The sequence below is a fragment of the Balaenoptera borealis genome, assembly GCF_965194805.1.
Source record: "Balaenoptera borealis genome assembly, chromosome: 5".
In the NCBI taxonomy this organism is placed as follows: Eukaryota; Metazoa; Chordata; class Mammalia; order Artiodactyla; family Balaenopteridae; genus Balaenoptera; species Balaenoptera borealis.
In genome coordinates, this window is record NC_138862.1 from 22,807,382 (window position 1) to 22,879,470 (window position 72,089).

Below are 72,089 nucleotides of genomic sequence, written 5' to 3' on the forward strand. Positions count from 1 at the left end.
CTAGAAGAACATGTTATTGGAAGCCTTAGGGCAACACAGTATCAAGCATATTATATATATTATAACAATTGGTAATACCAAAGCATTTATTTTCAATCTTTACAAATTGCCACATATCATTAGTATGTTCACATTTGTTACTTTGTAATAACTATAATAGAAAAATAGAAAGAAACAAATCTCTCTATAACTTAAATGAGAATATAAATATGCTAATTAGGTATCATCACTGCCACCCTTCTTTGCATTAAAGAAAGGGGGAAGAAATAGACAAATTTATACCCATGGTGCTTGATCTCTGAGGATCTGCCTGACATTTATAAGACTGTTGGGAATAGGGAGGTATCTAGTTCTCCTGGGTTCTTTGTAGCAATTCAAAAAAGGTACCCTTACCTGCAGAAGTCTTATAATAGTCTAATATTATGTTTTTTTTAACTTTTGTATGATTCTATTTTTTAAAATATTTTATTGAAGCATAGTTGATATACAATTGTGTTAATTTCTGCTGTACTGAAAATCGATTCAATTATATATACATATATATTTTTTCATATTCTTTTCCATTATGGTTTATCACAGGATATTGAATATAGTTCCCTGTGCTATAGAGTAGGACCTTGTTGTTTAATCCATCCTGTATACACTAGTTTGTACCTGCTAATCCCACACTCCCGATCCTTCCCTCCCCCACCCCCAATATCTGGTTCTAAATTATTATCTTAATTAGTGAATAAAGAAAATATGTTGAAAAGCCCTACTTATAGTTAGTTCCTTAGAGTTCTAAAACTTTATCACTAATTTATAAATTAATTTCTAATTAATTACAATTAAATTTATAATAAATATAATTTATAAATTAACTAATTTGTGATCTGGCAAGAGAAGGAAGTTTGATTTTTGGCCAAAAATTCTCAGGTAATAGGATAATTTAGAGAACTCTGGATTTTCTTCTCTGTTTATTTGGTTATTATTTTCTAATCCCTTCTAATGTCATGTTTTAGGAGGGGCACTTAATTGTGAATTATGTTGCTAAACAGTGAGGCTACTATTTGAGCAAAATCCAACATTCCTTCCTAATAATGTACGTAGAATTGCAGGATAGAGTCATTCCTTGTTATCTAAGGGATGGTTCCAAGACCTCCCTAGAATACTAAAATCTGCGGACGCTCATTTATATAAAATGGTGTAACATTTGCCCATCCTCCCTTATACTTTAAATCATCTCTAGATTACTTATAATGACTAATACAAGTGTCATGTAAACAGCTGTAAATATATGTAAATGCTATGTATACATAGTTGCTGGCATGTGGCAAATTCATGTTTTGTTTTTTGGAAATATCTTGAATTTTTCTTTGAATGTTTTTGAATATTTTTTATCTGTGGTTGAATCCAAGGATGCCAAACCTGCAAATATGGAGTGCCAACTGTACTTCATGACAATTTTTAAGTGCACTGGAGTTGCTTGCCATTAGTGGTAATATATTTCATTGGCTGCCTGTCTTTTACTTCCTTATTAATTGCTTGCAGTAATCGAACCTATCAAAAAACTTTGTGTGAAATCTGTGACTCTCCATTATATTGGTACATGATCAATACAGAGACAAACTTATTGTGTTTCATTGTCATAACAACTGAACTTAAGAGCCACTTTGACTGCATATTGTAAAATACATTATATTGTTTTACTTTGCAAATTTATGTATATATTAACTTAGCATGAGACCCTACGCAAGGAAAAAGGGGGAAAAAACCCTATATATTTATACAATCATACCTCATTTTATTGCATTTTGCTCTATTGCACTTCTCAGATATTGTGCTTTTTACAAATCGAAGGTTTGTGGCAATACTGAGTTGCCAGATAATAGTCTTTTTTAGCAGTTACACCTTTTCTAATTGAGGTATGTGCACTGTTCTTTAGATATAATGCTGTTGTACACTTAATACACTACAGTATAGTGTAAATGTAACTTTTATATTTAGCGGGAAATTAAAAAAATGTGTGACTTACTTTATTATAATAGTCACTTTATTGCAGTGGTCTGGAACTGAACCCACAACATCTCTGGGTTATGCCTGCATTGGGGGAGAGAGAGGTATAGACAGGAAGAGAAAGAGAGAGAGAGAGAGGGAGGGAGAGAGATCCTTCCTATAGGAGTGAGTCTTCAAAACTAAGAACAAAAATGATAAAAATTTATCCTCTAATGACTTCAAAAGCATGCTCTTTTAAAAAAACAAAGTTTTTACCTTTGTAAATCTCTAATTTTGAACATGGGCTCACTAGGGGTTAGGGCCAATTGTTTGGTAAGTGAAAACAAGTTAGAGGATGAGTTGATTCATGAATTATTCCACTGATTTGACATTATGACCCACTGTGATTGTTTGGACCTCTTGATAAATGCACTCTGAAATGCCTGCCACTAAACACTAATGCATGTTGTATTAGATTTAATCAGCTGGAGATCCAGAATCTTAGTTTTTAAATACCAAGGGGATAATTTTCAATATTGTTTTTAAGAACTATGTTTTGTTTTGTTATACTAAAGTATTCCTGTGTCAAAATCTCAAATATCCTGTGCTTAATTAGTAACCACTCAAAAACATATTAAATTGATCTAAAATTGTAGATTTAATGAAAGTTTCTAATTAAAAAAAATACTGTTGGTTACCTCCTCATGGTTAAAACCATATTTCTCCTTATTCCCTTGTCTAAACGTAAAATAAGTAATTTCTTTGAGTAGTCAATAAGAATTTGAGTTTCTAGAAACTGCAATTGTTTCTCTAAATTTTCAAATAAATTTAAGTAAATTGTACTTTTAGTATCAATGAAAATTAAGATTTATTAAGAATTTCAATGGTGGAATTTTTTCTTTATAATTTACAGAATTACAATTATTTAACTTATTATTGTATATTTGTAAAATTCAATTGTCATCTCATTACGTAGTAGTGTTTTTGTTTTCCTTTAAACATGTCTATTTTGATAATGATATAATAGGTTCACAGTGCTAAGGAGGATATTCTCACTTGAACAAGGTTAGTGTGCTGTTACATGCTACTATTAAAAATTATAAACAGGAATAGAAACATGGAACTTATGGAACAAATTAGGACAAAGAGGGCTAGTCCAGTCTGACAGTGTGGTTTGTGAATGATTTCCTCCTCTTCTTTCTGCTTGTTGTTGAAAAAAATACAAAGATGTCAAGTGTGCATCATTGACCTTTACCCAGCCTGGGGCACAGCTGCAGTGATCCTCTGATTAAGACCAAAATCAAAGGAGAATTGAAGGGTGAAGGAGGATGGAATCTTTTCCTCCTTATTTGTAGTAAACTGAATGGTGAAGATTATAGTTTATCAACCCAGTTTTGCATATGTTATCTTTAGTACTCACCACAAGCTTTCAAATTTGGTGATATCCACATTTAACAGGTCAAGAAAACAAAAGATGAAGGCAGTTAGATTATTTGTCTAATTATCCCTTGAATAATAATCTCCAAGGCTGGTTTTGCATGTTGGCCCACTCTGCTCCCTGCCATCCCACCACCGCATGTCCTATCAGTCCCCATCCAGGTCAAAGGCCCTCTTCCTAACATTAATGTACTTACCTGATACACTTATTTCCTTTTCAGTGATGATGGTTTTATTTAAAGATATATAGACAATAACTTTTACATATGTATACACACATACCTATATGTGTGTATAAAAAATTATATAATATGTATAATATATTTCCCAGGAGTTTAGAAACAGTTGAAACAGAAGGGAAAAATCATGATCAAAGATTCAAATTTTGATGACCGATGAAAATCATAAAAAAAAATAATGCAAGTTTTTCAAAAAGTAGCACACATCAGAGCAATCATATCTTGAATGTGTATTAGGGAGACTTGCTATGAAATATTATATTTTATATCATATGGAAACAAAATAACCAAGTTCCAGCAGTCTCTCTGTAAAATCTGACCCCATATAAATTAGAGAGAAGAAAAGAATACAGACATGTAAAATAAAATAGTAAATATTTTTAAATCCCTAAAAAAAAGAAATTTCATGAAAATGTTCCTACTTAAAAAGGATATATTTCATCTTTTTAAACTAGGAATTTAGAAGACAGTTGATAATTAAAATGAAAGTTTCAATGTAATTTGTTTAACCTGATGCCATGCAAAATTGATTCCAAAAAAACTAAAAATAATTATTTTTAGGTTTATATTCAGTATCTATTCTTGTCCTGCCAAATATAATTACAGTATTTAACTTTACACATTAAAAAATTAAAAATCTCAAACTCTAATAGTATCATATCCTAAACATTTACATCATTCTTATACCTAATATGATTGAGTTTTATCTTTTATTTATATTTTTAAATTTGTTAAATAATTTCAAATGTACAGAAAAATATAAAAATAGTACAAAAGACCTTTTTCTCCTGAACTATTTAAGTTAAATTGTTAACATATCTCAATTTTTTTTGTCTGACATTTATTCAGTTTTAGATTTAAGGTATATAATTGATTTTTTGCCCTAATTTTATAATGTGACTTTGAAGACGCTTTTAAAGGAACAAGAATATAATTTTCCTTACTCTTATAATAAGATCGTATGAGGCTCAGGAAAGACAAAAGAACTTAAAGTCACTGAGATACACAAAATTCCCTTTATAAAGGGTCTGATAACATGTTATTATTATTCTAAATCATTTCTGGATTTAGACAATAGAATAAATAACAGGTTAACTTAATCTGAGTGTTTATTCTTCACACATTGTTTTATTAAGTGAAATTTAATAAATTGTATCCATTTAAGGCATACACTTTGATTCGTTTTGATATACATATATACACAGAAAGGCACTGCCATAATTAAGATACAAAATATTGTCATGATTCCCAAAATATTTTTTTTTGTTTTTTTGTTTGTTTCCTTGGTAGCCGATTCCTACCCCTGACTTTGAACTTACGCAAACCTAGTGATTTGTTTGCATTTTCTTAAATATTATGGAATTTAAGTCCTACGCTATGTATTGTTTTGTGTCTATGTTCACTCATCAAAACAACTTTGAGATTCATCCATGATGTGTAGTTGCCAGTATTTTATTCCTTTGTATTGCTGAGTAGTATTACATTATATGAATATAGCACATGGATTTATTTACCAATGTGTTGATGGACATATGGGTGGGTTCCAATTTTGGGTTGATTATGAATGAAAGTCCCATGAAGATTGCATACACGTTTTTGCATGTAAATATGCTGTCATTTTTCTTGGTTAAATGTCTAGGAATAGAAAGACCACATTGTATAGGGTGTAACTTTAAGAAATAATTTTCAAAATAGTTTCCCAAAGTGAAATATTTTACATACTGGCCAGTAGTATTTTAGATTGCAAATTCTTACCATCACAGGATTAGTTTTATAAATTTTAGCCATTCTGATAGATGTACATTGACATCTTATTGTGATTTTCAATTTGAATTTCCATTATACCTAATGATTTTGATCCTCTTGATATTTTGAATAACTTGAATAGCTTTGGATTGCATTCTGAACATTGTGAATATTATTTTGTGGCAACTAGGTTCTTTTATATTCTCTGAAGAAAGTCGATATATTTGTTTTAGTAGGTAATTAATTCACTTAGATTAAAAGTACTCTGTCTTGTCTGTGGTGGGTGACATCTCAGGTCTCAGTCCAGACAGCTTTTAGCTTACCATGCATATATGTGTATATATGGTTCAGAGGTCACCCAGAGACTAAGGCATTTATTTCTAATGCACAGAATTTGAGATCTCCCTTATAAGACTATCTCCTTTCTAGGGTAACCCCCTCATATCCCAGCATCACTTGTTACTGCAAGTTCTTTCCTCCAGTTTCTCTGGCCAAAGGCAGTGGAGTTTCCATAGATGTTTTAGCTGAACTGCATCATACCAAGATGCTTCCGACATTAAGGCAAAGCCACAGAAATGTGAAATCTCCCTGCGCCAATCTTTTCTGAAGTTTTAAAAATCCTCCAAATTCTTCCTGCTGTTATTCTCTCTTCAGACCACTTGTTACCAAATTAGATGTGAGTTCACCTCTTGGGGCCCTAGCTAAACTGAAACACTCCCATCTCCCCTCCCCCCGTCCCAGAGTTCTTTCCTGCTCAAGTTTGTGCTGCCATTAAGGAAACTGAGTTTGGTGCAACAAGATAGGCTTTTATTCAATGGCCAGAGAATAAGGAAGGGAAGCTCTCTTAGGTACTCCCTAGGAGAATGTCCTGTTATCTTTTGTCAGCATTCTCCCTTTCACGACCTTTGAAAACATTTTGCTTTTCAGACATATCTTTCCTTCAACTGTTCTCTAGAAAATAAATTGAAAGTTCACCTGATGGTGATGATATAATAAGAAATAACTTTCAATGTTAAATTGAAATTGGAGGAGCACATTGAAGTGTGTTATGATTTTAGATATATATATTTTTTCCCAGAAGCTAAAACACTTTTCTCAAAGATTCTGCCTTTTCTTTTTAAATTAAAAACCTTTTCTCTCACAGGGTTTTTGAGTGGATTAAATAAGGTACTGTATACATCCTACCTAATACGGACCCTGATTTATGGTTTTAGAAATAAATAAATAAGATTGTTTTTCCTTCTTTCCCTTACACTAAAGTTATTTATGTGCATGCTTTGTCTTCCCTATAAACATGTAATCATGAGGTTAGATATCATGTATGTTTTATTTGCACAATTTCTCAAAGCTAATGAAATGGTGCATTTCATATCTAAAATACTCAATAAATATTTATTGGTGAATGTTGCATGTGCCATCAGTTATAAGCTTTGTTGGTAACCAGATGCTCATAAATTTAATATTTATGTTGATTATGTGATGAAACCTTTGAGGCAGGCATCTATATTCCCATTTCATTGATGAATAACAAATGCTCTCAAAGGTTCAGTCATATGCTAATAAATAAGGTCATATGGTTTGTATGTAAGTAGTGTTTTGAAGTTTAGAAAACATTTTCACATCCTATTATTATATATTACATGATTTACAAGAAATTAGTATAGACACAAGTGTGTCACATACTATTGTGAAATTATATCCCATGAATAGAATATGTGTTTTTATTCATAATTAATACCTGCAGTCTGTACATTATTTTACAGTGAATCACAGGGAAGGGAAAGCCAATGGTCAGCTTATCTTGTGACATCAGAATGTGATCAGCTTGATAGATTTTTACTTATACTACATTATCTGAAGTGTCAATAAAGGGGCGGGTATAGAGTTGATGCTCAATAAATCATTGTAGAATTAATGAATAAAATTAAAATCTCTGCAAATTTCATATTCTGATGAAAAATCTCTAATATCTGCATTATTTTGGTAGTCAGTTTCTCAAAGACCTACTGCACCACTCTGCCCATAGAAATACTTTCTTCCTTCTTTGAACCCAAGAAATTACTTGTATTCACTCCTGACTTGCCCTTTATTTCATACTGCTGAGATGGTATTACTTTGCTTCAGGTGATGTCTATGAAATAATCTAAAATTCAAGAATTTTAGAAGATAGAGAAAATACACATTGAATAGAAAACAATCAGCATTATATTGCCATCAAACATATTACATTATAATAACAAAATAATGCTGTTATTTGGAAATATACAAATAAGTGTCAGAGTATACATTCCCACACACATACAGAAAAATCTGGGCAAGTTTACTTTACAAGAATAATTGAGTTAGACATATTTCAAATATATGCTAATTCACTATATTGACTGACAACAGAATAGAATGTTTTTGCTTGTTTAGATTTTGCTGTTCTTTGTAGGTGTTTTAAAACTGGATAGCAAGTGAAAATGTCTGTAGCATACTTCACCCTTGCATACCTGAAGATCAGGAATTCTTTTCTATTCTGTTCACTCTCTGTGCTCACTAGCTAAGATTTCTGGTTCCAACTACAATATGTAAAGACCTTGGAAGTCATTACTCACCTCCTTACAATAATAAAAATCTTATTTACCTCACTTCCTATTATCTGATACAACATGCCCAACTTTCAACAAAAACTTACAAGGCATGCTAAAAGGCAAGAAAAATACTGTTTAAAGAGATAGTGCAAGCATCAGGACCAGAGCCAAATATGACACTATGTTGGAATATCAGACAGGAAATATTAAATAATTGTGTATGTATTTCTCTAAAGGAAAAAGCAGACAAAATGAAAGAATGAAATGGAAACTCTAGTAGAGAATAAAAAATAAATGTTGGAAATCAAAAACACTCTGATAGAAATAAGGAATGACTTTGGAATTTCCAAAGAAAGAATCAGTAACTCTAAAGATACATTAACAGAAACTTCCCAAATTTAAAATCAGACAGAAAAATAATAAAAAGAAAAACAGAACACAGCATCCAAGAACAGTGGGATAATTCCAAAAGGTGTAATATACGAATAATTAGAATGCCAGAAGAAGAAGAAAGAGGGAACGGAGAAGAAAAATATATTTGAAGTACTAATGATTCAGAACTTTCCAAAATTAATCACACCAAACAGAGAACACCAAACAGGGTACACACCAAAACCAAAACAAACCAACAAATCAACCAACCAACCAAACAAACAAACTAGACCTAGAAACATCATATTCAAACTGAAGTAAACCAATGGCAAAGAGGAAATCTTGAAAGAAGCCACAGGAAAAAAAATACCTTGCATAGGAGGAATAAAGATAAAAATAACTGAAGATTTTTCACCTGAAATCACGCAAGCAAAATGAGAGTTAAGTGAAATAGTTTAGTGTTGCTAAAAAAGCACCAATCTAGTGTTCTATAACCAGTAAAATATACTTCAGAAGTGAGGAGAAAAACAAGACTTTCTCAAACAAATAATGTTAGGAATTAATTTTCAGCAACCCTGCCCTGAAAGAAATGCTACAAGAATTTCTTCATGGGGAAGAAAAATAATATAGTTTATTAACTCAGATCTATGTAATGGAAGAAGAAATATCTAAGAAAGGATAAATGAGGGCAAGAAAAAATAGTTTATTTTTATTATTCTTAATTATCTAAGAGACAACCCTTTAAAAAATAACAATAAAATGTATTGGGTGATTATAGCATATAGATAAGTGAAATGAATAGTAACAGCAATGTCATGAGGGACAAGATGAAGGATTTTAGTAATTGGTAGATATTGATTCTACTGTATTATTAATTTCTTTAAACATGAATAGTTTAAGATGTGACCTTATTTGGAAATGGGGTCTTTGCTGATGTAATTAAGTTAAGATGAAGTCATTAGGGTGGGTCCTAATTCAATATGATCAATATCCTTATAAGAGAAGAACACCCTGAGATAAAGGGGCAGGTATTGGACTGATGCAAGTGCAAGCCAAAGAACACCAAAGATTGAGGGCCACCATCAGAAGCTAGGATGAGACAAGGAAGTATTCCTCCCAGAGTTTCAGAAGGAGCAGGGACCCGTTGAAAGCATGATTTCAAACTTCTAGGCTCCAGAACTAAGACAGAATACATTTCTGTTGTTTTCAGCATAAATAAATAAATAAATAAATAGAGGTTCAAAATGGCAAATTTAAACACAGCATTTGTCAGAGAGGATAAAAATGATCAGACCAATCTACCTATGTGTTGTCTATAGCAAGCACACACTTAATAAAAAGATTCAGATAGGTTTAAAGTTATAAAGCTGAGAAAGATATACCATGCTAACACTAGTCAAAAGAAAGCTGACTAGTTGTATTGATTATGGATAAATTACACTTCAGAAAGTAGGTAATTATAAAGGTGTCAGTTCTCAAAGAAAACATAAAACTTTTAAATGTGTATGTACCTAACAACTGAGTGCCAAAGTATATGAAGCACAGAGTGATAGAACTGAAGGACTAATTGTAAAATCCACTGTTATAGTTGAAGATTTCAATACCTTTCTTTCATTGATAGACCAATAAAGCAGGAAATCAGTAAAGATAAAGTTGATCTGGACAGTACTATCAATCAATTTGATCTAATTGATATTTGTAAAATATTTCATCCAATAACCACAGATACACATTCTTCTCAAGCTCTGATGGAGCATTCATCATGATAGACAAAATTCAGCATCATAAAACACATCTTCACAAATTTAAATGAAGAGAAATCATACAAAGTATTTCTTAGTTCACAGTGGAAGTAAGCTAGAATTCAATAATAGAAAAATAGCTGGAATTCCCCCAAATGTTTGGAGAGTAAATATCTGAGAAAGGATATTTAATAAATAACAAATTGGTCAACAAAGAAGTCTCAAGAGAAATTGAACTAAATTAAATTAAGTTAAAGAATTAAATTTAAATGAAAATAAAACAAATCAAAATTTATTGAATACAGCAAAGACAGTGTTTAGAGGAAACTTTAGAACATTAAATGCATATATTAGAAAAAAGTTTCAAAATCAATAAATTAATAAATTAATCTTCCATATTAGGAAACTAGGAAAAGAGGAGCAATTTAAACTCAAAGCAAGAAGAAGAAATTAAATAGTAAAAATTAGAGCAGAACTTAATTAAATTTAAAGAGGAAATCAATTGAGAAAATAAATGAAATCTAAAGGTAGTTCTATGAAAAGATCACTAAAATGGATAAACTTCTGGACAGGCTAACCAAAAAAAAAAAAAAAAAAAAAGAAGGAGAGTGATGATAAAGAGAGAGAAGGGGAGGAAGAGAGGAAGGGGAAGGAGAGAGAGAGAGGGGGAAAGAGGAAACTAATTTATAAACTACCAATATCAGAAATAAAATACAGTCATTAGTGTTGATCCTATGGACAATAAAAAGATAAACATGTACTATAAACAACTCTATTCCTACAAATTTGATAATTTTGATGAAAGAGACCAATTACATGAAAGACACAAAATACCAAAACTCACACAGGAGAAATATATAATCTAAGTAGGGCTCCCCCAAACTTCATACGTTAAAGTCCTAACTCCCAGTACCTCAGAATGTGACTGTATTTGGCAATAGAGTCTTTAAAAAGATAATTACATTAAAGTAAGGTCCTTTTGGTGAGCTCTAATCCAATATGGCTGGTGTCCTTATAAGAAAAGGAAATTTAGAAACAGACACACAGAGGGAAGACCATGTGAAGACACAGGGAGAACATGGCCATCTACAAGCCAAGGAGAGAGGCCTCAGGATGAAAGTAACCCTGCTAAAACCTTGATATTAGATGTCTAGTCTCCAGAACGGTGAGGAAATAAATATCTGTTGTTTAAGCCACTCAGTCTCTGGTACATTGTTATGGTAGCCCTAGCAAACTAATACACAATCCAAATAAAATATGGGCACAACTCTGAATATTTACCTCATCATTGAAGATATACAGAAGGCAAATATGCACATGAGAAAATGATCAACATCATTTATTAAAATGACAATAAGATATGACTGCATCCTATTAGGATGAACAAAATCCAAAAACCTGACAACACTAATTTCTGTCAAGAATGCAAATTCACAGGAACTCTCATTTTTTGTTGGTGGGAATGCAAAATGGCAGTCCACTTTGGAAGATCTTTGACATTTTCTTGAAAATAGTCTTACCTTACAATGCAGTAATTGTGCTTCCAAGTACTTATTTAACTGATTTAAAAGCTTATCCCCACATAAAAACTTGCATGTGAATATTTGGAGCAGTTTTATTCATAATAGCCTAAAACCAGAAGCAACCAAAATGTCCTTCAATAAGTGAATAAATAAAGAAATTGTGGTATATCTACACAATGGATATTGTTCAGCAGTTAAAAGAAATGAACCAGCATGCCACGGAAAGACATGATTGAATTGTTAATGCATGTTGCAGAGTGAAAGAAACCAGTCTGAAAAGGCTACATAGTGCATAATTCCAATTCCTGACACTCTGGAAAAGACAAAGTTATAGAGATGGTATAAAGATCAGTAGTTGTCAGAGTTTCAGGTAAGAGGGAGGGTTAATAGGTGAAGAACTGAGGTGGTGAAACTATTCTGTATGATACTCTAATGGTGGATACATGACATTATTCCTTTGTCAACTCTCATAGGATTTGATTGCACAAAAAATTAACTTAATGTATTCAAATTGAAAAAATAATAATAATTTAGGATAACAGGGGGTCTTGGGGTGGAATGATGAAGTCATAAAACTGTATTACAAGTGTATAAAACAGTCTTACTGAAAGTGAGAAGGAAGTGCTAAGTAACTCTAGAAATGAGTAGAGTCGGCTAGACTAAAAGTAAAAAGAACTGTAAATAAACACTACATTCTATTTGATAAAGCTCTGTCCATGAGGATATGAGTTAACAATTCTGACTGCTCTACATGCATAGTGGAATTGAACAATTAAGTAAATGGGTGGCAGATGGTGCTAAGTTTCTCACAGTTGGAGAGGAAGTTTACACATAAGTTAGGGGAGGAGGAATGATTCATTTGGTTATGAATTATTGTTAGACTATCAGCATTAATTCATGTATATATTATATATTTATAGGTAGTTGTGTGTACATGGTTTAGTATTCCTACATATATTTTCTTGTTCTCTCAGCTAATAGGGCATAGAATCAATAATAATCCAATAGTAATGAGCACACAGAAATAAAATCTTAATTTCTAATACCATTCTCTAATAAAAGGAACTAAGCTCTTTGGAGAAATGCCTTATTCTTGGACTGGGGCAGGAAATATACAAAATAAGTCTGGAGTGTCTTGTAGTGCCAGAAAGCAATACTGTGCTTAAAACTCACACACACACATACACACACACACACACACAATGATAAAGGTATGTCAAAGGGACACAGGAGCCAACAGAAAGACCCCTCTGGCCAAATCTGTAACAATTTGAGCAGAAATAAATAAAGTAATATTGGATTACCGTCCAAGGTAAAAAAGAAATACGGATGACTCCATGCAGATATTAAAAAATGATTGAATAAGTAATAAAAAAATAATTGGGAGAGAATAGACAAATGTTTGGTGAGGAAGAACTCCTAATAATTAGATACTCTGAGCTTATTCAATAGGGGGAGCAAAACTCCCACCCCTTATGTGTGGGTTACACACGGACTTCTTTCCAGAGAATACACTACTGAAAGGGGTATGGGGAAGAGGAGCTTTCCACTGGAGAAACCTGACACACAGTACCTCAGTCAGGTGGTCAAGGTTAATATCACCAGTGATATATCATATTGGTAAAATGTACCCTTGATATGATACCATGAAAATGGGACTTTGCCTCTGTCATCTTCCTCCTGAAAACACATAACCCCTGGCTAATCATGAGAAAAACATCAGAAAACTCCCAGTTGAGGGACATTCTACAAAATAACTGTCCAATATTATTCAAAACTTTCATGGTCATCAAAAACAAGATGAGAAACTGTCACAGAAAAGTATAAGTTACATGACAATTCAATATAATGTGGCAATTCAATATAATCCCATTCTGAATGGGATCTAGAACAGAAAAAAAATGGCATTAGACAATAACTAAATAAATCTGAATAAACTAGGGATGTCAGTTGATAATAATGCATCAATATTTGTTTATTAATCTAACAATGCATCATGCTAATATAAGATATCCTGAAAGTTTGAGGAAAAGTCCTTCTTCACTGACAAGTTTTGTGATAAAACTGAAACTTTTCTTACATCTAGTTTACTAAAAATCTGAAAGTAGGATTGACACATTTGAAGCAGGCAAAGCAGATACTTCCTCTTCCTTACATTTTTATTTGTCTCTATCACAAAGCTTTAAATTATTCAACTGACTCACAGGTTTGCTGACAGTGACTTTTTTTTTTTTTAACATCTTTATTGGAGTATAATTGCTTTACAATGCTGTGTGAGTTTCTGCTGTATAACAGAGTGAATCAGCTATATGTATACATATATCCCCATATCCCCTCCCTCTTGCGTCTCCCTCCCACCCTCCCTATCCCACCCTTCTTGGTGGTCACAAAGCACCGAGCTGAAATCCCATGCGATGCAGCTGCTTCCACCTAGCTATCTATTTTACATTTGGTAGGGTTTATGTGTCAATGCTACTCTCTCACTTCGTCCCAGGTTACCCTTCTGCCTCCCCATGTCCTCAAGTCCATTCTCTACATCTGCATCTTTATCCCTGTCCTGCCCCTAGGTTCGTCAGAACCTTTTTTTTTTTCTAGATTCCATATATATGTGGTAGCATACAGTATTTGTTTTTTGCTTTCGGACTTACTATACTCTGTAAGACAGATTCTAGGTCCATCCACCTCACTACAAATAACTCAATTTCGTTTCTTTACATGGCTAAGTAATATTCCATTGTATATATGTGTCACATCTTCTTTATCCATTCATCTGTCGATAGACACTTAGGTTGCTTCCATGTCCTGGCTATTGTAAATAGAGCTGCAATGAACACTGTGGTACATGACTCTTTTTGAATTATGGTTTTCTCAGGGTATATGCCCAGTAGTGGGATTGCTGGGTCATATGCTAGTTTATTTTTATTTTTTTAAGGAACCTCCATACTGTTCTCCATAGTGGCTGTATCAATTTACATTCCCACCAACAGTGCAAGAGGGTTCCCTTTTCTCCACACCCTGTCTAGCACTTATTGTTTGTAGATTTTTTGATGATGGCCATTCTGGCCAGTGTGAGGTAATACCTCATTGTAGTTTTGATTTGTATTTCTCTAATGATTAGTGATGTTGAGCATCCTTTCATGTGTTTTTTGGCAATCTGTATATCTTCTTTGGGGAAATGTCCATTTAGGTCTTCCTCCGATTTTTGGATTGGGTTGTTTGTTCTTTTGATATTGAGCTGCATGAGCTGCTTATATATTTTGGAGGTTAATCCTTTGTCAGTTGCTTTGCTTGCAAATATTTTCTCCCATTCTGAGGGTTGTCTTTTTGTCTTGTTTATTGTTTCCTTTGCTGTGCAAAAGCTTTTAAGTTTAATTAGGTCCCATTGGTTTATTATTGTTTTCATTTCCATTTCTCTAGGAGGTGGGTCAAAAAGGATCTTACTGTGATTTATGTCATAGGGTGTTCTGTCTATGTTTTCCTCTAAGAGTTTTAAAGTGTCTGGCCTTACATTTAGGTCTTTAATCCATTTTGAGTTTATTTTTGTGTATGGTGTTAGGGAGTGTTCTAACTTCATTTTTTTACATGTAGCTGTCCAGTTTTCCCAGCACCACGTATTGAAGGGGCTGTCTTTTCTCCATTGTATATTCTTGCCTCCTTTATCAAAATAAGGTGACGATATGTGCGTGGGTTTATCTCTCAGCTTTCTAACCTGTTCCATTGAACTATATTTGTGTTCTTGTGCCAGTACCATAGTGTCTTGATTACTGTAGCTTTGTAGTATAGTATGAAGTCAGGGAGCCTGATTCATCCAGCTCCGTTTTTCTTTCTCAAGATTGCTTTGGCTATCCGGGGTCTTTTGTGTTTCCATACCAATTGTGAAATTTTTTGTTCTAGTTCTGTGAAAAATGCCATTGGTAGTTTGATAGGGATTGCATTGAATCTGTAGGTTGCTTTCAGTAATATAGTCATTTTCACAATGTTGATTCTTCCAATCCAAGAACATGGTATATCTCTCCATCTGTTTGTATCGTCTTTGATTTCTTTCATCAGTGTCTTATAGTTTTCTGCACACAGGTCTTTTGTCTTCTTAGGTAGGTTTATTCCTAGGTATTTTATTCTTTTTGTTGCAGTGGTAAATGGGAGTGTTTCCTTAATTTCTCTTTCAGATTTTTCATCATTAGTTTATAGGAATGCAAGAGATTTCTGTGCATTAATTTTGCATCCTGCTACTTTTCTAAATTCATTGATTAGCTCTAGTAGTTTTCTGGTAGCATCCTTAGGCTTTTCTATGTATAGTATCGTGTCAGCTGCAAACAGTGACAGTGTTACTTCTTTTCCAATTTGATTTCCTTTTATTTCTTTTTCTTCTCTGATTGCTGTGCCTAAAACTTCCAAAACTATGTTAAACAATAGTGGTGAAAGTGGGCAACCTTGTCTTGTTCCTGATCTTAGTGGAAATGTTTTCAGTTTTTCAGCATTGAGAATGATGTTGGCTGTGGGTTTGTCATATACAGCCTTTATTATGTTGAAGTAAGTTCCCTCTATGCCTACTTTCTGGAGGTTTTTTATCATAAATGGGTGTTGAATTTTGTCAAAAGCTTTTTCTGCATCTATTGAGATGATCATGTGGTTTTTCTCCTTCAATTTGTTAATATGGCTTATCACATTGATTGATTTTTGTATATTGAAGAATCCTTGCATTCTGGGATAAAGCCCACTTGATCATGGTGTATGATCCTTTCAATGTGCTGTTGGATTCTGTTTGCTAGTATTTGGTTGAGGATTTTTGCCTGTATGTTCGTCAGTGATATTGGCCTTTAATTTTTTTTCTTTGTGGCATCTTTGTCTGGTTTTGGTATCAGGGTGATGGTGGCTTCATAGAATGAGTTTGGGAGTGTTCCTCCCTCTGCTATATTTTGGAAGAGTTTGACAAGGTTAGGTGTTAGCTCTTCTCTAAATGTTTGATAGAATTCACCTGTGAAACCATGTGGTCCTGGGCTTCTGTTTGTTGGAAGATTTTTAATCTCAGTCTCAATTTCATTGCTTGTGATTGGTCTGTTTATATTTTCTATTTTTTGCTGGTTCCGTCTCTGAAGGTTATGCTTTTCTAAGAATTTGTCCATTTCTTCCAGGTTGTCCATTTTACTGTCATATATTTGCTTGTAGTAATCTCTCATGATCCTTTGTATTTCTGCAGTGTCAGTTGTTACTTCTCCTTTTTCATTTCTAATTCTGTTGATTTGAGTCTTCTCCCTTTTTTTCTTGATGAGTCTGGCTATTGGTTTATCAATTTTGTTTATCCTCTCAACGAACCAGCTTTTTAGTTTTATTGATCTTTGCTGTCGTTTGCTTCATTTCTTTTTCATTTATTTGTGATCTGATCTTTATGATTTCTTTCCTTCTGCTAACTTTAGGGGTTTTTTGTTCTTCTTTTGTTCTTCTTTTGTTCTTCTTTCTCTAATTGCTTTAGTTGCAAGGTTAGGTTGTTTGAGATGATTCCTGTTTCTTGAGGTAGGAATGTATTGCTATAAAGTTCCCTCTTAGAACTGCTTTTGCTGCATCCCATAGATTTTTGGGCCACTGTGTTTTCATTGTCATTTGTTTCTAGGTATTTTTTGAATTCCCCTTTGATTTCTTCAGTGATGTCTTGGTTATTTAGAATGTATTGTTTAGCCTCCATGTATTTGTATTTTTTACAGTTTTTTCCCTGTAATTGATATCTAGTCTTACACTGTTGTGGTCGGAACAGATACTTGATATAATTTCAATTTTCTTAAATTTACCAAGGCTTTATTTGTGAGCTAAGATGTGATCTGTCCTGGAGAATGTTCCATGAGCACTTGAGAAGAAGGTGTATTCTGTTGTTTTTGGATGGAATGTCCTATAAATATTAATTAAGTCCATCTTGTTTAATATATCATTTAAAGCTTGTGTTTCCTTATTTGTTTTCATTTTGGATGATCTGTCCATTGGTGAAAGTGGGGTGTTAAATACCCTACTATTATTGTGTTACTGTCAATTTCCCCTTTTACGGCTGTTAGCATTTGCCTTATGTATTGAGGTGCTCCTATGTTGGGTGCATAAATATTTACAATGGTTATATCTTCTTCTTTTGTTGATCCCTTGATCATTATGTAGTGTCCTTCTTTGTCTCTTGTAATAATCTTTATTTTAAAGTCTATTTTGTCTGATATGAGAATTGCTACTCCAGCTTTCTTGTGATTTCCATTTGCATGGAATATCTTTTTTCCATCCCGTCACTTTCAGTCTGTATGTGTCCCTAGGTCTGAAGTGGGTCTCTTGTAGACAGCGTATATACGGGTCTTGTTTTTCTGTCCATTCAGCCAGTCTATGTCTTTTGGTTGGAGCATTTAACCATTTACATGTAAGGTAATTATCAATACATATGTTCCTGTTACCATTTTTTGAATTGTTTTGGGTTTGTTATTGTAAGTCTTTTTCTTCTCTTGTGTTTCCTGCCCAGAGGAGTTCCTTTAGCATTTGTTGTAAAGCTGGTGCTGAATTTTCTTAGCTTTTGCTTGTCTGTAAAGGTTTAAATTTCTCCGTCGAATCTGAATGAGATCCTTGCTGCGTAGAGTAATCTTGGATGTAGGTTTTTCCCTTTCATCCCTTTAAATATGTCCTGCCACTCCGTTCTGGCTTGCAGAGTTTCTGCTGAAAGATCAGTTGTTAATCTTATGGGTATTCCCTTGTATGTTATTTTTTTTTTTTCCCTTGCTGCTTTTAATATTTTTTCTTTGTATTTAATTTTTGATAGTTTGATTAATATGTGTCTTGACATGTTTCTCCTTGGATTTATCCTGTATGGGACTCTCTGTGCTTACTGGACTTGATAGAATATTTCCTTTCCCATGTTAGGGAAGTTTTCAACTATAATCTCTTCAAATATTTTCTCAGTCCTTTTCTTTTTCTCTTCGTCTTCTGGGACCCCTATAATTCGAATGTTGGTGCATTCAATCTTGTCCCAGAGGTCTCTGAGACTATCCTCAAATCTTTTCATTCTTTTTTCTTTATTCTGCTCTGCAGTAGTTATTTCCACTATTTTTCTGCCAGGTCACTTATCCGTCCTTCTGCTTTAGTTATTCTGCTATTGATTCTTTCTAAAGAATTTTTACTTTCATTTATTGTGTTGTTCATCATTGTTTGTTTGCTCTTTAGTTCTTCTAGATCCTTGTTAAACGTTTCAGGTATTTTCTCCTTTCTATTTCCAAGATTTTGGATCATCTTTACTATCATTACTCTGAATTCTCTCTCAGGTAGACTGCCTATTTCCTCTTCATTTGTTTGGTCTGGTGGGTTTTTACCTTGCTCCTTCCTCTGCTGCATATTTCTGTGTCTTCTCATTTTGTTTAACTTACTGTGTCTGGGGTCTCCTTTTCACAGGCTGCATGTTCGTAGTTCCCATTGTTTTTGGTGTCTGCCCCCAGTGGGTCAGGTTGGTTCAGTGGCTTGTGTAGGCTTTCTGGTGGAGGGGACTGGTGCCTGTGTTCTGGTGGGTGGGGCTGGATCTTGTCTTTCTGGTGGGCAGGGCCACGTGTGGTGCTGTATTTTGGGGTGACTGTGAACTTAGTATGATTTTAGGCAGCCTCTCTGCTAATGGGTGAGGTTGTTGTCCTGTCTTGGTAGTTGTTTTGCATGGGGTGTCCAGCACTGGAGCTTGCTGGCCATTGGGTGGAGCTGGGTCTTAGCACTGAGACAGAGATGTCTGGGAGAGCTCTCGCTGATTGATATTATGTGTGACTGGGGGGTCTCTGGTGGTACAATGTCCTGAACTCAGCTCTCCCACCTCAGAGACTCAGGCCTGACACCAGGCCAGAGCACCAAGACCCTGTCAGCCACATGGCTCAGAAGAAAAGAAAGAAAAAGAAATAGAAAAATAAAAAAATATTAAGAAAATATTAATAACAATGAAAAAATAGAAGAGCACAATGACACCATTAAACAAATCCACCAATGATAACAAGCACTAAAAACTATACTAAGATAAACATAAACATCAGAAACAAATCAGTCGCAGGCAGAAACCCCAAGTCTACATTTGCTCCCAAGGTCCACCACCTCAATTTTGGGATGATTCATTGTCTATTCAAGTATTCCAGAGATTCAGGGTACATCAAGTTGATTGTGGTGATTTAATGTGCTTCTAGGTGCAGGTCCTGTCCCTATTCTTTTGTCTCTGTTTTTTCTTTTTTTCTTTTGCCCTACCCAGGTACATGGGTATTTTCTTGCCTTTTGGGAAGTCTGACGTCTTCTGCCAGCATTCAGTAGGTGTTCTGTAAGAGTGGTTCCACATGTAGATGTATTTTTGATGTATTTGTGGGGAGGATGGTGATCTTACTTCTCCACCATCTTGAAGGTCCCCCTCCACCCCATCTACAAGTCTTGATCAAAAATTTCATGTCGTCATTTCAAATATCAGATCTGCTGCTCGGCTTCAACTTGTTTTTCTGGGTGAGACCCGGAGCGGAGAGGGCCAGGCAGGGGAGGGAGCTGGGCAGGGGTGTAGAGCCGGGGTCCCCGGGGAGCTGACCACTGTGGCATCCGAGCTGGGTTCCTGAAGGCAAGGTGTTCCCAGTGACTTTTTTCAATAGTGCATCAGTTAAACAAAGATCGATACTGCCCTGAAGGTTTTATGTTAATAATAATGTCACTTTTATTGGTGTGTTGCCCATGATATCCAAAGTGCTTTTCCATTCATTCATTCATTTAATTACAAAAAGAATATTTCAAAAAGTCAGCATTCTCACAACTATTCCTATTTACCTAGTATCTATTACATTATCCCTATTTACAGAAATGCTCTTTCATGCTGATGCTGTGCTATGCATCTCATACCCTCCTCCAGTATAGAGATACTCCATTCCCAGGCAATGAGAGTATTTGATGCTGACAGCTCACAGGGAAATGCAGTCTGGGACACACACTGTACACCCTCATGGGGGCAGTTTGCATCCATATCGAGATCCATTTAGGATTAAGAATTCCAGTCCCATTTACTCAATGAGAAAAATTCTTAAGTCACTTTCCCAATTCCAACAATTTCTGTAGGATTTTGAATCTTCTTTGTAACTGCACCTCAGTTCAATATTTCTGTTCTTCTAATTCTTCCCTTTACACCCTGAGAGTTGTAACAAAAAGAACTCTCCAATAAATCTCCTGCACCCTTGTTTCATAGTGTGATATCTGGGAAAATTCTCCCCCAAAGGAGAGATTCAGGCAGCTCACCTGATCATCCAATTTGTGCAGAAACCCAAGTGGCCCAAGGTAATAAATAAAACAATGCTGGGTAAAAAACTTAGGTGGTTGGTCAAGAACCAGAAAGGAAATGTTTGGTTGTCAGGTGTCTAGATCTATGAAGGAACATGTTGGATGGATATATGTGAATCAGAACATGTAAAGATCTTTGTATAACATTTTAATTCTAGCAGTAAATATCCACCATAGAAAAGTCAATCACTAAACTACCACATAGAAACAATGACTTTGCAAATTAGCTACCACATAGTAGGCACAAGGGGCATATGTGGAATAGATAGGTATCTGCGATAAGGACTATCCATGATTCAAAAGTATAGCCTCCCCACTAGTTATCTATTTTACATTTGGTAGTGTATATATGTCAATGCCGGAGGGGTGGGATAGGGAGAGTGGGAGGGAGACACAAGAGAGAGTGGATATGGGGATATCTGTATACGTATAGCTGATTCACTTTGTTATACAGCAGAAACTAACACAACAATGTAAAGCAATTATACTCCAATAAAGATGTTAAAAAAAATAAATTAAATAAATAAAAAAGCATAGCCTCCAACTCACTCAGGCTAATCTAGTTAATGCTGCTACTGAATACCAAATCTTCAAGGAACAAAGGCTAGTAATGCCTTTGGTATGACACCGGTTTTCAAGGAGATTTTCCAGCTACTTAATGAAAATTTGCTAACATTGGATACTCTAAGTCTAGAAGGGAAGCTGATTTGTCATTACTAAGACATGGGTTTGCATTTCCTCTGTGCAAGACCTTGGGCCCTTACTACTCTCCAGGGATTTACTGAACATTTGAACCACTGATCTAGTGATCCTGCAAAACCATTCTTTATACCAAAAGATCCACTTTACAGTAAAGGAAATGTGACAGTCGGGATTTGACCTTGGATCCATAAATCTCTTATACACTGCACTGCCAGAGATCAGCAGGCAAGGAAAGGAGCCAACATATTGTCAAGAGTAATTGACATTGATCATCAAGAGGGGAGGTTCTTGTTATCTTATTGACCCAAGACTCTTCATTTTAAAAACTGTCCTGTACCTATAATTTTGCTTTACCATAAATTAGTGCCATTTATATCTATGTCTATTTCTAGAGATTGTTTTCTGTTTTATTGTTTTATTTGTCTACCTTTGTGCTAATACCACATTTCTTTATTTATCATAGTTTATAATAAACCTTGCTGTCTAGTAGAATGTATCCTCCGCATTGTTCTTCTTAAAATGTGTGCTGGCTTTTCTTGACCGTTTTTAACTTCTTATAAATTTTAGACTTTATTTGTCAATGTTCATGATAAATTCTGCTAGAATGTTGGTGTGATTGCTCTGAATCTGATTCTGGTCAAACTAATTGAAGCCTTTAAAATTTCTTCAACCCTCTATTAATATTATACTGTTTAATTGATTAATTTATTGCATTTATCTCATTTACATTTTTCTCTGTAGATATCTTACCCATCTTTTGTTAGATTCAATTCTAACCCTTTGATATATATATATAAATGGTATCTTTATTCTAAAATGTTATTTTCCAAATATTATTTCAGGTATAAAGAAATAAACTTAAATTTTATTTTACTTCATTTTCTTTTTTTTTTCTTTCAGTTTTATTGAGCTATAACTGAAATACAACACTACATATGTTTAAGGTATGCAGCATAATGACTTACGTACATCATGAAGCATTAAGCATTTGACTTACGTACATCATGAAATTACCACAATAAGTTTAGTGAACAGTCATCATCTCATATAGATACAAAATAAAGGAAAAAGAAAAAAAATTTTTTCCTTGTTATAAGAACTCTTAGGATTTACTCTCTTAACAGGTTTTTATATGCCATACATTATTGTTAATTATATTTATCATGTTGTACACTACATCACTAGTACTTATTTACCGTATAACTGGAAGTTTCACCTTTTGCCTACCTTCATCCAATTCCCCCTCTCTCCAGCCCCTGCCTCTGGTAACTACAAATCTGATCTCTTTTCCTATGAGTTTTCTTGCTTGTTTGTTTGTTTTTGAAGTGTAATTGGCCTGCAACACTATGTTAGTTGCTGTTTCAGAACATAGTGATTTGGTATTTTTATATGTTTCAGAATGATCACCACAGTAAGTCTAGTTAGGATATGTCACCATACAAAGATAATACATAGTTATTGACTATATTCCCCACGCTATACATTTCATACCTGTGACTCATTTATTTTGTAACTGGAAGTCTGTCCCTCTTAATCTCCCTCACCTATTTCTGTCATCCCCCCGCTCCATTTTCCTCTGGCAACCACCTCTTTGTTCTCTGTATCTATGACTCTGTTTCTGTTTTATTATGCTTGTTCATTGGTTTTGTTTTCTTAGAATCCACATATAAGTGGATTTCATAACTTGAATTTTATATCGTTAAACTTTAGCTTGTATCCAATACTGTAAATTCACCTTCTAATTCTAAAAAATCCATTAAAAAAGTCTTTGGATATTCTATACACAGAATCAGTTCCTCTGTGAAAAATGACAGATAATATTTTTATTCCAATTCTAACAACATTTATTTCTTATTTTTGTTTCCTTTGTCTACTTAAAACCACTAGATTTTTGAAATAACATGAAAATAGTGGGCACGAGTCTACCATAGGAAAGTATTGGAGCTTAGTTCTACTCTTAAGTAATCAAAGCATGCCTAGGTGATAATATCCATTGGTACATGGATGCAAGCCATAAATGGTTGGCAGCTGATTACAGGTCCACTCAGTGTTGTCTTGAAAACAATGGTGATGGAAAATCCTCCTGATGAGTAGAGCTTTAGGTGATATACCCGCTCTTATATTTTATGGAATTATATACAGACATTTGTCAGTGGAGATTGGTCTGCCCCACTGGTTAAGAGTGCCTGGAATAAAAATATTAGAATATTATAAACAAGGAGTTCTGGGATAGAGACTTGTAGAAGATATTTATCACATTTTAACACTCAACCAAGAGCATTTTAGCACAGGCACTAAACAACCAAAAGAAAATATAGCCAGGCAGGTTTACATCAGCCATCCTTAGTCATTGGTGACACCAATATTGGCATTATAAGCACATGAACAAAGTGATTTTAGGGTTTGAGATAGAGGCTAAGTATGAGGACATCTGCACAATTATTCTGGCTATTGGTCCCCACATATCTATCCTGGCAACAACAAAGACCAAGGCTAAGCCTTCAATAGGGCTTCAATTCTCAAGAAGATGAGATGGTCTCTTAGTGACAAGTTGCTTACAATGGTCCTTTATACTCTGGACTGGTGAGTATTTTATTCTCAGAGGAATGGGTTTATCCAAACATAAATTTTGGATATGGGTTTCCCTTTCCTACATGCAGAGTCTCAGCCAGTGCAAATATCTGAGTGCTACTAGTATAGAATCCTATATAATAGTATTTAAAACCAGGACACATGCCCTATAGCAAAGAATGAGGGAGGGGGCTCATGGCCATGGTACCCACTGATCATATCATACCATCCACAACCTTCTACTCGGATAAGCTTTGTAATGACCTTTGAAAGCATAGATGAAGTACTAATTTGGAGGTCACAGTAGGCACGATGGCATGCCAACCATCTGGATGCAGGATACACATTGAATCAAAGACACTGTGTTCCCATTAGAAAATACCCATGATCTGGGGTTAAACATGAATGTTCCCACTTATCATCACTCCCAATGACCCATTGGGTTTGTGCTTTTTATTCCTATATTTTGGGGTTCTACAGGATTAGAAATCTTGGTCTCTAAAAGGAGCACATTTTTTTCTCCAGGATAAACAGCGAAATTCCCATTTAATTATAAAATATGACTGGTGCCCATGAAATTAGGATTCCTTGGGTACAGGAAGCAGTGGGCAAAAAAGGAATCACTGACGTGGCAGGGATAACTGACCGATCATCAAGAGTGGGTAGGTTTGCTCTTGCTCAGAAGGAGTAGGAAGGAATATGTGTGGAAACCAGGTGATTCACGTGGTGCCTTCCCTTGACCAAATATGAATGTAAATGGAAAGGAAAACAACCACTAGGGACATGGTGACCTGAGTACAGGCTCCTCATGAATCAAAGTCTAGATCACTACAGTACGTGAGCAATTCAGGTCAAAAAAAGAGAGTTGCCTAAAGGAAAGGAAATCTAGAATGGATGGTCAAAGAAGTAGATAAATAGAATCACTTGTGGTTCTGAAACCAGTGCGTGTCAGAGGCCGAAGTCACTCTTTCAAACTTCCTTCTTATAAACTTCCCTTAGGAAGAGACATATTCATGGTTTACTTGCCCCTTGAATGTTTATGCAGAATTGGACATGTCCAAGGGTTAGACTGAATAACACTGAAAAGGGAAGCAAAATATTTATTTTAAAGAAAGCTCATTTTAATCGGAGAAAGAGTCATGTAACAAGTTAATAAAATTACACTACTGTGATGACTGTGCTGGATGCTAAGTGGTGTAAGACAGGCAGGTGGAACAGTGAATATGGGGAAGTCATTTCAGGTATGGTAGCAAAGGCAGTCTCTCTTACCAGAGATCTTAAGAATTCCAGTGAGCTAGCCCTGTGAAAAGATGGTAAAATTTCCAGGCAAATAGAATATGTGAAGTAATCTCCTTATCTTTTAGCGTGGAGTATCAATAGATAATTTGAAAAGTTGATAAATCACCGAATACCAGTGTAGCATATTAAAAATTATGTTCTTACCTGACCGGAAAAATGAATGATGAAAAGGAATTTTAGGGAATGAGACTAGAGATCTGGGCATAGGAATCTGGTGGAGGCGGTGATGATGGACTTTTATTTATTTGAAATATCTATAAATGGTTAGATTTTTATTTTGTTTTACTATTTGTCATAAAAAAAGCAATAAATAAAAACATGAAAAATATTCCACGGTATTTAGATGAAAGTGCAGTATTCTAATTAACATTCTTCAAATGTTATATTTTGAACATTTGAATTGCTTGACAATAGTAGACATTCAAAAAGTTCAGACAATTAAAATGGAGAAATACTGTTGCCTAAAGCGTGTTTAGTTCTCTAGACTGGTTTCAGCTGGGATTTGTCAAGCTTTTTCACTAATGTCTCTGATGACTCCAATATCTCTGATGTTCATTATGACTAATGTTTTGATGTTCCCTTAATGTCTGAAAACTATAAATCACAATTAAACAAATAAATTAAGTAGACTTGAATTAGGCCTTAATTTTGAAAGAATATATTCATTAAAATATCTAAAAATAGAATAACAGGTTGCCCATCCAGTATAATGCATGGTTAGCCAGGTAATTGTTTTAAAGGTCTGAGAAAGATATTTAGAGTAACACAAATGGATTTTAAATTTCACAAATGGATTTGAAATTTAAAATGTTACAATTAATGTAACATGTTACATTTATAAATTATGTAACATGTAATGTAACTTGAGAAATTATGTAACACGTTACATAATGTAAGGTGTTAGTTTCTCTATCAAGTTTAAGACATAAGCAACTAGCTTTTAATTTTTCTCTGTAACTTGAGATTTGATACTCAAAGCCTGAGGCTAAAAGGCACATGTTTCTTTCTTTGTGTGCCTTACAAAAAGTTAGATTAGTACTTTAGGCTCTTGACAAGTTTAGAGGCTATTTTAAGTAACACTCCTTCGGCTGTTAGTTCTGTAGTTGAAGGGATCTTAGTACTTGAGTATATCATCAGACATACAATATGTAGACATAACTGTCAAAAAAAAAAAAAAACCTTAAAAAGCTTATTTCCACTATTAAAAGTGTCAATTCAACGAGCTATTTAGAAACAGTACGCTCGAATACTTCAAGTTGAGAAGCTATGAGCCGATGTTTTTATTGCAATGATTGCAAACATATTCAAATAATACTAAAGCTTTGCATTGTCTCAGCAGCAAATTACTAGAAGTATATGAAAAGGTTTTTTTCTTTCTTCTCCCCTCCTTCTCTTCTATCATTCACCTCTTCATCTCCTCTTCCTCCCCCATCTTCTGTTTCCACCACTCTGCCCCCCTCAATTTGGCAGTAGGGGAACATCCCACTTATGAATGCCAAGACAATAATATTAAGGAAGTTTCCTTTTAAAATGTGAGTTACTTTGAAATATGCAGTGTGAAACATATGTGTTCATCTTCTGAGAAAACTGCATTTGGATATCAAAAATCCAATCCAATGTGTACATCAGGTTTATTCTCTTCAATGTAAAAATGTCAGATTTTAAAAAAAATTCTAGAATTTATGTTGTGGATCTTTTGTAGGAAATCTGATATCTTGGTGAGCCATATGTTATTAAACTTTTTGAAAAAAACATGAAGAATAAAACACACAGCCTTTAAAAAACAAAAATTAGAAAAATACAGTCTTTCAGTATAACACAGGACTAAAGAGAATATTCAAATCTCTTAATAGTTGCCCGTTCCCCCAGCCATGCCTTCAGAGATTACTATTCTTCCCTCTCCTGAGGTTTGTGAAGAAACATCTGAGCCAAAAAAGTTCATCATATTAATTTGGCAACTAGCATAGAGTATTACTTCTTTGAATCAAAGTATAAATTGTTCCTGCTTTCCAATTTCTTGGAACCCCAAGTGTGACTTTTAGTCTAAGTTATAGGGATAATTATCTCAATTCCTCATTTCCCCTGGTTATGAAAATTCAACCTGGGTGTTTTATATGAATAAGAATATGCAATTGAGCTGTTAAATGAATATAAGCTCAGGCAGGCCATTTAAAAAATTTAATAGAATTATTTGGTGTGTGCACTTAATACCACCAGCCCCTTCTATCCATTTATATAAATGCAACTACTAATCACTTATATTAGAATGAACTGATATGTCAATAGCAACATCTTTAAACTCTTGGGGCTTCATCTTCTATATGAGGTACTTAATTTCATGCTCTAATAAAATTGCTGATTTATACTCTCTACTAACTAATCCTTCTAACTTTGTCCAATAATAATTAAATTGCCAGTATAGTCCAAAAAGACAATTTTAAGCTCTTATTGGAAAGAGAAAAGAATTGCTTGCCTAAATGTAAATTGGCTTTGTTGTTTATTAATATAGCTAACGTTCCTCACTGAATTGCAATGTATAAATGTATAAGGTAAGGATATAGGAGCTTAGAAACTTTTCAGCGTTAGTTTATGTTCTATACTTTCATAATGATTTGAGTGTAGAATTTAAATTAACCAACTTAGAGCTTCTATTATTTTCTTTGGCAAAACAAATCACACTATTTGCAACCTATAATGCATTTACATAATTTTGCATAGCTCCAGCCAAACTAAACTACTTAAATGTCTAATAAATACCCTCAGTTTTATCTTTTGTTATTTGTTAAATCCAATAGTAATATTGTGATTGTTATTTAGTTCTTTGATGCTTTTCATTTTTGAGTTTATAGACCTCTAGCTCCATTATAAGCTTTTAACAAGGCCAAAATGTATGGTTTTAAGAACTTAATTTCAAATATGTACTGGGTGATATAATAAAGAATAGTGAGATAATTACTTTTCTAGAATGCAATTTGTTAAAAAGTTTTAGCCATATTGTGTACCTCAGTTCTGCTTATAACTTTAATAAACTGGGTTGAGTTATGGAGGGAACCAGTAATGTTTGTGTTTGGGGAAAAATACCACTTCAAAAACCTGCTTTTGAAATAATTCAAACATAATTTTAACCTAAACCAACTATGTGTATGTTTTCCCTATGGCATACTTTCTAGATGCATGGGTGTTTCATCTTTTTATATCTTTATGAAGGTATTGACTTTTTGCTATATTTCCTGTTTTTCGTTTGGACTATCTGTTGCAATTCATTTGTGATTTAGCTTAATTTTATTTTCTTTTGTAGTGTATTTTTTTTTTCTAATTTCTTGTGATCTTAGCTGCCAGTTCAATGAGTAAGACACTAAATGAGACTACAGTACACTTTTACTTGCACACTGAGGCTTATTACAGAGGTCATTAGTCTAAGGGTGGTATTACTGGGTTTTCCCTTGGAGAACAATGAAACATCATTACTCAGATGTTTTTCATTGGTTTTATTAGTTTCCTTATTAGAGAAATCTACTATTATTCTTAATAAAGGATGAAAGCTTGAGTGTCAGAATGCGAGGTGAATGGCAGGAGAACAGAGCTGGGAGAATGACCACACCACTCAATTAATATATTTTCTTTTAGTCCTTTTATTTTCCATTTGGTACTCCCACCTCAGCTGTGTCTGATTTTCTTAAGGTTGTATTTCCTCTGGTGTGGAATTCGCTAGAAGCCTAACTGCATCTTTCAAAACTTCCTGCTCTTTTAGATCCTGCAGCAAGTATGAGGAGTAACTGGTGTCTTAAGAACCTGAACCTGTCTTTAGTTCTACAGGGCACTCAGGGGACATCTGAGCTTCCTACTGATTTTTCTCTTCGCATCCTCAGTTTGTCAGTTATCACTCATCTATTTGCTTGTCAACTTTAATGAAAAATGTCGTTCTTTCTTCTTTGTGAGATTTATGCTTCCCCCTTTTTTCAGATCTTTCTATTGTCTTTTTAGTTGGGAATTGAGAAGGTATTAGGAAAATACACACATTAAAGCCACCACCTTTAATTAAATTCTTTATTTTAAATTACTTAAGAAAAAAACAGGAAAATTATTTCACAAAACATTTTTAGAAGATAAAATATAGTAAATATAGTTCCTCAATTAGAAGGCTTTAATGAATCCTTTCTGGAAAAGAACAACACAAAAGAGTTGTATATCCTAATTTCATCAAAGTATGTCTTTTTGAAAAGAGGTTAACTTCTTGCCTGTCCTTTTCAAGAACCTTTGATTGCTAGTACTAATATGACCCTCAAACTTCTCGGTTCTTAGAACATAAAGTTATGACATGATTCTTCCCCTTAAGAGATATATAAGAAGAAGTACAACTGTCTCTAGAAGCTTCTTTTGATCTTAATTTTTGGAAATGCTTAAAAATCATTTGGAATTTCCTCTAAATCTTCTGTTTAGTGCTGATATTTGATTGGAAATTCAGTTACTTTTCAAAGTTCTAAGTAAAATTTCCACAGTATTTTCTTGTGAAATATATATATATATATATATATATATATATATGTATGTATGTATGTATATGTATATACATTTATATATAATTTGATGGATAGTTTTCCAGGCCCTAGAAATTTTTTAAGCTCTTTGGGGAGGGAAGGGGGATTGTACGTACTCTGATGTCTACTAGATAAAATGGCACTGAACAAAGTGTTAGATATTGCAGATACTGGTCCTTTCAGGGTTCACATCCAGGTGTCCATTATCTTAGCATCCTCAAGAATACCTTTTGGAATTGTGTGTGTGACTGAATATTAAATAGATCTCCTAACTCTAAGGAAAATACTATTTGATGTTATTAGGTCATTTTAAAAATTTCAATGAGATCTTAGCTTTCTTGTTGCTGTAATAAATTAAAATGTCCTTGTTTGTTTGTTTTGCTTTGTTTTATAAATAATGTTTTCTAAGATTTGCTGTATATCACATGATATCTTAAAAATTATATTCAGTTGAAGTTTGTTTTAAGTTTTTAATAAGAAATTTACATTTTGTAGGATTATTTTCAGACTCCCCAATCTTGAGAAACTTTTAGATGCTTCAGAAATAATCCACACAAAACAAATGTCATAGCATGGAAAAAATATATTGAAGAAAATATGTAATAAATTAGATCTGCAAATGAAATGTTAATTTCCCCAGAGGGAAAAAAAAAGGTAACTGTTTATGTAGCTACTCTCTTTTTATAGTGATTTCATGGCTAAATCACTTTTGTAAAATTATCCTGTTCTTTGTTCTTCCTTTGCTTATATTTTCCTTTTAAAAGTTATCAAAGTAAGCTATTGCCTGTAGCCATAACATGCTCAGGTGACTTTAATGTAGGATATTGCCACCTTGTCTCCTGTGGTCAAATGTGACTTTCTTTCTTTTTTTTAAAGTTGTTTGTGTTCTTATTTTTAGTGGAAATCAGGGAAATAGTGTCAGTTAAATTTCTGAATTCAGATGACCCAGAAGGACAATGCCTGGGCCAGAGTGGTACAATAAGGTGCATGACTATTAAGAAGTCTGCAAAGTAAAACAGTGAGGTCCAAAGTGAACATGGAAGCATAAACTTCATGATATTCACAGAAATACTGAGCGGGCTGTGGAATTTTCTTGCAAGCAGAGGAGAGTCTAAATCTACTAATGTACTAGATATTAAGGGGGAAATTCATATACCTAACATCTATGTTTCACTCTTTTAGCACAAATAGTGAGACAATATGTGAAGATGTGTTATTTAATAATAAATGTGCTTTCAATTCACAGCAGAGATTTAAAGCAGGCCATAATTTTTTTTAACCTATGGTTTCTAACATTGATTTTCATATTTTCTGGGACTTTGACTTTAATCTACCTCAAGTTGCTTTCAACCAGGAAATCAGTTAACACTGAAGATTTTGCCTGCTTCATTTTTAATAATTTTTCTCCCCAAAATTGTATCTCTAATTTATGAATTGACCTGGATTAGAGGACAGAGAATGAATTGCCCTTTCCTTTGTAACAACTCTTAAGAGAAGCAACAACATTAAGTTAAATCAGATAAAATACTCTCTAGGGCCATTTCTGGCCTTCTGGATCATTCCAGTCTACCAGGAATCATTGTCAGAAACTTTTATGCAAGCAATTAGATGAATAATTATCAAAATACATGTTACAGAACTGTTCAAATTCATTGACTCACTTCCTATAAGATTTTACTGGACTTGAAACATTAAAACAATACAAACATACAAAAGAATTATAATAACCTATATGAAGTCAGATCAAATGGGAATAGTAACTGAAAACTTTTAAAAATAACTGAGAAAAAGTGATCTTACAATTTTACAATGGTATTTTTCCCTTCCCTTTTTGTCATTAATGTCTTTTGGGATCCCTTCAGTACAATATTATTTGTTTAAACTATTCAATGTAACTTGAAATAATATTCATTAGAACAAATTTTGATGCATTTTTAAATTGTTTTCCATTAAAATTACAGAAGTTTGTACCTAGAGTAGACCCAAGAGAAGTTCTTGTCCAAATTTCTTATTGTACAGATAATAAGATAAAGGAAATGAAAGATGAAGAAATGTTCCCTATTCTCTTTCTCTACTACCAAGAATACTGGAAGTTGTCATTAGTATTCAGTCCATTGTTCTTTCTACCATGTCATCCTACATTGAAGATACCACCTTGTTGTGAATTCAGGAAAACTATTCCTGAATTATTGCTTACTCTCAGGAATTTTCATTTATGGTTCCTTATAATTTTTCTCTGATATTTACAGTTAAGCCAGAAACATACTATAAAAATATGCACTAAAATTTCCAAGATTATATTCACTATGTTAAGAATTATGATAAGTACTTATTTAGCAGTTAATTTATGCCATGATGTGACAGAGTTGCAAAATTACACACACACACACACACACACACACACACAGAGGAAGGCTAGATCACGAAACCATTAAATAGATTATAAATATTTATTAGAATAAGTGAAGTCTCAGGGTTATTACTAGGAAGAAAAAAATATCTTCACAGAGTAGACATAGATTTAAAGACTCAAATTAAATGAGAAAATAGCCTGGCACATAATTAGCTCTTAATATAGTTTTTAAGTATTGCTGTAATTGTTCTTTTGTTATTTGGAGAAAAATAGAAATTTAAATAAAAGGAATTCTTAGCTTTGGAAATTATTAGCATCTAAAATACATGCAAAAAGATAACTATTTTATTGAAATGAATTCTTATAAATCATGTGCTATATCTATATAGCAAAAGTTGAATCCTGGTGAGTTTTTTATTTTAAAAAATGCATAATAAAAGTCTGTTCAGAATGAGATGTTTTATCATCTGTAAAATCTAGAAAAATAGAGCTTGAGGTGAAGTTTAAATGCTAATATTTAATTGTGAGCTGCAATCTCGTGGCACTCACTTTTGAAATCCAGGTCTTGACTGATGAAAAGATGCCCTACTGTCCACTGCAAGCAGAAGAACTGCATGGACTTCCTCTGAAGACAATAACAAGGACTGCGATGTTTGAACATCAGGCAGTGGTGGAGGCAGTTAGAGCTCCAGTGAGCAAGATGCCAAAGCCCAGGGGTCAAATGAGACCAAGACAATTTGGACCAAATGAAAAGGAGCTACGGAGGCATCAAAATTGGATCCAACATAAAGTTCTTAATTTGATATTTGTTTCGTTTTATTTTTACATTCATCCCAATAGTGTTTATGTATCCCCCCAGTTTACTGGATAATTTCCAACCAAATGTTTTACATTGCTTCTTAAGTACAGAGTACACTTTTGATCAATACACTTTTGCAAAGTAATTTTATATGTCTAGATAGTATATGTCTACCTCTGTCATTCAAGGTTAGTCCTTTTCTAAGCTACCTCTTTTGTACATCAGGATCCAGGGTAAACTCTGCATCACTTAGTATAGAATATGGATGAGTAGGAATTACCCCATCTTCTCATCACACCATGGAGAGCCATGCTGGGGTCTGGGTGATCTATGGGACATACAGGTAGTTTTTTTTCCAGTGATGTGACTCCTCAATCCTGTTGCTCTTTCAATAAAGTTAAAGCTGATGATACTTTGCACCATTTTTAATGTAAACTGGAGACTAAAAATAGGTAAATAAAAAGTAAATACCTTTGAACTAATTATGTGAAAAAAGGTACTTTATATTTAAATCTCAAATATATAAAATTATATTATTCTGTATTATTATGAAAATATATAAAAAGAAAACACATTTTCTTACAAAAAGCATATATCTATCAATGTCTTGCCACATGTAGGCCATAACAATAAAATACGATGGAGAAATTATTTTCAGAATGAAGTAAATGTGGCTTCAATTTGAATAGTTTGTAAAACCAAAACTTGTGAATTTTAATCTAAATTAATCTATTTAGATTATGTATGTCAAAAATAAAATGTTTTGTATTTTGACCTACATAATCTAAATAAATTAATGTTTCATTCCATATTGCCAAAGTAAGCTTGGCATTGATCTGGTTTATAAGAAAGAGTTCTAACTTTGTTAATTAATATTATAATCAAGTACACAATAGATTTTTTATGAAGAGAATTTTTATTTACTATTAGATAATTGTGTTAGAAGACCCCTATAGACACAATTCTAAAATGTCGTGAATATATTGCAAGAATATATACCTGCAAGCTCAATGTATTTATGTAATATTATGCAGGCCACAAAACCTCAATTTTTAAAATAAATGAATGACAGAGGATTTTTCTTATTACAGGATAGAAATTACTAAAGTTTAATATTGAAATAAATATAAATGTATATATACATACACACATATTCCCTTATTGAAGCCAAAATTTTCAAAGTAAGACTATTTTAGAATATATTAGTGATTGATATTATATGACATAGAAATATGTAGGACATAATGTACCTGAAAAAGATGTAATTACATCTTTTACATTATTCATTAATCAATAGTTTACAAAATTAATTATATGTGTTTTGTACCTATGTATATTTCAAGTCATATCTAACTGTTGTGTTACAAAAAGGAAAATACATTTTCCCTGATAATATATTAGCTGTAATCTTGAGAAAACTTGTATGACCTAGAAAGATCTTAAATTTCTTTGTTTCAATGAGAAACCGAGGGGCCAGACATGCAATAGCTAATTTTTGTATTCAATAATTTCAGTAATAATTATTTTATTATTATAAAAATATTCCAGGTTACAAAGGTCAAAACTGAAAAAAATAAAAACTGGTAACTTCCTATTTTTCCCTTCAAAAAGTAAACACATCTCTATCACCTTTGGACCTGACCTTCCTCTATTTTTGTTGCAGCCTGCTTTACGATTTCCAAAAAATCTGTAAGTGTGACAGGGTCAGTGATGGAGCTGTGAAGTCCTCTGACTTTTCTGATTGTAAGGTGTAGTTTCCTTTTGTTAGGTGTTAAAACCAATAGCAGTTGAAACATATAATTTGTGATTTCTAATTAATCATTCATATTCAATTATAAAAAACTCATGCTGAAGAATAAAGGTCTGTATCATATATAAAAGTGGAATGTAATAAATTTCTTTCAATACCACCCCAACTGGTAGGCCAGGAAATCATGACTTCTTTGAAGAGTCCAAATTAACTTGGAGCAAAGATAAAAACCTTTTGAGGAGGCCAGACAATGGGAAACAACAAGCAGTTTCTTCTACACTTGGACTTTAACTACAGCAAGTGGCCCTGGGGCTTGGCTTTATAAACCAGAAGCAACTGGCAATTTCTCACCTCTCTGTTCTTAAGACTTCTCATCCTCCTGTACTACAATACCGTACAGGTATTACTGCATTTCTCATGATGTAGTAGAATTTATTTACTTACTTGTTTATCTTCTCAACGAGGTCATAAATCATTTAAGGTAAGGGAATTAGTCCTATACTGGTTTATTCACAGTATTTTACATCTGGGCCGTCCCTGAAGAATAAGTTGCCCTGGGGAGATTCAACCCATTTGAACTGGTGCGAGAAAATTGTATTTGAAAGAAACAGCACTGGTGGCAATTTCAATGGACTTCTTGGATGTCATTAGAGAAAGAAATTTTGGAACGACAAGCAAAGACTGTAGCCCACCCTCCCAAGCTCTGGGCCCAGAACAGTCATTACAATCGAAGTAGCCAAAGATAAAACTGTCTAGTAGAGTTTTTAACACATCTCCAGATACAAAATTTTTGGAAAGTTGTAATGTAAAAGTTGGAAATTCTGTTATTCAAATAATTCCCCCTTCTCTTTTCTGTAAAAATGAGTATCAATATTGATTTTGATTTTTGTGTACTATATATGTCTCCTCCACTGAACTCAAAGCAAATAATTGATACATTGAAATGGTGATACTAAAATTACTTTCTTCCTGTAAGGGAGATATAAAAAGCTCACACTAAAGAGTAAAGTGGAAAATTGTCAACTAAATGTCAGTGCAAGTTTAATGTGGCTGTATTAATTTACTAGGGCTGCTGTAACAAAGCACTACACTCTGGGTGGCTTAAACAACCGAAATTTGTTTTTTCATAGTTCTGGAGGAAGGCAGAAGTTCAAGATCAAGGCGTCTGCAGGATTTGTTCCTTCTGAGGGTCTTCAGGGAAGGACCTCTTCCCAGGCCTCTCTCCTTAGTTTGTAGACAATCATCTTCTCTTTGTGTCTTCACAGCATCTTCCCTCTGTATATCTGTCCAAATTTACTCTTTTATAAGGGCACCAGTCTTATGAGATTAAGACCCACCCTACAGACTTAATTTTATCTTAATTATCTCTGTAAAGACCATATCTCCAGAAACAGCCACATCTGTTTACCTATAACAAACTTATTGCCAGTTACTTCTGCAGTAAAATGGGTTTATTCAGGATCAACTGAGAACTGTAATTTGCAGTCTGCAATTATGGTGAGCCATTGTCAAATCCCCCCACAGCAAGGAGAAGAGAACTCTTTTAAAGTTGGAAAAGGGAAGTTGGGAAGGCTATAGTAAACAAAAAGTCTATTATAGGAGTTGAGAGTTTGAAGTACAGTGGCTTTTCATTGGCTGAGCTGTGACAGTCTCTCTTTTCACTGGCTGAGCTCTTGCCAGGTAAGAAGAGGAGGTCTTTTTCCTTCCTTTTGGGTTCTGCTAAACCTCCTAGGGCATGAGAACTCCTTTGTTTGTTCTCCTGACTCTATTTTAATTGAGGTTTCTGTTTACAAATTTTTAAACATTTGAGTTACTGGAGGTTAGGATTTCAACATATGAGTTTTTGGAGGAACTCACTTCAGCCCATTAATAATGGCTAAATCAGTTCTCCAGATGTTTTAAATGGTGGATAGGTTTTACTAAAATTTTCCAGAAATTGCAGATTTTCTCTTCTCTGACAACAGAGCTTCCATTTTACTAGTTGAATGCTAAAGAAAATTATGTGGTTCCTTTCCCCGAAGATCTCACACCTATACAGATATAGTTTAAAATGCTTATTTTGGATGGTTGTACTACGAATGCAAAGCTACTCTCACCTTATAACATCACATTTTCATTTGCTCCTGTGGAATGGCATATGCAACATTTTAGAAATACACTCACTTTGGGTAGTAAAAATTCACGGTAAGGGGCCAGTTCTGTTGCCTGAAGAGAAAGCCTAAGCAGCTTATCTTCATTCTTCTGGATACTTTATTTTGCACATTAATAACCGATAATTTGACAAGTACTGACAACTGCAATTTGCAGGATCACTATGCTAGGTAATATAAATGCTACTAAAATCTCACATCAACATCTGGCTAGAAGAAAGTGACATAAATGTCTAGACACATCATTTTGTGATTTTACTTGTGTTTTACCTTTATTTGCTAGCAGCATTAAAATGAAATGATTATATATTTATTTTTCCACCTGAATAAAAGTTACTTAAATGCCTTAGAATATTAGTTATCTATGTCTAAACAAATGCAATTATTTGACTAATAAAACAAATAAGCTTCTAAATAAACCAGGCAATCATATAAACTATAAACCTGTTTAAAGCTTTCAACCTTTACAATGAGGAATCTTGGCCTTAGGAAATGATAGTGAATGCTTACTCTGTGCCAGGCACAGTTTGAAACCGTTGAAGTATATATTGTCTATTAACATATGCCATTTTTATTCCTATCTTATCAAGCAGGCCCTATTACTATCACTATCTCCATTTTACATATGAGAAAACTAAGGCACAGGGGAAGTAAGTAATCTGTCCAGCATCACACTAGTGATTATAAAATAGTGCAGGCAAAATTCAAGCAAGGCAGCGTGACTCCAGAATTAAGACTCTTAATCACTGCACACACTGCCGTCTATCAGAACCAATGAAAATGTACTGAGATTTAAGCACATTGACCTTTGAGCATGAAACTTGAATTCTCACACTAGCACTATCATTCATTATGTATATAACTTGTCAGAGTTTCAAGATATTCTTACCCACAGTCTTAACCACACTCTCCATATCTCCCCAATACAGATTCTCTTCTTTGGTGTTGCCACTGTCGTTAGTGCTCATTCTAGATGTATCCTTTCAAATATATCATAGCTCCCCATAAATGATAACATGTCTCACACTTTGTGATTGGATTAAAAGTGATGATAAATTTAAAAAGCTTACTGAGGTTCCAATCGCAGGGTAACCATCCTATAACCCTTAGCTATTATTATTACTGATGTTTTATCAATAGTGCTACCATCCTACTATGACTATTCTACTACCAGTACTGATGATTATTACTAACAAAATTAAACTCTGAGCTTTAAGGTGAATAAATATTTTCTAATGTAAATTTACTGTGGTATAAAGTTAGATAGAAAACATACATTTTATACATATGACCATAATACTTGGAAGATAGAATAACTTGTAAGTCAAAACTCCAAAATAAATACTGTCATAGTTTAGAGACAAAAGAAAGGATTTCTTTGCACTGCTTCTCACCTCCACCAAAGGTTCCTACATTGCTTTCCTGGGGTGAGAGTTTCTTTCTAGACTAAGAAAAATTAAGAATGCTATTTTGACTGGATCCACAGTGTATTACATATAAATACATTTATCATACTGATAAATACAGATACATATGTTTTCTTTACTGATTCATTACCAAAATTCATTCACTACCAATACTGTAGTATTCAAAATTTTGTCAATTTTAGGAAATCCTCAGATACTATTATTTTTGTACTTTTTAACAATTGTATTATGTCATTTTTTCACAGCTAGCATATAACTCAGTTCATGATGACAGTGAGGAAGTCTAGGGATTTAGATGATTCTTCATTTTGAATTTTAAAAACACTCAAAATTATCTACAGCTGATGATACAAAAACGTTAATTAAAAATAACTGACTATTAAGAATATTCATAGAAAAAATATGACATAGAATAATTAAGAATCAAATATGTTGTCCCATGTCAGGGATAGAATCTGCAATTTAAAAAATGTAAACAAAATAAACAAATTATTAATGTTGTCATAGGTACTAATGATAAAATCTATTTTATAGTACGATCACTTGGAAATTTTCACTCTGTGTTCTAAAGAATTATGATTATAATCATTAATAAAATTGATGATAAAATAGTCTATTATCTTACCATATGAATATATTGTTGCTTCTGAAAAAGAACTATATAGTAATTTGTATATCTTTATTTAGATTACTATCTTGTTACATTACTGAGAAAAATCAAATATAAGATGAATGTAAATTTCTCTTTAGAATTGTTTCATTAGCGCATGTGGTTCTAAATATTTACTTGCATAATATCCTTAAATTTCAAAACTGTATTTGACAAATATTTGATGCTTAATAGATATTTTTAATAAATAGATGTCTAGTATTATGAATATATATATATTGTTTTATTGACTACATCAGTGGTTAGTGATGAATCCCAAATTAAACAAGATAACAAAATAATTTTTATGTGGTTCAATATTACAGAGTAATACAGAACTTAAATATTAAGGATTCTTTTATTTCCTACAATTTCTTAAAAATAATTACTATCTGAGTTACCAGTTGACAAAAGAGACCCCAGCAATGACATATTTGGGGACTATTCTCAATGCCTTGATAGGTACTAAGTAAAATATGCTTCCTTTGCTCTGATTGTATGTCTGTGAACAAACCAACTGCACAATAAATGTGGAATTAAGAATGGGATCCATATCATTAGTGTTAGTTCTGCAACATTAAAATGTATAGTCCACATAATTTCACTTGTGGATCAAATATCCTCATGAAATAGGTAGAGGACCAAGAAAGAGAAATATTACAAATTTTATAATATGTAATTATAAAATTCATTTATAAATTATATCCTAATATAGGCCTATATAATAAATAGTGAGAGGTTCTCTTTAAGCTTGCAGTAAACATGAACTCCGCAGTGAAGAAAGGAAGCTAAAGAATGATTAAACTAGCACTCCTGACTTTTCGGTAACTGTTCCCTTTCCTTGATACACCTCTTATCTGCTGACAGGTTGATGTCTTGACAAATTTGGGGTCTGACCAAGTGTGTCAGTTAACACAGTTTATCAATACAATGGCCTAGCCAAGTGCTATCTGTGATGAGGACCACATATCCTTAATTTCCAATTCCACATGGCCTGTTTCTTGTGTAAAATATACTAATTATTAACTAGGAAAAATTAAATAAAGAGTCATAAATACATAATTTGGACCCATTAAATTTATTGGATTCTGTAGCCATAAAATTACTCCGTCATATTGCTAAAAATATTGTAAATGTTTATCTTAGTATTCGTACTTTCTGTACTTATATTGTCATAGATTGATAACAGATTGAGAATTGACTCAGATGACCCAACCACACTATGAGTAACATAGGTCTAGACCAGGCAGCAGGAATTGCATGTGAACAACAGAGAATCTAATTAACAGAACATTATCTTCACAGAACAGGCATTTTCACTGTTGATCATAGCGGTTTGTTTGCTTTGATGGTTGTTTAGTTTTGTTTTGAGGTTTCTAAAACCTAATCATCTAGGGAAAGACATTTATTAACTAATCAAACCTTTATCCTGCTCCCTCCCCAACTCCCCTTCTTATTGTCAACGTAGTAACCAAAGACGTGCATGTGTGAGACAGTTGATAAGATACATGATATATGGCATGTAGGCAGTGTTTTCCCCTGTTGTGATGAAGCCACAGTCTTGCATGGGAGTGGAGGCAAACCTTGACCTCATTAACTCTAGTGTTTATCCAGTCAAGTTGAAAATGCATTAGTCAAAGTTGCACAGATTATTTTCTTTCTCTTTAATTAATGCAATACATTCATAGAAAAGCAAGAGCAGCACTATAGAACAAGCAATTCATGCTTGGCAATTTATGTTTTCTAGAAAAATGGGAACTTCATCTCATTCTCTTAGTTGTAAGCAGTATCTGCATTTTAACTGTAGTCAAGTACAAACTGATATCCTTAAGTTTTCTTCCTAAATTGTTGCCAAAATTGCAGCTTTGTAAATGCTTTAGAAAATTCATGGTAGTAGCCTGATGAAAAATAATTTTAGTTTTGGGGTACTTGCTTTTTTATGAAGCCCCTTCTTACTTCCGTCTTATGCCTAAGCAATGTCTACATGAGGACGTAACACAGAACAAAAGAGATGAAGTACAGCCCCCATAGGACCTACATTCTAATGGAGTTAACACCTATTAATTTTTGGTACAATAATTTGAGTTGGATGGTATGTAGATGGGGACAGATTTGGGAAAGGTCAAACATTTCATGACACCAAGTGAAATATCCACTATGAGAGGTTTTACTAACAAGTTGTGTTTACTGCTTTGATTTAAGCACTTGTTATTTCAATGACATTGTTTTCCCTAATTAACGGAATGAGCAACAAATTATGAAATTAGACAGATCACTGTATTCCTCTGTATTACTGATGACACTACTTTTAAATCATTTAAAATGTTTTCTGTTCTGGAAGTTGTACTTGGAAAAATGTGAAGAGATGTAAGTATACATAAATTCATATAGTTTACATATATCATTGGGCATTAAGCACATGAGTAGTTTATTTTTACCCATGCAGTGGTGTCAGAAAGGATCTTAAACAAAACATTAACGATAGTTAACTGCTTCTCTTTGGTGTATGGATATTCATTTATTTTTACTTTCTCTTCATATTTTGTATGGCTTTATTTTTTCCATTGAACAGCTATAAAATTTTTAAATCAGAAAAGATAATGATATTTTAATTTTGAAAAACACAAATATGTTCCCAACATGTTGGGTAATTATGACAGATTAATATCAATAGTGATTTCGCTGAGATAAGGTGGTGAAGAGAATACTGTCAATCATGCTCCATTATGTCTCTAAGCAATTATTGATGACCTCTACTGGTAAATAGTTGTGCTGTCCAATATTGTGGACATTAGCCACAAGTAGCTAATGAACAACTGAAATGTTGCCAGTAAGAACTAAAATATACTTTAAATATAAAACACACACTTGATTTTGAATACATAACATGAAGTAAAGACTATAAAATATCTCAATAATTTTATATTGATTTCATCTTGCTATATAATATTTTGGATATATTGACTAAAATATATTATAAAAATAAATTTCACTTGCTTCTTTTTAATTTTTTAATGGAGCTCCTAGAACATTTAAAATTGAACATGGGGTTTACATTATATTTCTGTTGGACATCACTGTTTAATGTGTACAGTGCTCCCATTCTCAGTGTTCTACATCTATCAGTGCTGTGCTGCTGAAACTTGACATTGGTTTAGGGTTGCTCACAGTTCATTCTCCCTTCCTTTCAGGAAAGGATATGGTTCAGAAGTGTCCTATATGTTAAGCCTAGACTAACTCGGCACAACTGTACTGTGCTCCATGTCATTACATATCTGCATATTGAGAGGAAGGAGGTTGGAGGAAAGACTCTACTAGGAATCTATTCATTGGATCCACAGGCTAATGGTTTTATCAGTACTCCTTGGCTCTTTAAGGTTACAGTCCGGCTTTATCACATGAAAATATATTTAAAAGACATTTTCTTAGACTTCATGATATGCTGAATAATTGGACAATGTTGTTCTCTATCATGTTATAATCATTTTGATGCAACTGCTTGCTCATATAGCACAATATCAAAACAGTGCAGAACAGTTTCTGTACATCTATTATATAGGTTGAAAAATGAAAAAAATGAAAAAATGAAAAAATGAATTATTGACTTCCTAAGTTTTGGTTGATCTTTGGACAATGAGGAGCATTGTATCAGTGCTATGAACATCTTCCTTTTCCTTTCATGGTATAATAGAAAATTCACTGTATTTTAATTCTCAAAATTTCCATGATAAATCTGTTCCAATCTGTGTATTTCAGAACCTCTGGTCCTGTCTTAAGTTCCTTGAAACTAATTATTACATAAATAGTGATATACTAGTTTGCTCTATTTTCAATGGTAAGCACATTTCTTAAAGCAGGATTTTCATCCAAATCTCGGAGTTACAACATTACTGAGTGGCTTGAATTTAGAAGTTAAAATTGGGCAACTTTGAGAAGTTTCTTATCAGCACTTGTTTATAATTGGTTTGACTAATTTATATAGAACAAGTGAAGGTATAAATTAATTTGAATCGTCTTGTCATACAAAATTTTTCTATTCATTTTAAGGTTAATGTCATGGATTATATTCCATAATATCAAGTCATGGGTGAATATTGCTAATAAACAGTTTAACCTAAAAGATGAAATAGAAAAGCTGAGAATAACATGTCCATTAAATTATAGCATCTTCTGCTTGCTTTATTTGTTTGTACTTATGTATAGAAAGGTTTATGAATAAAAAAATAGATGGAATGCGTAAACGTTTTCTCATTGTTAATTCTAAATATTAATATATTCTAAACACTTATGTATGTACATACCTAAATAATAAAACTTCAAACAATTTTAAGACATTAATATAAGTTGTCTTATAGTTAAATGAAAATAATCTCTTAACACTAAAACTGTGCTGTGGACATATCCAGGAGCTGCTAAATCTCTCCTCCATTCTGGTGAAATAATTTGTTTTATAGCATGAAGCTTCTGTCTTGTTCACTATCTTATACCAGAGATATATGTTCTGTCTTTAATTGTTCAAAGTCCAGCTTCAAAATGAAAAAAACAAAAAAAATCTGGCTTTCAGAGAGAGGTGAAATCTAAAGTATTTGTACTACTTTTGCAACTTGAGATTTAATTAGCTATTTTAAAACTTTATGAAACCCATAAAGTGTATATTTGTCCAATGAAAACATACTTGGCAAACACCATTACCTAAACATCTGTCTTTGCAGTAAGACCAGTTTTAGATGACAACAAACAGGGAAGATATTGCTTTGGGGCTAAGCATTACCTTTTAGCCTATTCAGGCTTCATAAAATATATTTCCTATTATTACTATCTTTCACTTTCAAATATATTCCATGCTTTTATTACTAAGGTTTAAAAAATCATGTATTGTGTCTCAATGTTTCTCCATTTTATGTCTATATAAACAACACAAGAATACAGCTTACTCTTAACATGAGCAGCATTAGGTATTTGTTTATTCAGATGACCAAAATAATCTGCTAGAAATTACACACTGAATAGTCAAATGGATACATTTTGAAAAAATTCATTGAGGTTATGATTTGTTGATATGCTCTTATTGATGTGCTATATATCAGTAAAAGTTTAAAAAATCTATTGTATATCTACGTACTGGCAACATAATCTAAAACAAAAAGATATCACTTAAAAGCAGCAAATAAACATCTAATACTTAAAAATATATCTAACAAAATATGTACAGAACATGTACACTGAAAAATACAAACATTATTGTGAGAAGTTATGTAAGACCTAAATAAATGGTAGTATTCATGGATTGAAATGCTGTATTTTAAAGATGCCAAAGATTCTCTCTAAACTGATCTCAAAATTCAATGCAATTCTAGCCAAAATCTCAGCAAGCAATAATTCAAACTACTATATGGGCTCATTAATTAATTATTTGAAAATATGTAGAAAATAATACATATATTTTAACTAAAAAGCTATATTTCTTGTAAATGAATTATATAAGCATTTACTTGGTCTGATTTTATGATTGAAGGAGTGAATTTCACCTCACTCTCACCCCATGTCATCTAAGCAGTTTCATGACACTTGAATTTTTACAATTGTTGTTTCATTTCTGTAACTTAAGAGCTTTTGTTTTTCCAACCATTTTTTAATGCCCATTCAAACCCAACAATCCCTGAGAACGGTAGCTATTTGAACTGTGATGATAAATTATGCCTAACAAGGAGAATAATTTCTGAGCAGAATTTTTATGAAGAAATAGGAAATAGGGAATAGAAGAGAATAGGAAAAGAGTCCAAATGCAGTCGATTCTGAGCTGAAAATTTGCATTTATAGCAGGGGAATTAAGATGCTGGTGCACTGAAGATAAACTTTGACTCAAACAATTTTATCCAGTGACAGTGTTTTTTTGACATCCATTAATTATAGTTGTATAACGTGCTATTAATGTACTCTATTAAATACATTGTTCTTCTTCCTGGAAGGTTCAAAGCATAAAAAGAAAATAGTTTACCATTTTTGTGGTAAAAGTAAAAGTTGTCATTTTCACTGTCACAAAACTATTGAATAAAACTCTCACATATTTCACTTATAAAATGATAAATGATTAGCATTCATATTTAATGATATTTTCCTTTTGATTCTTCTTAACATCAATTGTAAACACTTGTCCATTCCCATTCTCCTCCTTTATAAATATCATTTATTCATCTATTGATACATTTATATCATTGCTATATCCTTGCTTTAACTTAAACTATAGTTTGAATTGAATATATATATAATTATAATGTATTTACCATTCATTTAGGCACTATCTCAACACTGAGTACTTTTAATTCCAATAGAGAGGTACAAGTGTATATATGTGTGTGTGTAAAAAATTGGAATTTTAATTCCAGTAGAGGTACAGCTATCATCTACCTATCTATCTATCTATCTGTAAGTTATATATACATATATAGAATTTAGAGATGAATTTATTATGTGATATATAAATGCATAATATAATTATTCATCTATCTTATGGTAGTACAACTACACTTCATCCTCAAGATTATTCAGATTTTTAATCATACTGTTTCTATTTAATCACTTTTTACTGAATATTTTTGTGGAAGAAGTTAACGTTTTCTTCTAATTTGAACGAATGACTTTCTAGTCTTGCTAGGCATTCTTCAACCTACCAATTCATCCCATGGCCCTTTTCAATTAAGTCCACACTTTTTAAACTCATGTCCATTTTATTAATTGTGTTAAAACTCTGATCAGTATATTCTTGAATGATTCCTTTAGATAGAGTAATGTGTAATTAAATTACTATAAACTTACAATCTAGTATCTTTATTTAGCTTTGGCACTTGGCTTATAGTTTGACTTGGTATATAATTGCAGGTTTTATGAAGGATGAATTCAGTTGAGACTAACAGGAACTTCCCCAAAATGTTTTAAACAAATAAAACTCTTATTTTGGCTATGTACCAAGAAGTCAGATGATTTGGCAGTTCAGTGATACCATCAAGGAAGCAGATATTGCCCATTTTCTAGCACCTCTATTCTCAGTGTTTGCAGTTTGACTTTCATGGTCACAGGATGGTGATGTCCTTCTAGCTGTCATGCCCATGTCCTAGACAGGACAAGGTAAAGAAAAGCTTTCTTTCAGCATTTAACCTCACTGGTGAGATCTGACTCACAGGTTCCTTTATACCCTACCCTGAGTTAATTGCAAGGCAGACTAGCATGTCAAGTATACTTTATTCCCCCACTCTATAGTAAAGACAGCACACCTACACAACCCAAATATTTCCAGAATTATTTTTTCTTAGATCATTCAGTGAACTCTCACATTATCTTCTAATAGTCTATGTTTCTGGAAGAATGCCAGAGTGATTCTTTTTCTGTAAGCAGTAACCTATACATTGTCTCTGGAAACTTTTAAGAGCTTTTATTTCCCTTGGAGGCCGTCAAATTTCTGAAGGATATATCTAATTGTAAAGGAATTTTAATTCAGTTTTTGAGCATTTGTTTAAATTTTTCATGTTGAAAAATAGTTTTTCAGGTCTGAGAATTTTTTAAAATCTTTGTTTATACCTTCCTCTCATTTTGTTCAATTTTTTTTTTCCCTGCTACTATAGATGTATAAGCTTATAGATGTATAAGCTCTTTGACTCGTCCTTTATGTCTGTATACACTTTACTCATCTTATTCTTCTGTCTTCTGGTTCCTTATTCTGGAAGAATTCCTTCCTTTTTTCCTACAATTTTGTATTTATTTAAAAATATAAATTTTCAACTACAGTGAAACTATTAGCTTTTTAAAAAATTCCGCTATCTGATTTATAAGGACTTTTTTCTCCTTTATAAATTCAGTATTCTTTCAAATCGTTAGGAAGACAGACATTTGATTTTTAGAGTTTTATTTCTTTTCCATTAATTATCATAAATTATTCAGAACTGCAGTTCTGTGTGTTTATCTTATTTCCTGTAATGTCCCTGTTGGATTTTCTTAAATGGTGATTCTTTGTTCTCTATTTAGTTTTAAGACTTTTCTGTGTAGAACTAGAGCAGGGCTCAGTCTAGGTTGTGATCCTTCCCCACAGAAATTCTTTCTGCCTGTAGCAATCCTGATTCAGTCCATGACCTGACTTAGCAAAGGGAAGGGAATACATGGAAATATCAGTGTAGTAGACAGAATCCTAAAATCACTCTAGGAGTTCCCTTTCTTGTATACATGCCATGCACAAGAGAGTTACATGGATTTTACACCTGTTATTAGGTCATACTATTTTACATAGTTGCCCTTAAGATAGAAAGATGACATATGCCCTTTAAAGACATCATTTTCTCCCATTGATTGTAGATGTGGAAGTTAGAGATATTAAGCATAAGAAGAATTTGAAACATTGTTTGCTTGAAATTGGAAAAACCATATGGAAAGTACAGCAGGTAACACTTAGGAGGTGAAAACGGCTTCTAGATGACCATCAATACTGAAACAGGGATCTAAGTTCTATAACTACAAGAAACTTGGTTCTTACAACAATGTGAATGATTTTGTAAGTGGATTTTCCTCAGAGACTTTAGATGAGAACTCAGCCTAAATAATAACTTTATTTCAGTCTTGTATTTTCTTGTGAGTACTGAGCCACAGGGGCTAGACTTCAGATTTCAGACAGTGGGCAGACACTGAAAGAATTTTCTGAGGCACACGATAGGAAAAAGTAGTTAAAAAACCTATGTTTCCTTAAACAGACTGTTATTAGAAATATGAATATTAAAGGCACTGCCTGTGAGGGCTCTGATGAAAGTGAGAAATCCTAAATCATCTTTTTAAAAGTTTAAATTATATAAAAAAAGAATTTAGTAGATATCTGACTTTAAGAACTCAGTGAGGGCTCAGAAGAAAGTGAAAAATGTATTATTGGAAAATGTAGGAAGGTAATTATAGGAAGGTAGTGATCTTATCTTAGCAAAATTGAGTCCTAAAATTAGGCAAAAAGCAGAGCTCTTAAGCAATAAAATTGACTATTTTGTTGAGGTTACTTCCAAGGAAAGTGTTGAAGGTATTGTTTTGTTTATTGATGCTTCTTACAGTCAAATGTTAGGTGGGAGAGACACTGAAAGAAGAACTGTTATGCAAAAGGATTTATCAAATTTTGATTTGAGATGGCAAAAATACTAAAATTAATAAATGGCTATCAAAAGTTTGACATAGAGAAAGGCTAAGGGTATACTATATTTTGCTGAAAATTCAAAAGTATCAATGGTCAGAGTATTATGTCACTTTAGATTAAGAATGTGCCTTATAGATCTCAATCAAAGCAAAGGGTATCAAAAAAGCCAAAGGGTGTTATCCCTGGTTCAGCTAACCAGAAGCCAAAAATAGAGAAAAGATGTCTTATGCCTGCCCTAACATTTTATCTTACGGATATTGAAGGCTGATAACTTATCTCTTTTGTTTTTCTGGTCCAGAGATGTAGAGAAATTCTGCCCCAAGAGGCGTGATAATCAAATTTAGTTGAGATTTGAATAATGTTACCAAAGTGGTGAAATAGGAGTTTTCTACAAGCTACCCCCATCAAGAACACTGATTTAGACAATCATCTACAGATGAGAGTGATTTTCTGAGAGTTCAGCAGAAAAGTTTCAGCACACCATTGGAGCAAATAAGTAAGGTGTTAGTAAACCCTTACCTATCAATAATTACTTTAAATGTAAATGGATTATTTTCTCCGATCAAAACACATAGAATGGCAAAATGGACAAAATAATAAGACCCAACAATATATCGCCTACAAAAGACTCAGAAGCATTAAGGATACACACAGGCTCAGAGTAAAGGGATGGAAAAAAATATTCCATTCAAACGGAAACCAAAGGAGACCAGAAGAAGTCAGAGGAAATAGAGTCTAAGTCAAAAAATATAACAAAAGCTAAAGAAGACCATTATATAATAATAAAGGGGTCAATTCATCATTATGATATAGCAATTTCATATATATATATCTATATATCTATATCTCCAACATTGGAGCACCTAAATATATTAACCAAATAATAATAGGTTTGAAGAGAGAAATAGGCAACAATACAATAATAGTAGAAACTTCAATACCCCACTTTCAACAGTGGATAGATTATCCAGACCCCACCCCAAAAAAATCAGTAAAGAAGCATTGGGCTTGAACTATGCTTTAGAACAAGTAGGCTTAATAGACCTATCCAGTTGCTCCTTGGTATCTGTGGGGGATTGGTTTCAGGACCCCTGTGGATACCAAAATCTGCAGATGCTCAAGTTTCTTATATAAAATGGTACATTGTTTGCATATAACCTAAGCACATCCTCCTGTATAATTATATAATCTCTAGATTACTTACAGCACCTAATACAATGTAAACACTATGTACATAGTTTTAGGCATAATGTACTGCTATGTACATAGTTTCTAGAGTATGGAAAGTTTAAGTTTTACTCTTTGGAACTTTCTGTAGTTTTTTTTTTTTTTCTAATATTTTTGATCCACAGTTGGTTGAATATGCAGATGCAGAACCTGTGGATATAGAAGAAGGCCAACTGTACAGAACATTCCTACCTACAACAGCAGAATACACATTCTTCTCAAGCAGATGTGGAACATTCTCCAGCATGTTACTCTAGGTACAGCTGTGATGAGATTTTGCATATGTCTTTAGCGTCCCAATCAGTTGACTTAAAATATGGAGATTGTCTGTGTGAGCTTAATCCAATCAGGTATCAGGTGAGTCTTTAAAAGCAGAGAGTTTTTATTAGCTAGTAGCAGAAGTCAGAGATATTCAAAGAATGAAGGGGATTTGATATGAGGTGGGTTTCACATTGCTGGGATGGAGGGATCTCAGGCACTTGTGATGCTGAGATGAAGGACCCGAGAACACCCTCTAGAAGACGAAAGTGGCCCCTGATTCAAAACCAATAAGAAAAACAGGACCTTGGCCCTACAATGGGAAGATTCCACCAACAAACTGAATAAGTTTGTCAGTAGTTTAATCCCCGGAGTCTCTTGAAAGAGCTTAAGTTGGCCTACATCTTGATTTCAGCCCTGTAACACCCTAAGCAGAGAAACCAGTTAAGCCTGGACTTTTATATTATAGACCTGTGAGCTAATAAATAAATGTTTTAAACTGGGAAAATTGTCATGTTTTGTTACACAGATGTAGAAAACTAATGCAATCAGCTACCTTAGAAGAGCTCTTCCCTCCAGAATTTTCATTTATTTAACTCTCTCATTTAATGGTCTTCCAATAGAAGCAAAACAATATTGTTTGTAATTTATCAACTTTTCCACTTTATTGTAGCATTACTGTGGTCTACAACACCACCATTCCAACTGGTACCCAAATTTGCATTCTTAAACATAAACACAGCTAAGAATAAAGAGATATACAAGTAAAACCGGTAGGATGAAAGCGTATTATTATAAGAAGCTGAGTATAAGACTCCCCGGGAAACAGAACTTTCAGAGAACTAATCAAGAATAATTTTAAAAAAGGACAAAAAATTTAAAACTCTTATAATTAGTGACCTTGAAACTATAACAACTATAAAAATATATTGATTTCATTCCTAATACTTTTCTAGAGTTTTATACGTATGAGTTCAGTAATTACTCACAATAAGCTGTCAAATAGTTACTGTCTTAGAAATTAAAACACAAGCACAAGTTAAATAAATAGTTTGCACAAATATAGGCATATGAGTAGAAACAGAGCTACAACTTGAACTGAAATAATTTACATCCACTACAAAGTAGTGGAATACACTACATCCATACACTACAAAGTAAGGAATATTCAGAAAAAAATATACACGCACATATATATGTATATTTGCATGTAACAATTTTGGAAATTGCAAAATATTGTTGAAATGTTTTGAGTAGTAGCTAGACATAAGTACTATAAATAAACACAAAGGAAAATATATGAAAAAGTAGAGATTATAATATAACTTAATTAATATGTGTCCTATAAAATTGAAAATATAGAAGAAGAAATCATCAAAGAAATAACTGAAGAAATTTTCCTAGATTTGAAGGTCATAGCAGTTGTCCAACAAGCAGTAAAATGGGTAAATTACAGACTGATGCCTACACATACCTTTGTAAAATTTAAGAATACTAAGTAAAAAAAAAAGTAAAAATGGGCTTTCAGAGAAAAAAACAAACAAACAAAATGGCAGAAAAACATGCAAATTCAAAAATACTGGAATCTGATTGGCATCATGTGTTGTGCTAAGAACATTTTCTCTTGAGTAATCCAGGCATTGCATTAGTAGGCTACTGTATCTTAGCTATGTAGTGAATTATATGTACACTGTTATGATAAAGTAAATTAATTTCATTTTTTTATTTTTTAGAATCAACTGTAGCCAAGACTCAGAAAAGAGGTATTTCTATAGAACAGAATATAACTACTTATAAATATGAAACCATGTCATACAGAAAGATAGGAGAGAGAATGACAACATGAGGAAATGGGTGCTAATATCTTTACCTTTCCTAAAACAAATCATTATCTAAAATTCATAACTAAATACATATGGAATAAAATTGTGATGTAAATAATAAAGACATGCAACTGAAAACTACATATAATCACATAAATATCAAACTTTGGGATGAGAGTAGGAGAGAAACAATGGAGATTTAAATCAGTTACATGCTTATCTTTCATGGCAGAGAGTGAATAGATTTGTGTTAATCTGAAAACATTAAGATATAGACATTTAAGCTTATGGTGAAAATTATAGATGTAACAATCCTGAGGGTAAGTGCGGGCTGGAGAGAGTATTGTTTCTGATAATAAGTACTTATGTATTCCCTTGATAAAATAAATGTTATTTCTTACAGAAAAGTTCTTGAATAGATTTCATAAATCACGTCTTAACTCTTTTCTGGATTCAAGTGCACATTTACAGTCACAGGTCATGTCTTCTTGATTAAACGTAAATTACAAAACAGAAATTGAGTCACAGATGTAGAAAACAAATTTACAGTTACCAAGAGAGAAGGGGGGGGATAAATTGGGAGATTGTGATTGACATATACACACTATTATATATAAAAGATAACTAATAAGAACCTACTGTATAGCACAGGGAACTCTACTCAGTACTCGGTAATGACCTGTATGGGAATGGAGTGTAGCAGAGAGTGGATATATGTATATGTATGGCTGATTCACTTTGCTGAACAGCAGAAACTAACACAACATTGTAAATCAACTATACTCCAATAAAAAAATTAATAAAAGAAAGAATGCTAAGAGTAATAAGCTACTCGGTTTTTACTGTGAAAAAATTCAGTGGTAATGCTCATATTCTATTTTAAATTCTTTTAGAGTTGATGCATTTAAGATTTAGTATTTATCTCACAAAACATATACTCTTTTAAGAGCAGTAGAATGTAGTATTGCAAAATTACATTACTTCTTGCCATATCATTTCCTGAAAATTCATTGAATCAGCATTATATGCCCTAAATCTTCCACTTATTATTCGTAAATTGTTATACAAGTACCCCAACTAAATATTTAGTGTCTCAAGACCTATCTAAAACATAGAGCAATAATGCTTTACTAACCTATCTGTACAACGAAGTTAATATTCAAATACATTTATCATAGCATCTGGAATATAACACATTTTTTAAACTATTTTTGAGTATTTTACTCATCCATTTGAAAGTATTATATAAATGACAAAACCCTATACCATGTTAAGTAACTACTAATGCCAGTTTAGTGGAATTCATCCAAATTAGAGCATATTTATTCAAGAATGGCTGACATGAAAAAATAACATATGGAGACATTTACTAGGTATGAATTAATAGTATTTCATTTAGTCTACTTAAATGATATAAACTCTTTTTAATTGTGGAAATGTTGGGGATATAGCCCAGTCTTCAATTCTGAAATATGGTTATAAAACTTTTTAATATATAATTCAAATTATATAACAGAGTAAAGGTTGTATTTAAAAATATATTATAAATGTAGCCTAAGGAAAAACAGAATTGTTCAGGTATGGTACACAAGGCAGTTATACTGTAGCAAGTGGTCACAGCTTTTTCTATTGTCAGGATCCTGTTAATGATGAAAAAACAGCTTACAACTTATGAATTGTGATCAGTGATATTTATACTCAAAAAGTGGGAAAATAGCATACTAATTCTACATCAACCTACCCTTAATAAAAAGAGCACACTATGCCTAAATAATCATTCATGTTGAAAAGACTTTTTGAATTAAATTATTGGGTGTTTCAAAAATACTTGGTTTCATTAAATCTAGCACCTAGGCACTTACTAAATAATCCAACATCAAGGTACTTGGAAGTGGAAAAAGAAATATAGTGTGTGTCAAGCACTGAATATATTTTAAGTACTTTCATGTCTAAAACTACAATTTATTGTTACAACCCTACCATGAAGTAAATCGGATTATGGTCTGAACATTACAACTGAGCAGGTAAGAGATTAAATCAAGTATCCCTGTAATTGATATTGACATCAAGCAGGCTGACCGTCTTCCAAAATGTGGAAGCTGTGACAATAATAAAAATAACACCTATATCCCAGTGTTTTACATGCATTATCTCATTTTGCCATAATAAAACAATCAGTTATGTTGCAAATTGTAAGCCCATGGAATACTTAACACGAAGATCCACATTGCACAGAGGAAAAATAAGGTCAAAATAAACCTAGCGGTTACTCTAAATCCAAATAAGCCCCTTGTGAGTTTCTTTGTTCTCTGAACTATCACATACTTATTCATAGATTATTTCTTTCAAATTATAAAGGGAAAGGTTAGTTAAACTTCCTTTTCCATTGGAGAGTTCTGTCAACTGCTCTGACTCTTTGAAATAAAGATAGCATCCTGCATTAGCTCCAGGTAGTGTGCATATTACTTGAAAATTTTGCATTTAAAAGTTACCATATTCTAGGAAATAATACCATTTATGAAAAAAAATTTCAGTGAAAACAAGCCATCTTGAAACCGATTAGATTAGTGTTTTGTGACTTATGATATATCGGCTTCTTTTAGAACAGATTCCATCCATTTCAAGTCATTTGTTCAGCTTTGAAACTATAAGCATTTTGTGCCATTGTTTTCTAAAGGGCACATCGTGCCTTTTTCTATTTGCTATACTATTTTCAAAATGTCACAAAATGGCAAAGAGTAAAGAATCCCAGAGACCAAGAGAAACATGTTTTGCATATTTAATTACAAAAGAGAGAACAGAAAAATATTCCGAAGGCTTTCAGAAAACTTCTGCCTAAAATGTAAGTGAATATTTCATTATGGATATATGAAATAGGGAAATAATTATCTCTTGATTACCTGTGCAGAGATAAGCATATTTATGATTCAAAACATTTAGAAATGCTATTCTAAATGGGATGGTTAGAATGAGCATTGTTTCCAAGTCTTTGCTTCTCCACCCTCCCACCTCTATATATATTAAGATAGATGATGCTGACTGATTTGGCTCAAAGTTATGATCAGATTGTTTTGGGAAAACATTTAGCAATTTTCTTTCCCCTTCTTGCTTAAAAATACCAGTTTTTCTATCTCAGCCATTTTTATACTTCCCAATGTAGTTGTGCAACTCTTCTGATGATTTTAAGGCCCTGTAACATCCAAAAAGATGTCTATTAAAACACTCTACATCATTAAATTATCACCCTACATGAAACATAAGTCAAATATAGCCCAAACTGAACTCTATTTCTCCTGCCTGGATTCCGCTTTTTTCTAGAATTCGGTAGTCCATCTACGGCATGATCATTTCCTTTCAAATTGAAGCCCTTAGCAATATCATTGATTCATTCACTTCCATCACTTCTTTGTGTGTCAGTCTTTAAATTCTCCAGATTCCATATCAAATATGCCCTTCTGTAACCCCTTTGCTACTACCTAGGTGCAACCTTCATCTTTCCCTGACTAGGATCGTGTAGTATCTTGTTAACAATATTAAAGTTCTTTCACCTGTACTCAGAGACTCTATCATCTATGTCTACCCTTTCCACCACATCCAAACTGGATTTACTTCCTGCAAATAAACTATGACACAATAGTAATTACCTATTTTCTTTAACTTACTATTGCTCCTAGATTGCATTACAAATACCTTAGCATGGCATATAAAGTTCATCACAATCTGGTCCCAACAATGTTTTCAGGTTTTATTTTCTGCTTTGCCCACATACCTCATGAAAACTACACCGTGGTCCTAATAAATTTCTCACCTGTCATTAGTTGAATAGTGTATGAATAATGTATTTTATTATAGTTTCTTTCCACATGTGTTTTTCTTTTCCTGAAATGGTCCTTCTTCATTCTTCACGGAAAAACTTCTCCCTTTAAGTTCTATTTACTATTGCATTTTGTCTTCTTACTGGCTTTTCTTAATAAATTTCAAACAATCAAAATTTAGAGAAAATTTGCAAGCATATTAAAACTATTTTCCTGAACTTTTGAACCAGTAATGTATCATTCAGAGTTCAACCAGAGAAGCAGAATCAATAGAGAGTAAAGATATTAGAATATGTATTACAAGGAATTGGCTATTTGATTTTGGAGACTGCTTAAGGAAGTCTGAAATCCAGAAGGCTGGCAGTCAGGAAGGGAAGATCATGGGAAAGTTAGAATTCCATGGGTGGGGCTTCAAGTTTTTGTCCACAGAAAGGAATATCTCTGTAAAGTCAACGGATTATGGACTTTAATTACATTGCAAAATTCTTCAGCAGCACCTAGATTAATGTTTGATTGAATGGCTGGGAGAAGTCATGTATTGGCTTTCAAAGTGACTGCAGCCCTCTCATCTATCTTAGTGATTTGTTTAGCTTAGACAATCTGACTAAAGAAACCATCAAAAGTAATGACTTATTACCAAATACCTTAGTGTTTATTACTAACGTCAAGATTAAGAAATCAACATCACTACATAACTAACTTCTAATTCTCAGACCCCACTTACTTCTGTTAATTTTCTTAATAATGACATATAGCAAAAGGAACAAATTTAAAATAAAATTTTGCATTTAGTTGCCATGTCCCTTTAGTGTCCTACTGTCTGGAATAATTTTGCATTATTTGCTTGACTTTCATAATCTTGAAACATCTGAAGACAAGAGGCAAGTTATTTTTAGACACTCCCTTAGTTTTGGTTTGTCTGCTGTTTCCTCGTGAATGGGTTCATATTATGCATCTTTGCCATATATATCACATAAGAAATATTGTGTTCTTCTCACTTCATCCCATTAGGTGGCATATAATTTCCATTTGTCCCATTATTGTAGGGTTTCTCATAAACTGCTCTATTGGACTTTGGGGCCAGATACTATCTGTTGTGTGGGATGTTCTGGTGCACTGTGGGTTGGTGAGCATCCCTCTTCTCTATCCACTAGAAGCCAGTCAGGGAAACCAAATTGCCTTTGGTTGAAAACCACTGTATTATTGATTATTTTTACTTTGATAAATTGTTTAAGGTGTTTTCTGCAAACTTTCTTTCTCATAATGTTGCAGTTTTCCATTTTATACTAATACGAACTAACTGTGAAATACTTAGAAAGTAGGTCAATATCACATTCTTCATAAAATTATTTATTTATTTATTTATATCTGTGGACTAATGACTTTCTAATGACATTTTTGCAATGAAGTTTAATCTATTAGTATCATTATTTATATTGATGTTAAAATTATTTCTGCCTTAGTCAATGGAGGCTCCATAGAACCTCTTTATCCTTTCGATATTCCCCCATTATTTTCTGAACACTTCTTTGTTTTCTAGCATAACAATATACTCAAGTTCATCTTATACTTTCACGATCTCAGACCTGGGATCAGCCATTATTCCAAGGGGATGTGCATTCTTTAGGTGGAGAAGGATATTTAGAATCTCATGTGTGCTCATTGCTTTTGGGGTGTCACTGTCTCAGGTCTTTTCAGTGCTCAGATCCAGGATAAATATTATATATGTATAAATTTATATAGGGAGGAAAGATACATATATACATAAGTATGATATGTATGATATATATATATATCTCCTAAATATGTAAGTATACATGGTTGCATATGTGGATGTATGTGTACGCTCACACTTTACACTCAGTATTTAATTCAAAATATATATTGAAAAGTATGAATTGACCAACACCCATTTATGATACAAATGCTAAGTAAACTAAGAATTAAAGGGTAATGTCATCAACTTGATGAAGAATCTCTTCAAAAAACCTACCTCTAACATCATATTTCATGGTAAGAAACTCTTGGCTTTCCTACTAAGTTCAGGTACAAGGCAAGGATGTTCCCTTTCACCATTCCTATTCAACAGTGTACTGGAAGTACTTGGTAATGCAATAATGCAAGAAAAGGAGAAAACAAGTGTACAAATTGAGAAGGAAGAAATAAAACCATCTTTGTTAGTAGATGACATGATCATCTATGTAGAAAATACCAGAAAAATAGACAAAAATACTCCTAGACCTAATAAGCAATTAAAGCAAGGTTGCAGGATACAAATTTAACATACAGAAGTCAAGTACTTTCCTACATACCAGCAATGAACAAGTGAAATTTGAAATTAAAAACACAATACAGCTTACAATGGCATCCAAAAAAGGAAATACTTAGGTAGAAATCTAACAAAATATGACAAGACCTACATGCAAAACAAACAAACAAATGAACTACAAAACTCTGGCAAATGAAACCAAAGAATTCAATAAATGAAGACATATTCCATGTTCATGGGTAGGAAGACTCAATATTGTCATGATGTCTTCCCAACTTGATCTATAGATTCAATGCAATCAGAATAAAAATCCCAGCAAGTTATTTTGTTGATATTGACAAACTAATTCTGAAATATAGAGAGAGAGGAAAAATTCAGAACAGTAAATGAAATATTGAAGGAGAAGAACAAACTTGGGGAGCTGACACTGCTCAAGACTTACTATAAAGCTACAGTAATCAAGAAGTGTGGTGTTTGTTAGTGAAAGAATACACAAATACATCAATGGAACAGAATAGACAGCCCAGAAATAGACCCACACAAATATAGTCAACTGATATCTGACAAAGAAAAAAGGCAATACAGTGGGTCAAAGATGATCTTTTGAACAAATGGTGTTGGTGCAACTGGACATCCACATGCATGAAGTAAATCTAGACACACATCTTAAACCCTTCATAAAAATTAACTCAAAATGGATCAGAGATCTAAATGTAAAATACAAAATTATAAAACTCCTAGAAAATAATATGGGAAAAAATCTAGATGACCTTTGAAATGGTGATACTTTTAAGATCCAACATCAAAACATAATCCATGAAAGAAAGAATGGATAAGTTGGACTTTATTAAATTGAAAACTTCTGCTCTGCAAAATACAATGCCAAGAGAATAAGACAACCCAGAGAGAGTGAAAGTATTTGCAAATGATACATCTGATAAAGGCATTATCCAAAATTTATAAATTTACAAATCATAAAACTCAACAATAAGAAAACAAACACAATTTAAAAATGGGTCAAACACCTTAACAGACACCTCATCAAAGAAAATACACAATGGCAAATAAGCATATAAAAAGACACCACATCATATGTCACCAGAGAAATACAAAGAGAAACAACATTGAGATACCGCTACACATGTATTAAAATGGCCAAAATCTAGGACACTGACATCACCAAATGCTACTAAGGTTGTGGAACAGCAGGAACTCTCATTCATTTCTGGTGGGAATGCAAAATGGCTCAGCCACTATGGAGACAGCTTGGTAGTTTCTTACAAAATTAAGACTACTCTTACCGTGTGATCCAGCAATCGTGTTTCTTGATATTTACACAAAGAAATCTTATGTCCACATACAAAGCTGCCTACAGATGGTTATGGCAACTTTATTCATAATTGCTCAAGCTTAGAAACAACTAAGATGTCCTTTAATTGCTTAATGGATAAATAAACTGTGGTACATCGGATAATGGAATATTATTCAGTACTAAAAAGAAATGAGCTATGAAACCATGAAAAGACATGGAAGTTTTTAAAGTGTGTATTACTAAATGAAAAAAGCCAATGTGAGAAGGCTACATACTGTGTAATTCCAACTATATGACATTTTAGAAAAGGTAAAAGAATGGAGACAGTAAAATAGCAGTGGTTGGCAGGGGTTGGGGAAGGAATGAATAAGCGGAGCCCAAAGGGTTTTTAGGGCAGTGATGGATACAGGTCATACATTTATCCAAACCCATAGAACATAGAACACCAAGAGTTAAACCTAAATAAACTATGAACTTTTGGTGATTATGATGTGTCAGTGTACGTCCATCAGTTGTTATAAATGTACCACTTTCACAGGGGTGTTGATAATCGGGGAAGCTATGACTGTGTGAAGGCAGGAATATATGGGAAATCTCTATACCTTCCTTTCAATTTTTCTGTGAGCCTAAAACTGCTCTAAAAAGCAATATCTTTAATTTTAAAAAAGCATAAGTTCACATCAGTCCTTTCAACCCTAAAGTCAAAGGGTTAAATCCACTTTTTTTCTCCTTCATATTTCCAGTACAAAATATGACCCCATTACTCTTAATAGATTTAATTATTTGATCAGTCCCTCCATATGTAATCAATATACTATCTCTGCTACCACTCTTCTCCCTGTGCAGATTACTTTATCACCCTACTCATGCTCTGACCCCCTACTCACTTTCCAGTACCCCACACCAGGCCTCCCAGGAAAATTTCCACCTCGTCGCACTGGGGCTTTAACCACTCACTCAAAATTATCAGTCTGTCTGCATGGATGCTCTTCCTTCCCACCTTACTTGAGATCTGACGTCTTGGGCAAGGTCATCTTACATTGATGCCACATTGATGGTCTCCTTACCCTGCTTAGGCTTAGGCACTGCCTTGATCTGCCCTCACTCATGAATGCCTCCTCACACTGCTCCAGCTCTATTGCCCTGCCTCCATGCGGATGTCCTTCTCAAACTACTTAATCTGTGACCCACTACATCCCAGAACCCCCATTCACGGATGCCTGGTTCACAACACTTGGCCTCTGCCTCCTCACGATGGACCACTCTCTGGGTAGAGGCTCTCCTTCATCTCTTTTTTCTTTTGATTTTCCATGCTAGGTCTTTCAGTTTGGATGCCTTATCCATCCTTCTCAAGCTCACACTCCCCAAGTGAGAAATCCACTTGCGTGAAAACCCCTGCCACCTTTCTGGAGTTCCTTTAACACACTCAGAATCACCTCTCTGCTTCCTGTCTGGGTCTGACTCATCATGCCAGCCATGGGGATGCCCTATTCATTCTGCTTGGGTCCTAACACTCTATTCTGAGCCACACAGCTTCTTTAGACCCAGAAATGGATACCTGACTTGCTGTACTCCAACTAATGGCTTTAAGACTGAATTATTCATTAATAGAAGGGAAGAGAATGAGAAGAGGGAGAGACTCTATTAACTTTATAGCAAAATCTTTTCTCATCTGTGTGAGTGTTTTGGTAGATTCTCTGGAGATTACAATATTCACATGTAGGAAAGCAAAGTGCCTTTTCAAATAATCTCATAATACTTCGTAAACAAGCTAAGTGTTTCATTCACCCTTTATACTCCTGTTGTTATATATTTTAATTTATACGTTATGAACTTCATAATACGTTGTTATTATCTTGCTTTAAAAGACCAATAATCCTTTAAATAAGATAAAGATAGATTTGTGATAAAATGAGCTTTTATTTATGCCCACATATTTACTCTTTATGGTATTCATTCTGTCTTGTACAATCTGATATATTCCCTTAGCCTGGAGAATCTCCTTTAGCTTTTCTTATAATATGGGTATGCTGACAACAGATTATTTTAGCTTTTCGTCTGAAAATCTGTTTAACGTTTGTTGTCTAAAATTTTTTTTCTTGGATAAGTATTTTTGAATTCACATTTTCTTTTTTCCTTGTCATCCATTGTCTTTGTATTTATCCCTAAATTAACTGATCTTCTTTGTATTTATCCTAAATGAATTTTCCTCATTTTCTTATACTTGTGAGTTGCTATTTTGACCACTTTGGAATAGACAGTTCTACAAGGTTTTGAGACTGTCACATCGTGAGATTGTGGGACTTCAAGTCTGTAAGGCTGTAAGATTACTAAACATGATATTAAGGTGAAAATTTGAGACACTGTGATACCAGAAGTAATCAAGATCACGAGTCTCTGATAGTGCTAGACTATGAGAACACATGATCGGTTTTGATTTTCCAAGCCTAATCCCAACTTCTGCTTCCTCAGAAAATTCACATAAAAGAGAATTACTTGTTGAAGGGGATTAACTGTGTATTTGGGGTTCTTTCAGATTAAAATCTGACATATCAGCCCAGAGTTGGTCAAAACGTGGCTATTTTTCCAAATGCTATCTTTCTCAGACTGCAGAAAAAGCCTCCCTTATCTGCTCTAATCCCAACCTCAGTAACTGGACCCATGTATAAAAGGGCTTCTTGTCCCTTTTATACATGGGTCCAGATGCACCTATGAAGGGCATCTCCCAATGGAGTTTGATTCTTTTAGATTTCTTTGTGTCCACAGCTCTTCATTACGGCTTTAAAGAGAACAGTTTATTTTTTAATACTGTGATTTCTTGCTGCTTCTGTAGGAGTGAAGGTTATCCATGGCTTTCTAAACCTAGCCCTAAGTGGAACTTCTCAGTCCCACTTTAAAATAGATTTCTGAGTTAGATTTCCTGATCCTATGCAAATAGGATGACTATTAGAATAGATTGTCCATTTTCTTTAAGAATTTGCTGTTGGTACTCATATTCTTGCATACATTATTTGGTATAAAACATACCATATCATCTATCGATCAGTTTTTTAACTACCTAGCTATCTACCTCTGTATCTTTTTATATCTATCTATCACACGTAAGAGGCTATATAGTATTTTTATATTTTAAGTCTCTATTACATAGAGCAGGCTCATGAAATAATTATTGAATAAATAGAAGAATGCAAGAATGAATAAAGAAGGTTCTATAAATGTTTTATCTTTGATTAAAATGTTATAAATCATTTTATGTCATTATGGAAAAGCTAGGATAGGAGATAAAACATTATCAAAGAGGAAACTTTAACATGAATTATCGTCCTTAGACTCCACACTATGCTCCTCATGGTGAATCATCCGTTGTAATGCTTACTTCATTGTATTCATTTTTACCTACAGATTTTGGTCAGAACTCAGCAAGAAGTGAACAGTAGTCTCTTTTCTGAGAAAGAAATTCCCTCAATTTTAAGGTCCCTTTCTACCGATGTCTAATTTTTATTGTCTGAACTGTTTATGTAATTATTGACACCCTTGCTTTTCATTTGTTTCTGGTACTTGTAGGGTTCCTGCCTCTTGCATACATGAGTTCAGACTAATGCATAAGTGGTAACACGTTAGCACTTCAGATGAGTCAGAATGATGTTTATTAAGAAAGAAACCAGTGCATTCTAAGGTACCAATAATGTCACAATGTTAGTTCTTATGCAGTTCCTCAAACATGAAGAACAAGAAGTAACTTTGGGGGGAAGAGAATGTCAATGGGATGACTTTTTAGTTCTCATGAAATTGCTATTGATAAATAAGATGGACTGTATATCAGCTCTCCTGAGCCCCTGGCATCTATTCACCAACTTGCTTATTTCCTGTCATTTCTGAGTAGTTTTGAACACACAGCTACTTTTGCACGCAAGCGTTTTGTATCTTTCCACACCTATTATTGTCTTCTGCCTGATTTTTGGTAAAGATCAAGATCTGAGTTAGCATAGGAGAATGGGAAGATCAGGCAAAACTTGCAAGTCTAGTTAGGGCAGAGGTCAAGTACAACTGAGACAACTGAGAGCTGATGGGAAAGAGGGTCACGCAGCCCACTCGGAATGAGGTGTATGGGTTAAGCACAGTGAAATATACCAGCAGTACGGGACAGGCCTCGCTAACCTGACCACTGATTCTAGGATCCTGACCGGCTAGCTTTAGCCCCATCTGGGTGGTTATATTTTTAATTTAACCACAAAATCTGTTTGGGGCCCACAGGAATGTTCTGCCTCTGATTAAGACCAACAGAGGTGCTGCCTGATATTGAACCTGATTCCTAACCTTTAATTCCATTCTGAAAGGATTTCTGGGCACCGCTAAAGACTGCAGGAGTGTGGTTTGTAGCTTTCATGCACTGCATTGCTTCTATGTGCAAAAGCCTGGCTTAAAAACCTGTTTTAAAACTCCCAGAGCCCTAGTTCATTTTTGTTATCACAATTTCCAGATGGGCTTTGGAACATGTCATTAGATGAGCAATAAGATTTAAAAGGTTCTATTAGAGAAAAACATTAGTATTATTAATTCTGCAAAGGAGAAAGCTATGGGTATCATGACAACTCTTTCCTTATACACGCAAAGTTACTAAAAATGTAGCACCATCCTAATCAGCTATTTTCCAGTTCTACTAGTGGGCTGAGATGTGGAAAGGCTATTACAACAGAAGAATGGATGAAAATTAACTATAGAAGGAAAGTACTCTAACAGTAAGTGCCTTTAAAAATGTAATGAACTAATACATTTTCCTTCCTTAAGAAAGAGGCTGACATCACAGAGGTACAGGGATCTTCCTCTGAGTGTTTGATTAGGTGATCATAGGAGATCCTTTCGAATTCCTTAGGTACAATTTCATCGTTGTGAAAGAGATAACTAATGAACTGAACACAAAGAGAAAAAACAGTCTAATGCAACTAGAAAGGAATACTGCCAGTATTACACACATCTTAAGGCCTTTTTATTTCCCAAATAAGTATATGTCCAAATGACAAAAATAATATTTTCAATGTTACATTTAGATATTGAAAGACAGGCTTACTTTGTATCTTTGTCTTTAAAATTAATTTAAATGTATAGCATACCCACGGAAGATTAAACACGATGCAATATTTTCACTAATGTTGTATTTCACTGGCTTGAATATCTGTCTCAAATAATAGTAGAATTTTTAAAAATAGTAAAATTAATATTTGACGTTATTCAAGATCTTGCCAGATTTAAACACATAGCATTTACTAGGAAAATGTAAAGATACATATTAATTATTTCCTTCTAATAACATGAAATTATTTGTATGAATTAGAAATACCAACAAAAGTGAGATTGTTTTGCAAAAGAGTAGAGAATACAAAAAAAAAATAAGTGGACATTTTTACAGGAAATTAAAAGCTATAAAAGAAGATAAATAATGTAGTTAGACCAAATTAAACAAGTTTTATTATAATTAGGGCAAATTGGAAAAGCCTATTCTAGTGAATGCTATTCTTTCTACTCTATACAACTCAGGCTTATCAAAATAGGTTAGCAATTGCTTTCAAAATCAACATTGTTAATCACATGATGTGTGGACATTTATGTATGAATTGTCCTTCTGTGGAATAAAAGTCACATTCTAGCTACTTTATTCTAAACTAATAAAAAATAAGCTTTGGTATGAAAATGGATAAGGACTTCACATTACAATAAGAGGCAGGAAATTAAAGTGTAAGCATTTTCTTATTTATTGTATTAATATTTAGCTAGTGGAAATGAAGGCATTCTATATAAATTTTTGATCAAATCAATCTGTTTACAAGTCTCTTTTTATTCAGAGAGCAGGAATAGTGAAAATAGGAGTGGATTACGCCCCATTTAAGCCATGGGTGCTTGGATCCTGGTACAAAACTCACAAAATAACAGATTCAAAGCAGTGAATTTAATTCACTAAATCTCAATTTGGGGGTCATAAGTGAATGGGATAAAATATTTTCTAGTTACATTATGAGACTATTGGTAGAAATAAATGAAACAATAATGTGAAATCTTTTAAAACCGGTAAATCCATCAATAACTACATAATATTATTATTAAGTGCCTACACTCTACCAGATACTCCTCATTTATGACTGAGTAATTATTATATCAAAGAAAGATTTTAAAAGTTAAGTTTAGAATACATTGTGAAAAATATATGATATGGAAGGATGATAAAGATAAGAGTAATGAAAACAGCGTGGGATATCAGTTGACCATTGGAGAAAAAAATAGAAAAATGTACATTTTATACCACTAATTTAGAAATAAACTTTATATAATGTATAAGTACATTGAAAATCACATTATAGACTATTCCGATCACTAGAAATTATAACTATATGTCAAAAATATTTCCATGCTCTTATATCAAATTTGTAAGTTGGAAGTAAAAATTATAGCATTGTAAAATTTATTTAATAAAGTTAACCACAATGTGTTTAATAAAAATGAAGATATAAGCAAAATATGACTGATAGAATATATAGAATATATTTGCTACAAATGTAAAAATATTTAATCTTGACATTTCATTTAAAATTTCACATAAGCTGAGAAGAATTTAAATTCCAAATATAAACAGGTAAGGAAAATGATCAATTTACATAAAGTGTTCTAAATAATTAAAAGTTATTAAGGAAAGATAGAGAAATAGTAATACAAAGTAGGGAGAAGTGTATGAACAAATTAAAGTGAGACAGGGTAGGACCATTCAGGAAAATTAAACTAGTTCTGTGTAAGCATGTAGACTTGAAGAGTGTATAGTGATAAAAGTTAACTTTAAAGTGTGAGCACATGTAGTTCCATGAAAGTGCTCGTATGTTATGGTGTTCTTTCCCCAAAAACAGTGGAGTGATGTATCTGACAAATTAGAATGTGAATCATGTTTGCAATTTAAAAAGATCACCAAGGAAATTTATACCAAGCAAAATCATAAGAAAATATGATAACCCAGAAAAATGACTAATATTAAAAATCAATATTTCCCTAAGGGTATTTCTAATGAGAAAATTGCAGCTGAAAAATTGTTGAAAGTTAAGCAGCTTAGCTACTTGAGAGGAACAGAAGTCAAAGTCCAAGGAAATCCTAGGTAAAGACTCTGATAAGAGTTTCCACACAGTGATACCCACATATAAAAAACATAAATCCAGGACTCTAAAAGACTATGCTAAGGGTAAGACTGAATGAAAATGAAGTTAAGTCTTTATATGGGCTTGCAGGCTTGCTTAGTCTTACATGGTCTGAGACCTAAATTCTTGAACTTGGATTAAGATTATTCTAGTCTAGTAGAATATGGATTCCTGGTAGGTACTGGACCCCTGACCAACAGCAAATGGAAATTCTCTTCAGTAGAAGAAACATTCATACTAGGCTTCAAATGTTTTCTACAAATGATTTTTCAAATAAATAGCTGGAATGAGATAAAAGATAACCAGGAGGAGATATGGGAACGTGTGTATATCTGTAGCTGATTCACTTTGTTATAAAGCAGAAACTAACACACCATTGTGAAGCAATTATACTTCAATAAAGATGTTTAAAAAAAAAAAAAAAAAAGATAACCAGGGACACAGGGGAAAAAATGAGCAAGAACCAGCAGAAACACTCCTGCACTGGGTTCCAATTTAGAATTATTATACACAGAATATGAGAGAACTACATTTATAATGTATAAAGGAATAAAAGTAAGATTAGAAACATCTTCAGAAAAGAATATGCTATGAAAAAAACGTATAGCAGATCAAAAATAAGTATAACTACTAGAAAGGAAAAACATAGCAACTAAAACTAAGAATTCAATACTGTGATTAATGGCAGTTTAACAGAAGGACTTAATTAACTAAACATAATAAAAAATAAAACACTGGCAGCTCTCCTCTGACAACTTAGCCAGCGTTCTTAGAAAATAGTAATAGTCTCAGTTTATATCATATTATTAAAGTATTTAGTTATATGTGAATGTTATGTATATTAAGTATGCAGTTTCTATAGTAGAGTCAAATATTTGTCAAAGAGAATTTTTTCCCAAATACACGATACATGTATAGAAATTTAACAAAACTGGAATGCAAAATGTACTTCATCTGTTCCGAGTTCATTCTCATTATTTCAAACAGATATAAAGTAGAAATCATAGCTTATTCAGAAAGCAAGAAAACCAAGAAAGATATTGCATCTACATTCCACATTGCCTATGTTTTCCTAGAAATATAGTAACAAGAATTAAAACACTAGTATTTGTTTACCTGGTAAAAATACAGAGTTCTGAAGTGCTAGAAGTTATATGAATACAGAGCTATAGAATTTAACAAATAGATATTGTCTTATGTTTTTGACCAAACTTGCAAAGATGAATTTAGGCTCATGCTGTATATCTGGGGATTTTATGGAACTCCAGCCATGAACTCTGTTTGATACTGATCACGTTTATCTTCCTTCTGCCACATATAGGAAGTTTTATGATTGTTAAATTCTTGGGTCGTTAATGATAATTGTCAAGAATCTCAAAGGTGTCATGTTGTTCTCATATTTGTGACTTGTTTTCTCATAGTAGAAGGGATATTTTACAACAGATATCATGAATATATTTTTTCTTCTCATACTTTTCTTTCTTTAGCACCAGTGCTTCTATAAAGCCAAGTTTTAAAATCAATGTTTTGGTGACTTCCCATATGTATTTGTAATTCTAGAATGTAATTTATTTTAGACATTATAGAGATTTTATAAGAACTTTTATATAAATATTTTTGATCATCATTATTTGTCAAAAGACAAAAAATACACTATTGAACCCCTTGAACAAAATGCATTACTAAATATTTAAAAAATGGATTGCCCCCAATTTCTCTGCTCTGTGGTAGTACATGTTTGTGTACTGGGGACAGACCATCCCAGGACCTTTACATAAGTATTATGCTTGAGTTTTCTATGGGTTAATTATATAGTATAAATTCAACCATTTTAAATAATTTTGAGCGAACTGACTTTTTTTGTCTTGCTATCAATGGTCTAATTAATTAGAAGCATCACTGATAACTATTCTGATCCTTTCTTATCTGATTTCTAGGAAGAGAATCATGAAGAAAAAATAAAATTTTCCTTCTTTGCTACAGCTTCTGCTTTACGCAAGATTATCCAGCCCAAGGGGAAACTGTTCAGTTCCTTATGATGAGAGTGTGTGTGTGTGTGTGTGTGTGTGTGTGTGTGTGTGTGTAAGCTGGTGGTTGAGGGTGGGCATGAGGAAAATTGAAGAGGGATAAAATTTAATTAATATCCTAAGAGTTAATATTCTCAGTCCTATGTTCTTTTGCTGAAAAAAAGGAATTTTAATTTGAAAAGAACCAAGCATCATTTGGAAATGTAGCATAGCTACTACATTTGAACTTGATTAATTTGTGATATCTGCAACAACACAGGCGAGGTTACTGTACCTTGGTCAGGAGGTCAGTGAGCTATATTGAACAGACATATTGCTCCAAAGACAATATTAAAAGATTTAACAGAAATTGACTTGACACTGTACAAAAAGCAGTCAGAGTCCAGCTCTTTCTCCAAGCAGGAAATATTCCTTCCTGGCCAAAGATATTTAGAATCTCTCTTTACACAGCTTCAGAATGAGGAAGACCCATTACAGTAGTCCCAAAGAATAATTACAGAAGCAATAATTACATATCTCTCTTGAACACTGGCTACAGCGGGTCTTGGAATTAATGGGCAAAGACTGAGAACACTTTATGAAAGTTAAAAACAGATGGGTCACCAGGCCAAGTCAGAACTATGATAAAGCCACATCAGTTTAAGAGTACAAAACTACTTATTTTAACATTACTATCATGAGTTTAATATGGACACGTAAACTGACATCATAACTTAATCTATAGTTCTGGGTAGAAAGAATGCTAGGAGCACTGGCTTTGAAGTCAGACAGCCTGGTTTGAAACTCTTATTTACCTAGTGGTATGACCTTGCAAAAGTCACTTACCTTCTTTGTTGTTTTTAAGTGCCAGTGTAATTGTGAAAATTAAATAAACTGTGTAAAGTGCTTAAAACAACATTATGATTTCTGAATGCCTATTATCCATATATGTATAGCTAAACTTACTCACTATTATGCTGGTACTTTTATATGAAGTAGTTTATAAAACCCTCTCCCAAACCACGTAGGATAAGCACTACTACAATGTCCATTGATATTATAGGAATACAAGGAATCTGAGTCAGAGAGAGTTCATGTGACTTGCTCAGCTCACTCAGTTTGAAAGTGACAAAGCTAGGATTTGGATTCTGAGCTTGACTCTATATTTTTTTGTTAATTTAAAAACATCTCCATACTGCCTATTATTTTGAAACCTATCAAGATTCAGTGATAGATAGATAATAGATAGATAGATAGATTGATTGATAGATTGATAGTTAGACAGATAGTGATATAACGGACACACAAGGACAAAACCTGGTTAACAGAACAAGGACAATTGAGAAAAGTATAACCGTGTTGGGAAATACACACTAGTCCTAGAACTAGCAGTCTGTCTAGTCTTCTCCCTATGGATTTTAAGACATTGCATAAGAAAGCATGTCTTCACATTGCTAAAAATTATGGAGTGTTCCTTGTAGCCCTAAGTAATAATTTTATTGCCTTCCCTTTATAGTTCAATCATAGTGTGAGTTTTTTTGGTTATTTGGCCAAGAGTAACTGGAGATACACTGATACCACCATTACATTGCTTGTGACAGTAGATTAATACACATGTCTTTCCCCCAGGGACATGCTTCTGAAAATCCAACACAAGAATTAAAAGCAAAGAATCCTGTATAGTCTGTAGAAGAAAATATAAAAGATGACTGCATCAACACCCTTGGCATTAAAGCATGGCACTGACATTTCAGTTCAGATAAAAATGTTACCCTATAAGAATTCATAAATGATAGAAGTAAAGAGAATTGAAGATTTTGTTCCAAATAGATTATATTGAGATGTTAATATACCAATAGGCATAAATAAGAATAAAATATTTCATTTATATTTTTGTATATTTTCCCTGTACTGAATACTTTCATGGAATTTTCTTCTAGAGGAGCTTTGCCAGGATAAATGATAAAAATGATCAAACTAGTACTTAATTACTATCAAATAATACTGAATAAATGAATGAATGAAAGAATGAAAGGTCTGGTGATGAGGTATTCATATAACATAATCCGAATTTCCTCTCTTGAAATTTGAGTTATTGTTATCCTAAAATCTTGAAAATATTGAAATCATGTAAAGCTTATGTTTAAGATCCTTCCATGAATATAGTGGGAACAATTCCAAAATTATCTTAAGCACAGACCCAGTTTTTGTTGTTGTTTAGTTTTTGTGTTGTGGGCTTTATTGTTTGTTTTTTAGGACAGCCAAGGTTTATAACAGTTGGGGTGGAACACTAATAAAAATAATTACTATTTCTAATAATCTAATCAGTTATAGAACCACTTCCATTTACAAAAGTGTGCCCATATAGACAATAAATTATATGGTCACCCTATTCTTTATACCTATCTATCTATCTATCACCTATCTATCTACCTACCAGTCATCTAGTGACCTATTTTACACATTGCTTGTAGAAACAGATTGGCAATGACTTCTAAAATAGAAAAATCACATACTGCATATCTCAATACTATTTTAAGCATATATCTAAAAGAAATTTGTTCCCGAGTTTAAAAGGAAACATACAAGAGTGTTCAAGGGAGCAATTTTCAGAATAGGTAAAACCTGAAAACAACTCAGATACTCATAAATAGAACAGTGGATGTTTAAACCATGGTGTAGTCTTGCCGTGCTATATTATATGAGTTAAGATGAATAAATTATATCAAAATAATATTTTAGAGTTTCACCATAGTCTATATGATCAACTCTTGTTTATAAAGAGAAAATAATTTAAATGAGAAAAATATAGTTTGCAAGTATATACGTGGATACTATAAGTTATATTTTAAAAGGAAAAATAAGATAATTATTAGTATTATCTTTCAGATAATGATCTTATCAAAGTTGGGGTGCGGTGAGGAAGCAGAAATTAGAACGGAAATATACATATATATATATATATATATATATATTCCTTTTGCCCCAATCTCAGTTCTTGTGCGTGTGTGGGTTGCAGGGGTGGGGACAGTGTTTTTATAGGTTTCTTAGCGCATCATTAAAATAGTTAACAATAAAACAGATTATGCTTAGACTTATGATGAGTTTGTTTTGACTCAAGAATTATGATAAAGTCTCTTCTGTGGACCCCCCCAACATACACATACATGCAGACCACAGACACACAAACATATGTATACCCAGTGCCAGTTAATGCTAACAGCACATTCAAAGCAAGTGTCAATCAATTACACTAAATGTGATTTATCATGAGAACTGTTGGTACGATCAAGCGTAAAATATTTAAAGATTGACAAACAAATTATCTTCCTGAGTTGCAAAATATTTCTGGGTCATGTTTTATGTTGAAATTATGAAAATGAAAATTTGAGTTCAGTTTTAGAAGTAAATAAATATTCAAAGGATATACTATAACTGTAATGTACCACTTTACAAGAAGCTATTTGGTCAGATTCACAGTAATAAAGTGGGTGATTTAGCCACTAACAGATTTAGTTGGTCTCTTTTAATATATACTATTTCTTTTCTTTTTTAAAATACGTGTTGAACTTGACAGATGCACTTTCACTTTTAAAGCATTTGAACATATGCATCCCTCTCAAATAATCAGTACTCTCTCATGGGAGCAGTTAGGTTGCATGGCCTTTCTTAAGCATGCAATATACAACTGGCCTCAAAATTGTTTCTCTTTTAGAGCTTAGAGCACAACAAAATGTAGAAAAGTTTATGTAGGATACTATGTCCTTTAATTAACAGAAGTGACTATAAATTATCAAGCATCAGACACATGAATGAGCAGATAACTAATTCAAATAAGTATCTGGGATTCATACTAGTTTTAATTGAACCTAACATTATTTATATTTATTCAACGCTGACACTGATATTAATTTGCTA